At 43.4% G+C, this 72,089-nt stretch overlaps 2 protein-coding genes across 4 annotated transcripts; both read right to left on the bottom strand.

The window, feature by feature from the left end:
• Positions 1-49,425: 49,425 nt before the first annotated feature.
• LOC106603866 (POU domain, class 4, transcription factor 3) lies at positions 49,426-51,995 on the bottom strand. The gene is made up of 2 exons (XM_014198070.3): positions 51,746-51,995; positions 49,426-51,432 (listed from the first exon to the last, which is right to left on the bottom strand). The coding sequence occupies exons 1-2, from the start codon at positions 51,863-51,865 to the stop codon at positions 50,539-50,541; spliced, it is 1,014 nt and encodes a 337-aa protein (XP_014053545.1). The 5' UTR covers positions 51,866-51,995; the 3' UTR covers positions 49,426-50,538.
• A 2,928-nt stretch (positions 51,996-54,923) lies between these two features.
• LOC106603865 (RNA-binding protein 27) lies at positions 54,924-71,488 on the bottom strand. 3 transcript variants are annotated; one of them, XM_014198066.3, is made up of 21 exons: positions 71,253-71,488; positions 70,277-70,395; positions 69,995-70,122; positions 69,825-69,907; positions 69,364-69,554; positions 68,825-69,112; positions 67,810-68,040; positions 66,992-67,153; positions 66,156-66,302; positions 64,298-64,442; positions 63,970-64,150; positions 63,582-63,806; positions 63,290-63,421; positions 63,029-63,157; positions 62,841-62,915; positions 60,862-61,032; positions 59,125-59,229; positions 57,839-58,051; positions 57,550-57,633; positions 57,320-57,439; positions 54,924-57,197 (listed from the first exon to the last, which is right to left on the bottom strand). In XM_014198066.3, the coding sequence occupies exons 1-21, from the start codon at positions 71,312-71,314 to the stop codon at positions 57,108-57,110; spliced, it is 3,081 nt and encodes a 1,026-aa protein (XP_014053541.3). In that variant the 5' UTR covers positions 71,315-71,488; the 3' UTR covers positions 54,924-57,107. The 3 variants fall into 3 exon arrangements, with proteins under 3 accessions (XP_014053541.3, XP_014053542.3, XP_014053544.3); XM_014198067.3 differs by having other exon boundaries at positions 63,290-63,418; XM_014198069.3 differs by lacking the exon at positions 66,992-67,153.
• Between the last annotated feature and the right edge of the window lie 601 nt (positions 71,489-72,089).

The following is a 72,089-nucleotide window of genomic DNA, read 5'->3' as shown; positions in this document are numbered from 1 at the left end:
TGTCCTTGACTTCCTGATTGGCCGACCCCAAGTGGTGAAGGTAGGCAACAACACCTCTGCCATGCTGATCCTTAACAGGAGGGCCCTGCAGTGTGTGCTCAGCCCCTTCTTGTACTCCCTGTTCACCCATGACTGTGTGGCCTTGCATGTCTCCAACTCAATCATTAAGTTCTCTGATGACACAACAGTGGTAGGCCTGATTCCCAACAATGATGAGAAAGCCTACAGGGAGGAGGTGAGAGCTCTGACAGAAGTGGTACAAGGAAAATAACATCAACAAAACGAAGGAGATGATTTTGGACTACAGTAGAGAGCACATTGACGAGGCCGCAGTCGAGAGGGTCTAAAGCTAGAAACTCACTGACCTCTGACCTTGGTTAGTGGTAACTGACCCTGGTTAGTGGTAACGTGAGCCTGTGGAACTCTTTCCTTCTCTCAGACGGATAAAGAGGATCAGGTGAGGAAGATAAAGTCTAGGCACAACGAGGATCTGGTGTCCCTGCTGGGTCACTTCCTTAAGAAGAGGGAGCTGGAGGACTGGATCTACACCAAGTTCAAAGAGATCAACTCCACCAGGGAGAAACTGGCCAAGCTCAAGTGAGTGCTTCTGTCACACACGGCCAGATTAACATATGCACTCAGTCTGGTTGTGTTTTTTTAACATTTTTTTGTGTTGTTGTGATACGGAGCTGCTGAAGTGTGTATGTGACTGTAATGTGCTTGCGGTAAATAGCTGGTGTCGGAGAGCAGAATAAGAGCTGCTGCGCTGCAGAGATCAGGAGGAAGGAGCAGCAGCTGTCCACCTACGAGGAAAATATGTTCAATGTGTGTGGCAGTCAGAACTTCCAGCAGGATCTGGGCAAGCTGCAGGACGACCTGGAGAAGACCTCCAAGCAGATAGGTCCCACGAGTTGGAATATGAGGTTTCATTTATACCTGAGGTATTGTAGCTTTCTTTGATGAAATCGATCCCCTGGGCCAGTGGAATTCAAACTTTTTCAGCGGGTACCACATTGTTTCCATCAGAATGTCTGGGGACCCCATTTGTTTCTCAAGAATTTCTCTCAACCCCACCACAAATCTAATGGTGCAACCTCAAAATCAGTACATTTAGATCAAACAACCTTCAATTCATTACATTTTCATAAATAAATTTACTCAAAATAATGTTTTTCAAATTATCTTTCTCAAAAACATTTATTGTCCCATAAAATAATCTGCACTCTTATTTTTTTGTTCCTAAAAAAACGACCCCAACTTTGCATACCACTGCCTGGGCTGTGCATTACTGATAACCTGTGAGGTGTTTGTTGCTGACCATGGTGATATTTTTTGTAGAGTGTTTTTAGTCTTATCTGTTTTGAATAATGTCTGAGAAACTATTAACCTTATCTGTGTTTGCCCCTCTATGAGTGTGTGCTCAGCCATGGTGGAGGGTGACACGGCAGTGTGCACTCACAGAGGGTTTTCCCTGCTGCCCCGTGTGCAAGTGCATCTTCCCCTCGGAGGCCGAGCTCCAGGACGTCATCAACGACATGCAGTCTAAGCTGAGACTGGTCCCTGACGAACTGAAAAACAGCTAGTTGTAACTGAAGAGGAAGGAGAGGAGAAAGGATGACATGATGCCTCTCAAACCTGTCAGGTCAAAATGGATCAGGGAGTAATTCTGGTGCATTGTGTCATTGGAGATAATGGGCTGCAGTGGTGTAAAATACTTAAATAAAAATACTTTGAAGTATTACTTAAGTAGTTCTTTGGGGTATCTGTACTTTACTATTTATATTTTTGACGACTTTTACTTTTACTCCACTACATTCCTAAAGAAAAGAATGTACTTTTTACTCCTTACATTTTCCATGACACCCAAAAGTACTCGTTACATTTTGAATGCTTAGCAGGACACTCACACACTTATCAAGAGAACATCCCTGGTCATCCCTGCTGCCTCTGATCTGGTGGACTCACTAAACACAAATGCTTAGTTTGTAAATTATGTCTGAGTGTTGTATTAGGTTGCAATTATAGTTTCCTTCCACTAGATGGTAGTGGATGCTCAACTCACTAAGGGGAGACATCCTGCTCAGGAAGCAATTGCACATAACCTGTAAGAGAGGTCCTGCTCTGCTACTTAAAAACCATGTGATATGTCATTTTGTATGGCTTGCCGCTGTTTGAGTGGAGGAAAAAGAACTGCTGTTGTTGCTGTCTGCTTCAATTGTCCTGCTTCCCTGCTCATAGCCCTTTCTCTTAACCCTCTCTCCATATAAGGCATATTTTACTCTCTTCTCAGTTGATCTACATGAGTAGCAAACCCTGGCCTTGTTCTGTGGTAACCAGTTCATCCACATGAGTCGCTAACCCTGGCCCTGTTCTCTGGTAACCACCAGGCAGTCTATTGCTGAGCTGCAGGAGAAGGAGCTTCCTGAGCTGAGGAACCGGCTACAGAAGGTGAACCGGGACATTGAGAGGCTGAAAGGGGACGTGGAGGAGCAGGAAACCCTGCTGTCCACGCTGATGTCAGAGGAGGACACAGCCAAGACCTGCCTGCAGGACATCTCCCTCATGGACAGATACCAGGTCAGACCACACAATACAGTACACAACATAACACTCTGCCAGTGTGGTCTTCTTTCTTCATGTGGAGAAGAAGATAGCCCAGCAGGCTGCCAAGGTACAGGTAGTGGACCTGAGCCGCACCATCCAGCAGGTCAACCAGGAGAAAGAGGAGACCCAGCATCGACCTGCCCAGTACGGCCTGCCTGACGCTAATATTAATCTGATGTTACACTGGGGCATCCTCAGCTAGACCTGTTTACTAACTGTAAAATGCTCGACTGGAGGCTGGTCATTCATGTACATATCATGTACATGTACATATCTATGATGGCATACTTAAAACCTCTTAAGGAACCGCTCCTTTTTTTCAATTTTCACCTAAAATGACATACCCAAATCGAACTGCCAGTAGCTCAGGACCGGAAGCAAGGATATGCATATTCTTGATACCATTTGAAAGGAAACACTTTGAAGTTTGTGGAAATGCAAAATTAATGTAGGAGAATATAACACAATAGATCTGGTAAAAGATAATACAAAGAAAAAAAAAATGTTTTGTATTTTATTTGTACCATCATCTTTGAAATGCAAGAGAAAGGCCATAATGTATTATTCCAGCCCCGGTGCAATTCCGATTTTGGCCACTAGATGGCAGCAGTGTATGTGAATCGTTTTAGACTGATCCAATGAACCATTGCATTGCTGTTCCAAATTTTGTATCAAGACTGCCTGATGTCTGTCCCCATCAGGGTGAGAAGTACCTGGTTCTGAAGAAGAGGCACAGGTAGCAGAAGCAAGACAGACAGGCAGACAGGCCAGCGTCTGGGACAGGCTAAGTCTGGGACAGGCAGACAGGCCAGCCCTGCCATGGCCCTTGGCCTCAGCCCAGTGGGATGGGTTGGGGGTCTCGTCTCTCTCCAGTCCCCAGAGAAAGCCAGACGCCCAGCCTAACCTGGGCAAGAGGGCAGAGAAGATGAAGCGTTCCCCGGTGACGTGGAATGGAGGAAGCCCCAGCAGTACTGTCAGAGGCAACCAAGCAGGAACACATGCTGGAGGTGGGCTTCGACTATGATCAGTTTTGACATTTTTGAAATGCTTACTTCAGTGACTGCGAAAGTATTCACCCCCTTGGCATTTTTCCTATTTTGTTGCCTTACAACCTGGAATTAAAATAGATTTCTGGGTGGTTTGTATCATTTGATTTACACAACATGCCTACCAAGTTGAAGTTGTAAAATATGTTTTATTGTGAAACAAACAACAAATAAGACAAAAAAACTGAACTTGAGCGTGCATAACTATTCAACCCCTCAAAGTCAATACTTTGTAGAGACACCTTTTGCAGCAATTACAGCTGCAAGTCTCTTGGGGTATGTCTCTATAAGCTTGGCACATCTAGCCACTAGGATTTTTGTCCATTCTTCAACGCAAAACTGCTCCAGCTCCTTCAAGTTGGATGGGTTCCGCTGGTGTACAGCAATCTTTAAGTCATACCACAGATTCTCAATTGGATTGAGGTCTGGGCTTAGACTAGGCCATTCCAAGACATTTAAGCAATAAGGCCCGAGGAGGTGTCTAATACTGCCAATATACCACGGCTAAGGGCTGTTTTTATTTTCTATTTATTTTCTTTTATTTATTTCACCTTTATTTAACCAGGTAGGCTAGTTTTTGTTTTATTTATTTATTTTATTTCACCTTTATTTAACCAGGTAGGCTAGTTGAGAACAAGTTCTCATTTGCAACTGCGACCTGGCCAAGATAAACGCATAGCAATTCGACACATACACCAACACAGAGTTACACATGGAATAAACAAAACATACAGTCAATAATACAGTAGAACAAAAGAAAACAAAAAGTCTATATACAGTGAGTGCAAATGAGGTAAGTTAAGGCAATAAATAGGCCATGGTGGCGAAGTAATTACAATATAACAATTAAACACTGGAATGGTAGATGTGCAGAAGATGAATGTGCAAGTAGAGATACTGGGGTACAAAGGAGCAAGATAAATAAATAAATAAATAAAGTATGGGGATGAGGTAGGTAGATAGATGGGCTGTTTACAGATGGGCTATGTACAGGTGCAGTGATCTGTGAGCTGCTCTGACAGCTGGTGCTTAAAGCTAGTGAGGGAGATATGAGTCTCCAGCTTCAGAGAGTTTTGCAGTTCGTTCCAGTCATTGGCAGCAGAGAACTGGAAGGAAAGACAACCAAAGGAGGAATTGGCTTTGGGGGTGACCAGTGAGATATACCTGCTGGAGCACGTGCTATGAGTGGGTGCTGCTATGGTGACCAGTGAGCTGAGATAAGGCGGGGCATTACCTAGCAGAGACTTGTAGATAACCTGTAGCCAGTGGGTTTGGCGACGAGTATGAAGCGAGGGCAAACCAACGAGAGCGTACAGGTCGCAATGGTGGGTAGTGTATGGGGCTTTGGTGACAAAACGGATGGCACTGTGATAGACTGCATCCAGTTTGTTGAGTAGAGTGTTGGAGGCTATTTTATAGATGACATCACCGAAGTCGAGGATCGGTAGGATGGTCAGTTTTACGAGGGTATGTTTGGCAGCATGAGTGAAGGATGCTTTGTTGCGATATAGGAAGCCGATTCTAGCTTAATGTGCTTAATATGAGTCTGGAAGGAGAGTTTACAGTCTAACCAGACACCCAGGTATTTGTAGTTGTCCACGTATTCTAAGTCAGAACCGTCCAGAGTAGTGATGCTGGACGGGCGAGCAGCTGCGGGCAGTGATCGATTGAATAGCATGCATTTAGTTTTACTTGCGTTTAAGAGCAGTTGGAGGCCACGGAAGGAGAGTTGTATGGTATTGAAGCTCGTCTGGAGGTTAGTTAACACAGTGTCCAAAGAGGGGCCAGAAGTATACAGAATGGTGTCGTCTGCATAGAGGTGGATCAGAGAATCACCAGCAGGAAGAGCAACATCATGGATGTATACAGAGAAGAGTCGGCCCGAGAATTGAACCCTGTGGCACACCCATAGAGACTGCCAGAAGTCCAGACAACAGACCCTCCGATTTGACACACTGAACTCTATCAGAGAAGTAGTTGGTAAACCAGGCGAGGCAATCATTTGAGAAACCAAGGCTGTCGACTCTGCCAATAAGAATGTGGTGATTGACAGAGTCGAAAGCCTTGGCCAGGTCGATGAATACGGCTGCACAGTAATGAATACGGCTGCACAGACATCGTAAACCGATGGCAGTTACGATGTCGTTTAGGACCTTGAGCTTTTTGGTGGTTTTCCTAAACCAGGATTCAGATACGGCTAAGACATCCGGGTTGGCAGAGTGTGCTAAAGCAGTGAGTAAAACAAACTTAGGGAGTAGGCTTCTAATGTTAACATGCATGAAACCAAGGCTTTTACGGTTACAGAAGTCAACAAATGAGAGTGCCTGGGGAATGGGAGTGGAGCTAGGCGCTGCAGGTTCTGAATTAACCTCTACATCACCAGAGGAACAGAGGAGGAGTAAGATAAGAGTACGGCTAAAGGCTATAAGAACTGGCCGTCTAGTGAGTTCGGAACAGAGAATAAAAGGAGCAGGTTTCTGGGCGCAGAAGAATAGATTCAAGGCATAATGTACAGACAAGGGTATGGTAGGATGTGAATACAGTGGAGGTAAACCTATGCATTGAGTGACGATGAGAGAGGTTTTTGTCTCTAGAGACATAATTTAGACCAGGTGAGGTCACCGCATGTGTGGAAGGTGAAACAAAGGCATATTGAGCAGGGCTGGAGGATCTACAGTGAAATAAGACAATAATCACTAACCAAAACAGCAATGGAGAAGACATTGACATTAGGGAGAGGCATGCATAGCCGAGTGATCATAGGGACCAGTGGGAAGCTAGGCGAGCTGGAGACACGGCGATTCAGACAGCTAGTGGGCCGGGGCTAGCAGAAGGGCCTTAGGGGGACGTGGCGATGGAAGAGGTCTGTTGTAGCCCCCTGGGACGGTTACGTCGGCAGACCAGCCGTGTTGGATCAGCAGGGCTCTGTGTAGGCAGCAAAAGGGTCCAGGCCAGTTGGCAAAATAGGCATTGTATCCCAAGAAATTGGCTGATGGTCCTCTTCAGCTAACAGTCCGATATGCTCTAGACAGCTTGCGGGCCACGGATAGCAGGCCAGCAGATGGGCCTTCAGGGGACGTCGCGACGGAAGAGCCTGTTGAAACTCCTCTGGCGGATTACGTCGGTAGACCAGTCGTGGAGGAATCGGCCGGACTCCGTGTCGGCAGTAAAAGGGGTCCAGGCCAATTGGCAAAATATGTATTGTAGCCCAAGGAGTGGCTGATGGACCTCTTCAGCTAGCCGGGAGATGGGCCTAGCACGAGGCTAGTTCCAGGCTCACTGGTGCTTGCTTTGGGACATCGATGTTAGCCAGGGGGTAGCCACTCGGATAGCAGCTAGCTAGCTGTGATGATCACAGGTGAAAGGTTCAGAGCTTGCGGTAGGAAACCGGAGATGTGGAGAAAAAACAGTCCGGTATGCTCTGGGTTGAATTGTGCTATGCAGACTGGCAGGAGTTAACCGGGCTAGGGTGAGCTTATGACCGCTAGCAGTGGCTAACTGACTACTAGCTAGTTAGCTGGCTAGCTTTTGTTGGAGGTTCTGGTTCTAAAGTACAGAAAATAGCAGATCCATACCACATTGGGTGAGGCGGGTTGCAGGAGAGTATTGTTGAAACTGAGGTTAAAAATATAAAAAATATATACGAAATATTTTCGAAGGAAAAAAAAGATATACACGGGACACGACAAGACAAAGACAAAGACGTCTGAACTGCTACGCCATCTTGGAATGCACGACGCAATGCGTCTATAATAGTCTTATTTCTATGTTTATAATAGCCTTATTACTATTAGAAACTGGTTACCAACGTAATTAGAGCAGTGTTTTTTTATGTTTTGTCATACCTGTGGAATACGGTCTGATATACCACGGCTGTTAGCCAATCAGCATTCATGGCTTGAACCACCCAGTTTATAATTTACATTTACATTTTAGTCATTTAGCAGACGCTCTTATCCAGAGCGACTTACAGTAGTGAATGCATACATTTCATTTCTCAACATTTCTTTGGTATTTTTATTTTTCTGTGCTTTGGCAGCATACCGTATATACCATACACCGCGATATTTGGAAATAGCCACCGCATGGTTTTTCAATAGATTTTAATATTTGTAGCTATTTATTAAGTAAATACCTGCAGTCAACTTTTGCAATGTGTTAGAATATAAAGCAGATTGCGTTCTTCATTTCACCTGTCACATTATTTTACATTGTGAAGCTTACAGTATGTAGTTCCCCAGAACTGTTGAGCCAGTCAAGTGTTTGTTTGTAAATAGCACAACGGGAGAAAGCGGGGAGTCCAGCTGTATATTGACTGGGGTCACATCTTATATTAAAAGTGAACTGTGCCTTTTTGCTTCAATAGAGTGATCAGGGACATGCAACTATAATTTACCTTCACAGAAAATACATTATTGCAACAGATTCGGCAGAAAAAAATGCTTCATTTTCATCAAATGACGACAGAAGTGCAACGATATTTGGCTGGCAGCTACACATGTAAATGAGCTTACAATGAAAAATCTTTTTGGTAAAAACGATGCATGGCCATCATATTTCTAATGTTTAAGCCTATCATAGAAAAAATGTAGCCAGTTATATTTCCTAATGTTTTGCTTAAAGTTAATCTTGCATTTTACTGGAGAAAAAATAGACTGGTTACACTGAGAAAAGTACTGGCGAAAAGTAGCTACACATCAGTAAAGCACTGTCTGCTGATAGAATGCCCTTTCATGAATTCTCAACGGAGTTAAGAAGTGCAACTGAAGCAAAACATTTGTCTGATGCCAAGCATAAATTACAAGAAGAAGATCTCTTATGCTTTTTTTTCTGTGTTTAAAACGCAGAATTCTGCGTTAACATGACCCCTAAGTTTAACTTGCTAAGTAAATGGCTAAATGAATAAATTGAGGTCATCATATTGGCCTGTTGCCCTAGCAACTTCAGACTCCACACAGACACAGCACATACACATGCAGCTTCACAGTCAGTACAGTTCTTCCTTCAGACAAGCATGTGTCAAAACTTCGTTCATGTCTCTCGTTCACATCCACTTGTAAATGTCCAAACTCACCAAAAATGACATTCGGTAGCTCCTTCCTACAGTACCAGTCAAAAGTTTGGACACAACTACTCATTCAATTTTTTTTTTTTTTACTATTTTCTACGTTGTAGGATAATAGTGAAGACATCAAAACTATGAAATAACACATATGGAATCATGTAGTAACCAAAAAAGTGTTTGGTATTGTAACGGTCGTCGTATGGAGTAGACCAAGGCGCAGCGGGTTGAGTGCTCATATTTACTTTTATTGAGACACTTAATAACAAAACAACAAAAACAAACTAATGACAAACAGTCTTGCAGGCTAAACACAACAGTGAAAAAACTACTTCCCACAAAAGACAGGTGAAAAAAGGGCTACCTAAGTATGACTCCCAATCAGGGGACATGCAGCTGTTCCTGATTGAGAGCCATACCAGGCCAACAAAGAAATACACAACATAGAACAATACCCAAAACCCCCGGAACATATAAAACAAACACCCCTCTTACATAAGTACATATCCCAACAAACCCCAAACCACATAAAACAAACACCCCCTGCCACGTCCTGACCAAACTACAATATCAAATAACCCCTTTACTGGTCAGGACGTGACATATCAAAATATATTTTATATTTGAGATTCTTCAAAGTAGCCACCCTTTGCCTTGATGACAGATTTGCACACTCTTGGCATTCTCTCAAGCAGCTTCATGAGGTATATATGCATAACTTTATGAGTTGGATGCCTGTCTTTGCAATTCGTTTATTTTTGTTTGCGCTCGTTAGCATATTTAGCTAGCAGCCTCCATGGAAATTCGCTATTACTTATGCTAATTTTCTTAGCATTCTGATAATGTTCTTTGACACCCCCTTGTGTACTAAACCAGTATTACCGTAAATCCCGGGGTGAGAGGACGGTATGAAAATCTGGATACCACCCAACGCTAATTTTATTTATTTTTATTTTATTTAACCAGGCAAGTCAGTTAAGAACAAATTCTTATTTTCAATGACGGCTAAGGAACAGTGGGCTAACTACCTTGCTCAGGGGCAGAATGACAGATTTTTACATTGTCAGCTCAGGTATTTGATCTTGCAACCTTTCAGTTACTAGTCCAACGCTCTAACCACTAGGCTACCTGCCACCCCAATGACAAGCTAATGACAAGCATACCCATAACAAGATGCAGCCATCACCGTGCTTGAAAATAATAAAAGCAGTACTCAGTGATGTGTTGTGTTGGATTTGCCCCAAACATAACGGTTTGTATTCAGGACAAAAAGTTAATTTGTTAGCCATTTTTTTATGCAGTTTTACTGAAGTGCCTTGTTGCAAACAGGATGCATGTTTTGGAATATTTTTATTCTGTACAGGCTTCCTTATTTTCACTCTGTCATTTAGGTTAGTATTGTGGAGTAATTACAATGTTATTGATCCATCCTCAGTTCTCATATCACAACCATTAAACTCTGTAACTGTTTTAAAATTGCCATTGGCCTCATGGTGAAATCCCTGAGCAGTTTTCTTCCTCTACAGCAGTGGTCCCCAAACTTTTTATAGTCCCGTACCCCTTCAAACATTCAACCTCCATCTGAGTACCCCCTCTAGCACCAGGGTCAGCGCACTCTTAAATGTTGTTTTTTGCCATCATTATAAGCCTGGCACACACACACACTATACGATACATTTATTAAACATAAGAATGAGTGTGAGTTTGTCACAACCCAACTCATGGGAAGTAACAAAGAGCTCCTATAGGACCAGGGCACAAATAATCATATAATAATAATCAATAATTTTGCTCTTTACTTAACCATATTACATATTAAACCTTATTTGTTCATCGAAAATTGTGAGTAACTCACCACAGGTTAATGAGAAAGGGTGTGCTTGAAAGGATGCTCATAACATTGTATTGGAGAGAGTCTCAGTCTTAAATCATTTTCCATGCACAGTCTGTGCCTGTATTTAGTTTTCATGCTAGTGAGGGCCGAGAATTCACTCTGTCATGATTGTCGTATGGATTGGACCGAAACGCAGCGGGAATATGTATACTCATCTTCTTTTTATTTTGAAGAAGGAGAAACAACTAAATACGTATACAAAAAAGGAACAAAACGAAACAGTCCTGTCAGGTGCAACAAACACTAAACAAGGAACAACTACCCACAAATCCCATAGAAAAACACCCCTCTTAAATAGGACCTTCAATTAGAAGCAAAGAGGAGCAGCTGCTTCAAATTGAAGGTCCACCCAATAAACATCACATAGAAATAGACATACTAGAACAAACATAGAAATAGACTAACAAAGAACATAGCCCAACAAACCCCGAAAAACTCTAAACAAACACCCCTCTTAATCATAGCCTCAATGTTGTCCCGCATATTGAATACAGTTGCGGAGAGTTACTGTAATCCTAGACTCAGATCATTCAGGCGAGAAAAACATCACACAGATAGGCCAGTCATGTGACAAACTCGTCATCATGCAAGCGGTCAGACAAGTGAAAATTATGGTCAGTAAAGAAAACTTTAAGCTCGTCTCTCAATAATACAAAAAAATGGTCAATACTTTGCCCCTTGATAACCAGCGCACATCTGTATGTTGTAAAAGCGTTACATGGTCGCTGCCCATATCATTGTATAGTGCAGAAAATACATGAGAGTTCAGGGGCCTTGCTTTAACAAAGTTAACCATTTTCACTGTAGTGTCCAAAACGTCTTTCAAGCTGTCAGGCATTCCCTTGGCAGCAAGAGCCTCTAGGTGGATGCTGCAGTGTATCCAAGTGGCGTCGGGAGCAACTGCTTGCACGCGCGTTACCACTCCACTATGTCTCCCTGTTATGGCTTTTGCGTCATCAGTACAGATACCAACACATCTTGACCACCAAAGTCCATTTTATGTCACAAAGCTGTCCAGTACTTTAAAAATATCCTCTCCTGTTGTCCTGGTTTCCAGTGGTTTGCAGAACAGGATGTCTTCCTTAATTGACCACCCATAAACATAACGGACATATACCAGGAGCTGTGCCAGGCCCGCCACATCTGTTGACTCATCCAGCAGTAACGCATAGAATTCATTGGCTTGTATGCGAAGCAGTAATTGTTTCAAAACATCTCCTGCCATGTCAGTGATGCGTTGTGAAACAGTGTTGTTTGATGGAGACATTGTCTGTATAGTTTTTTGGGCCTTTTCCCCCAGCATTGTCCCAGCCATGTCCATGGCAGCAGGAAGAATTATGTCCTCCACAATAGTATGGGAATTGCCTGTCCTAGCACCTCGGTAGCTCACCATATAAGACGCTTCTAGCCCCTTCTTATTAATGGTATCTGTTCCTTTTATACATGTCTTACTACTTGAAAGTCATCTTAATTCTCGCTCAAAAAACTCTCATGGCTTATTTTTCAAATTGCCATGTTTTGTTTCTAAATGTATACTGTATACTGTTTTGATGCGCGCTCCAGTGTCAGGGATTTCTTCGTCTTCTGACGATATAACGAAATCATCGTCGGAAAAGGTAGACCAATACGCAGCAGGTGTGCAGTTGTTCATTTTGAACATTTAATTAAATCAAAACGAATACAAAAACAACAAACAAGAAAACGAACAATAAACTGACAGTCTGCAAAGCATAGGCTCAACACAGAACAATCACCCACCAACACCAAACACAAACACACCCTACTTTAAGGGACTCTCAATCAAAGGCAGATAGACAACACCTGCCTTCAACTGAGAGTCCCAACCCCAATTAATCAAACATAGACATACACTCACTAGACTCCACATAGAAATACCTAAACATAAACCAAAACCCGGAATTACTAAATCAAACACCCTCTTTACAAAACACACCACCCTGAACCACATAAAACAAATACCCTCTGCCACGTCCTGACCAAACTACAATACTAATTAACCTTTATACTGGCCAGGACGTGACAGTACCCCCCCCCCCCCTTAAAGGTGCTAACCCCGGAAGCACCTTAAAACGAAAAAGAAAAAAAAAACAACCCCAAACAACAAAACCAAAATTCCCCCCTACTAAAGGGAGGGAAGGGAGGGTGGCTGCCGTCAACGACGGCACTGTGCTACACCCCCCCTCCCCAACCCACCTATATCTGGAGGTGGCTCTGGTTCCGGCCGTTCCAGGCAGTCGGGCCAGTCTGGCATCGCCGGGGGGCAGTCGGGCCAGTCTGGCATCGCCGGGGGGCAGTCGGGCCAGTCTGGCATCGCCGGGGGGCAGTCGGGCCAGTCTGGCATCGCCGGGGGGCAGTCGGGCCAGTCTGGCATCGCCGGGGGGCAGTCTGGGCAGTCTGGCAACTCGGGACAGTCTGGGCAGTCTGGCAACTCGGGACAGTCTGGGCAGTCTGGCAACTCGGGACAGTCTGGGCAGTCTGGCAACTCGGGACAGTCTGGGCAGTCTGGCCACTCCGGCAGTTCAGCGCAGTCTGGCCACTCTGGCAGTTCAGCGCAGTCTGGCCACTCCGGCAGTTCAGCGCAGTCTGGCCACTACGGCAGTTCAGCGCAGTCTGGCCACTACGGCAGTTCAGCGCAGTCTGGCCACTCCGGCAGTTCAGCGCAGTCTGGCCACTCCGGCAGTTCAGCGCAGTCTGGCCTCTCCGGCAGTTCAGCGCAGTCTGGCCTCTCTGGCGACTGTTGACTGGCGGGCAGCTCTGACGACTGTTGACTGGCGGGCAGCTCTGACGACTGTTGACTGGCGGGCAGCTCTGACGACTGTTGACTGGCGGGCAGCTATGACGACTGTTGACTGGCGGGCAGCTCTGACGACGACTGTTGACTGGCGGGCAGCTCTGATGACGACTGTTGACTGGCGGGCAGCTCTGATGATGACTGTTGACTGGCGGGCAGCTCTGATGACGACTGTTGACTGGCGGGCAGCTCTGATGACGACTGTTGACTGGCGGGCAGCTCTGATGACGACTGTTGACTGGCGGGCAGCTCTGATGATGACTGTTGACTGGCGGGCAGCTCTGGTGACTGTTGACTGGCTGGGTTGACGCACTTGTAGCCTGGTGCGTGGTGCTGGTACTGGGCTTACCAGATTATGAACACGCACCTCCAGGCTAGTGCGGGGAGCGGGAACAGGACGAGTCGGACTGGGTTGACGCACTTCCGGGTCCGCACGAGAGACAGGAGCTGGAAACCCAGGGCTATGGAGGCGCACAGTCGGTCTAGATCTTACTTCCTGCACAACCCGCCTTGGCTGGATGGAACTAGTAGCAGACAGGGTTGTGCATGGGCCTGATGGTAGCCGTGCGTAGAGCGGGAGTTGGGTAGCCTGGTCCTCGGAGGCGTACCGGCGACCAGATGCGCTGCGCAGGCATCCTCCTACCAGGCTGGATGCCCGCTCTAGCACGGCACCTGCGAGGGGCTGGAATAACGCGCACCGGACTGTGCGTGCGTATGGGTGAGATAGTGCGCTCCTCAGCGAAACATAGCGCTCTCCACCCCATACGCTCCTCCATATAACCACGGGTAGCTGGCTTCCGGCTCTTCTTACGCCTAGCCAAACTACCCGTGTGCCCCCCCCCAAAAAATTATTGGGGGTGCCTCTCGTGCTTCTCCCTCAGCGCGTCCATGGCCTCGTACCTACGCCTCTCTGCCTTGGCTGCCTCAATTTCCCACTGCGGGCGGCGATACTCCCCAGCCTGGTGCCAAGGTCCGGCCCCGTCCAGAACTTCCTCCCAGGTCCACTTCTCCCGCCAGTCCAACTCGAATTCCCTCTGCTCCTTCCTCTGCTGCTTGGTCCTTGAGTGGTGGGTGATTCTGTCAGGGATTTCTTCGTCTTCTGACGATATAACGAAATCATCGTCGGAAAAGGTAGACCAATACGCAGCAGGTGTGCAGTTCTTCATTTTGAACATTTAATTAAATCAAAACGAATACAAAAACAACAAACAAGAAAACGAACGATAAACTGACAGTCTGCAAAGCATAGGCTCAACACAGAACAATCACCCACCAATACCAAACACAAACACACCCTACTATATGGGACTCTCAATCAAAGGCAGATAGACAACACCTGCCTTCAACTGAGAGTCCCAACCCCAATTAATCAAACATAGACATACACTCACTAGACTCCACATAGAAATACCTAAACATAAACCAAAACCCGGAATTACTAAATCAAACACCCTTTTTACAAAACACACCACCCTGAACCACATAAAACAAATACCCTCTGCCACGTCCTGACCAAACTACAATACTAATTAACCTTTATACTGGCCAGGACGTGACATCCAGGTCACACGCTTCATGTTGTTTTTATCCGGTATTGAACACAGTTTATCCCGTCTTAAATTTTATTGATTATTTACGTTTTAAAATACCTAAAGTTGGATTAGGAAAGTTGTTTGAAATGTTTGGACAACGTTTACAGGTAACCTATTAGATATTTTGTAGTCATGCTGGGCGAGTTGGAACCAGTGTTTTTCTGAATCAAATGCGCCATATAAATTGACATTTTGGAGATATAACGACGGAATTAATCGAACAAAAGGACAATTTGTGATGTGTATGGACATATTGGAGTGCCAACAGAAGAAGTTCTTCAAAGGTAAGGCATGAATTATATCGTTAGTTCTGAGTTTTGTGTCGCGCCTGGCAGGTTGAAATGTGATTGTCATGTGTTTGTTTGATGGGGTGCTGTCCTCAGATAATCACATGGTTTGCTTTCGCCGTAAAGCCTTTTTGAAATCTGACACGGTGGCTAGATTAACATGAAGTTAAGCTTTAATTTGGTGTATTGCACTTGTGAATGTATGAAAGTTAAATATTTCTAATCATTCTTTTTTAATTTCGCGCTCTGCAATTTCACCGGAAGTTGTCAAAACGTTCTGCTAGCGGAACCCCAAGCCATAACAGGTTTTCAGTATCTCCAATCCAAAGTTAAATCTAGAATTGGCTTCCTATTTCGCAACGACGCCTCCTTCACTCATGCTGCCAAATATACCCTCGTAAAACTGACTATCCTACCGACCCATGACTTTAGTGATGTCATTTACAAAATAGCCTCAAACACTCTACTCAGGAAATTGGATGCAGTCTATCACAGTGCCATCCGTTTTGTCACCAAAGCCCCATATACTATCCACCACTGTGACCTGTATGCTCTCGTTGGCTGGTCCTCACTACATATTCGTCGCCAAACCCACTGGCTCCAGGTCATCTATATGTCTTTGCTCGGTAAAGCCCTGTCTTATCTCAGCTCACTGGTCACCATAGCAACACCCACCCGTAGCACGCGCTCCTGCAGGTATATTTCACTTGTCATCCCCAAATCAACACCCCCTTTGGCCGCCTTTCCTTCTAGTTCTCTGCTGCCAATGACTGGAACGAATTGCAAAAATCAGTGAAGTTGGAGGTCATCTACAAGACCCTGCTAGGTAAAGTCCCCCCTTATCGCAGCTCACTGGTCACCATAGCAGCACCCACCTGTAGCACACGCTCCAGCAGGTATATCTCTCTGGTCACACCCCCAAAGCCAATTCCTCCTTTGGCCGTCTCTCCTTCCAGTTCTCTGCTGCCAATGACTGGAACGAACTACAAAAATCTCTGAAACTGGAAACACTTATCTCCCTCACTAGCTTTAAGCACCAGCTTTTTAGAGCAGCTCACAGATCACTGCACCTGTACACAGCTCATCTATAATTTATCCGAAATAACTACCTCTTCCCCTACTGTATTTATTTATTTTGCTCCTTTGCACCCCATTATTTCAATTTCTACTTTGCACTTTCTTCCACTACAAGCCTACCATTCCAGTGTTTTACTTGCTATATTGTATTTACTTTGCCACCATGGCCTTTTTTGCCTTTACCTCCCTTATCTCACCTCATTTGCTCACATTGTATACAGACTTATTTTTCTACTGTATTATTGACTGTATGTTTGTTTTACTCCATGTGTAACTGTGTTGTTGTATGTGTCGAACTGCTTTGCTTTATCTTGGCCAGGTCGCAATTGTAAATGAGAACTTGTTCTCAACTTGCCTACCTGGTTAAATAAAGGTTAAATAAATAAATAAATACAAATGTATGTTTATAAACGTATAGTTCTAGTTATCTTTATTGTGATATTTCAGTCAATTTATCTTGATATGGATTATAGTCCATATCGCCCAGCTCCAGCTGTTTCTCTTTAATTCCCTTCTCCACGTTTGGAATGTCCAAAAATAAAATATAATATTCTGCTAACTAAATCATGTACAGTACAGTTCCTTGCAAAATTATTCATCCCCTAGGCGTTTTTCCTATTTTGTTGCATTAAAACCTGTAATTTAAATCGATTTTTATTTGGATCTCATGTAATGGACATACACAAAATAGTCCAAATTGGTGAAGTGAAATGAAAAAATTACTTGTTTAAAAAAAAATGTAAAGAAAAAAAAGGAAAAGTGGTGTGTGCATATGTATTCATGCCCTTTACTATGAAGCCCCTAAAAAAGATCTGGTACAACCAATTACCTTCAGAAGTCACATAATTAGTTAAATAAAGTCCACCTGTGTGCAATCTAAGTGTCACATGATCTTTCATATGATCTCAGAATATATACACCTGTTCTGAAAGGCCACAGAGTCTGCAACACCACTAAGCAAGGGGCACCACCAAGCAAGCGGCACCATGAAGACCAAGGGGCTCCCGAAACAGGTCAAGGACAAAGTTGTGGAGAAGTACAGATCAGGGTTGTGTTGTTTTTCACCTTTATTTAACTAGGCAAGAACAAATTCTTATTTTAAATGACAGCCTACCAAAAGGCAAAAAGGCCTCCTGCGTGGACGGGGGCTGGGATTAAAAATATATGACAAAACACACATCACGACAAGAGAGACAACACAACGCTACATAAAGACGACATAGCATGGCAGCAACACATGACAACACAGCATGGTAGCAACACAACATAACAACAACAACATGGTAGTAACACAACATAACAACAACATGGTAGTAACACAACATGTCAGCAGCACAACATGGTTGCAGTACAAAACATGGTACAAACGTTATTGGGCACAGACAACAGCACAATGTGCCCCACAGTTACTCTTTATAATACCCTTAAAACGACTTACATTTATACTTTGAATGTTGTAGCCTAGCAGGAGGGAGCCAAGCAGTGAAGAGCGTTAGAGGTTGCTGGTTCGAATCCCCGAGCTGATTAGGTGAAAAATATGTTGATGTGCCCTTGAGCAAGGCACTTAACACGAATTTATTATAGTGGCCAATGATTTCTAGTGTGTATGCAGGCAGCAGCCTCTATAAGAGCAGATGCTCTTATCCAGAGGGACTTACATGAGCAAGTCCCTCTGGATAAGAGCATCTGCTCTTATTGAGGCTGCTGCCTGCATAAACACTAGAAATCATTGGCCACTATAATAAATGGAACACTAGTCACTTTAATAATGCCACTTTAACAATGTTTACATATCTTGCATTACTCATCTCATATGTACTGTATTCTTGTTTCGGCCCCCGAGTGGTGCAGCGGTCTAAGGCACTGCATCTCAGTGCAGTCCCTGGTTCAAATCCAAGCTGCATCACATCCAGCCGTGATTGGGAGTCTCATAGGGCGGTGCACAATTGGCCCAGCGTCGTCCGGGTTTGGCCGGGGTAGGCCATCATTGTAAATAATAATTTGTTCTTAACTGACTTACCTAGATAAATAAATAAATATCTCCCTCACTAACTTTTGGCTTCAGCTGTCAGAGCAGCTTACCGATCACTGCAGCTGTACATAGCCCATCTGTAAATAGCCCATCCAACCAGCTACCTACCTCATCCCCATATTTGTTTTGTTTTTCTGCTCTTTTGCACACCAGTATTTCTACTTGCACATCCTCATCTGCACATATCACTCCAGGGTAAATTGCTAAATTGTAATTAGTTTGCCACTATTGGACTATTTATTGCCTAACCTCCTTACTTCATTTGCACACACTGTATACAGATTTTTCTATTGTGTTATTGACTGTACGTTTGTTTATCCCATGTGTAACTCTGTTGTTTTTGTCGCACTGCTTTGCTTTATCTTGGCCTGGTCGCAGTTGTAAATGAGAACTTGTTCTCAACTGGCCTATCTGGTTAAATAAAGGTTAAATAATAATTATATCTATTGTACCTTAGCCTACGTCGCTCTGACATTGCTCATCCATATATTTATACATTCTAATTCCTTTACTTAGATGTGTGTGTATTAGGTTTTCGTTGTGGAATTGTTAGATATTGCAGCACTGTCGGAACTAGGAGCACAAGCATTTCTCTCTACTCGTAATAACGTCTGCTGACCATGTGTATGTGACCAATACAATTTGATTTGATAAATGACTAATGTAAATGTAATAACTTTCCCTTTAACAATCACCAATATTGGCAGACTTAGCTCATTTCATACTTCACATTTCTCTAGTATAGGCTATTTAGCAAAAATAACTATAAGTGAAATGTCCTCAATAAGTGGTCTGTCTATGATTTACAGTTTATCATCCCAGCTTTACGGTTTATCTTCCCAGGTCTACACCAACTCAGTAATTGTAACAATCGTCCAAAGGATTAGACCAAGGTGCAGCGTGGTGAGTATTCATCTTTATTTTAAATCGGAACACTTAAACAAAATAATAAACAAATACAAACGACCGTCATGTCTTGCAGGCTAAATACGAGCAGTACAAAATCAAGATCCCACAAACACAGGTGGAAAAAGGCTGCCTAAGTATGGCTTCCAATCAGAGACAACGATAGACACCTGCCTCTGATTGGAAACCATACCCGGCCAAAACATAGAAAATAAAACATAGAATGCCCACACCACACCCTGACCTAACCACATAGAGAAACAAACCCTCTCTCTCAGGTCAGGGCGTGACAGTAATTGGTCTTCATCCCTCTCTTAATCTTTATTTTAACTTACTGGTAGGCCTATGAACACTGAGTTTAAAAAACATTAGGAACATCTTCCTAATATTGAGTGACACCCCCTTTTGCCCTCAGAACAGCCTCAATTTGTTGGGCATGGACTCTACAAGATGTTGAAAGTATTCCACAGGGACGCTGACCCATGTTTACTCCAATTATTTGATGAGGGAGCCCTGCATTTACCATTTCATAAAATACATAAAAAATCCTATAAAAGATAAAACCAATAAAATACAGCACAACACATATTGCATAGACACACATAAATATACATAACACAAATCTTAACAGTGAAGTTAGGTAATTTGGAAGTTTGTGGAGCAGGGTTTTGTAAACAAAAAGAGTGTAATGATGTGATCTATGTAACTGCAAAGAGGTCCAGACAATGTTTTGGTAAAGAATACAGTGAGAGTAATAAAATTGTGTCCTGAGATAAAACGAAGGGCGTTATGAAAAACAGCATCCAGGGGTTTAAGAGTAGAGGCGGCTGCACTTTGATATATGGTATAATCTAGAACAGGTAGAAAGGTTGACGATCTGCTTCCTGCTGACTAGAGAGAGACGACCTGCTGACTAGAGAGAGACGATCTGTTTCTGTGATTTCCTAACAAGCTCATTCGTATGTTTTTTAAACGATAAATCATTGTCAATCCAAATACCAAGGTATTTGTATGCAAGGACTTGTTCGATTATGCAGTGAACAAAAATATAAACAAAACATGTAAAATGTTGGTCCCATGTTTCATGAGCTGAAATAAAATATCCCTGAAATGTTCCATACGCACAAAAATATTATTTCTCTCAAATGTTGTTAACAAATTTGTTTACATCCCTGTTCATGAGCATTTCTCTTTTGCCAAGATAATCCATCCACCTGACAGGTGTGGCATTTCAAGAAGCTGATTAAACAGCATGATCATTACACAGGTGCACCTTGTGATGGGGACAATAAAATGTCTCTCTAAAATGTGCAGTTTTGTCACACAACACAATGCCACAGATGTCTCAGGTTTTGAGGAAGCGTGCAATTGTCAAGCTGACTGCAAGAATGTCCACCAGAGATGTTGTCAGAGAATTGAATGTTCATTTCTCTATCATTTCTCAATGTCGTCCACATCCGTCTTCTTCACCAATGGGATTGGCTGAGACCAGCCACCCGGGCAAACTGTGGGTTTGCACAACCAAATAATTTATTCACATCAACTGTCAGAAACTGTCTCAGGGAAGCTCATCTGCATGCTCGTCATCCTCACCAGGGTCTTGACCTGACTGCAGTACGGCGTCGTAACCAACTTCAGTGGGCAAATGCTCACCTTCGATGGCCACTGGCACGCTGGAAAAGTGTGCTCTTCACGGAATGCACAGAGATACCATTACAAGATCCTGAGGCCCATTGTCGGGCCATTCATCCACCGTCATCACATCATATTTCAGCATGATAATGCACGTTAATGCATGTTGCAAGGATATGTACACAATTCTTGGAAGCCCATTTAAGTATGTTTGGAATGCTCTGATTCAAAGTTTACGACAGCGTGTTCCAGTTCCCGCCAATATCCAACAACTTTGCACAGGCATTGAAGAGTGGGACAACATTCCACAGGCAACAATCAACAGCCTGATCAACTCTAAGTGAAGGATATGTGTTGCGCTGCGTATCTGTGACCAATACAGATATGCATCTGTTGGTCACAGATACCTTTATAAACAAAGTATGGGCGTGGATCATAAAACCAGTCAGCATCTGGTGTGATCACCATGTGAAATCCATAGATTAGGGCCTAATGAATTTATTTCAATTGACTGATTTCCTTACATGAACTGTAACTCATTAAAATCTTTGAAATTGTTGCATGTTGCATTCATATTTTTGTTCATTGTATAACCATCCGATGTGTGAAGATGTAATCCATCTCAGACATTCTTACGAAAACTTGAAAACATGTATTGCCCGTATTAAGCACGAGTTTTAAATCAGTAATGGCTTCCTGCACAACTGTAAAAGCAGACAGCACAATTCATTTTAGCGTCTAAAGCATTGACAATATCATTAACAAGTAAATGTGGTTGCTGTGATAGTGCTGTGCCTTGGCCTAAACCCAGATTAATATATATTCAAAATACAATGGTAAGATATAAAAAAAAGTTAGTTAGTACCAAAGATTTGAGAATCTTGGTGAGACATGGAAGCCTGGTGTCACATCCTGACCAGTATAGGGGTTATTTGTTATTGTAGTTTGGTCAGGACGTGGCAGGGTGTGTTTTGTGTATGTGTTTAGGTAGAGGGGTATTTGATTTATTAGTCCGGAGTTTGTTAGAACAATGACTATCTAGTTTTTTGTATTTCTATCTTTAGTTAATTGGGGTTGGACCTTCAATTGGAGGCAGCTGGTTATTGTTGCCTCTGATTGAGGGTCCTATAATTAGGAGTTTGTTTTTCATGGGGTTTTGTGGGAGATTGTTCTTGTTTAGCTGTTTGCCTGACAAGACTGTCAAGTTTGTTTTGTATACATTTTATGTTTTCCTTCTTCACCAAATTAAAAAGATGAGTGTACATTTTCCCGCAGCGTCTTGGTCTCTACCCTACAACACCCGTGACACCTGGAGATGGTACGATAATTATCAAGATCACTACTATCCCCACCCTTATGGAGTGCCAGCACAGAAGCTATTTTCCATACTTTTGAAATATTTCCTGATAACAATGTTAGATTTAAGATATGGGTTACTGAGACAGCAATGAGGGGGGCAGAACACTTGGGCAGACCCTGTAGATTTCTTGGTATCTATAGCAAGTAAGGCATACATTTTTCTGTGAACTGCTGAAATGCAAAAACTTGACAACCATTTTCCATGTCAATCTGAAACATTTCTTTATCAGCAGTTAGCCCACTCCTAGAGATAGGAGGGTTAGAAAATCTTTAAAAAATAAAATGACGATTAAATGCATCAATGATGGCATTTTTGTCCATCATGCGGCCAGAGTCTGACTTAAGTTGTTGGGGCAGAGGAGGAATTGAAACGTTTTCCAGAATTTAGCCATGTTCCCCTTAAAATCACAGTGGTTACATAATAATCCGATTTAGTCTTTTTGATCAATTGCCTAAAATATTGCCTATCCGGACCGAAGCCTGGGTACCTGGCCTTGACCCAGGCAACATTTCTCTTATGAATGAGTGAAAAATACAGGAATGAACCAGGCATTTGATCTACCTTTAACTCTCACAGTTTTGAAGGGGGTATGATTATCTACAATTTACAAAAAAGCTAAATCAGGTTCAGGTGTAGCTGAGATAGTGTAAAAAAGCTTGTTCACTGAAGTTATTCTTAGTTCCTCTTAGAGATGACACAAGGCTGAGATTTATGCATTTTCACGTTTCTGACACAGACAACTGGGCAACGGTCACTAAAATCCAGCAGGAAAACCCCACTAGCAACATATTTATCTGGAACATTTGTCAAAATAAGATCAATCATGGATCTTTAGGATTCGGACTCAGTTATCAGTTGAGACAGGTTTAGTTCAAAGCAAATATCTTTCAGCGTATCTGACACTGACACCTCCAATCAATTTTAAAATCACTCATAATTAATAGTTTAGATGTACCATACTTAGCAATTCAGATAAATTGTTAAGAGCACATTGGGGAGCCAAGGGAGGGTGATACACTCCTACTAGTGTCAGCTGGGTATTATAACCAAGGCCCACATTAAGAAAGAGACAAACAAGCTGCCTAAGGACAGAGATAGCACAGCTGGTTATTATGACCAAGGCCCACATTAAGAATGAGACAATCAAACTGCTTAGGGACTGAGGTAGCAAGAGATACAAAAAAAAACATATAAATTGTTCTTTGTAACTGTGGAAACACCCCCACCGCTACCAATTCTGTCCGATCTGTAAACATTAAAACTGGACAGAGACACATCAGAGTCCAGCACAGAATTATTCCGAATTATTTAGAATTATTATATTTACAAGATTGTCTAGAACTGAACCATTGGGCCAATACTTCGAGTGAGGATGTGGTTTAAAACAATAGTCTGTAAGGGATACCTATTGCAGGCCTGAAGTATGATGACAATGCTGATCATTTATGGTTGGGATTTCCTGAGCGGGACTTGATTATAAATTATAAAGTGATTATAGTGATTATAAATCAATGTCTCAGTGCAGCCTTGAAATGAGAGGACAAGGTCCAGGCACTAAGATGATTTGGATGGACCCCATCCTCTCTGTAGAGCATTGTCTGTGTCCAAAAGGTGTTCGAATTATCCACAAAAGTAACTCCATCAAAGTTACAGTAGACTTGTAGCCAGTTGTGTAGTGCCAACAACCTACTGAATCGCTCAGTGATGGCATTGGGCCTGAAATAATTGGACGCTTGTTGGCGTCTTTCAGAGTTCCAATCAGTTCTTTAAAATCCTGTTTCAGACATTCCAAGCTAGCCGTCCTAATGTCATTAGATCCCACATGGATTACAACAGTGAGAGCCCCAGTGTTCTGGCGTAAAACTGTAGGAAGCAGCCTAGTAATGTCCTGTACCCGAGCCCCAGGATAGCACAAGGATTTTGCCTCGAGAAACAAGATTTCTCACCATAAAGCTGCCAATTATAACGGCTGGTGAGATGGCAGAATAGGTCTGACAGTTTTTGCGCCTCGAGGCCGCATAACCCATTGTGACTGACGGAGGAGCGAGTGCGTCAGACACCCTCAGGGTCCGGTATTCCGAGTCCAAAACAGAATCCCCCTGGGAAGGAGTCCGGATAGGGGACGATTGTGTTGGAACCTCAGAAGCCATGAGTGTGAAGCTGTTCGACAACTGGATTTGGGTCAGTCTTCCCACTTGCCACAAGCCGCTTCCCTCCATTTGGCCAACGGCGGATGACATGCTTCTATAGTTGGGCAGCAGGAATGGTGACAGTATTATCAATCAAATGTATTTATAAAGCCCTTTTTTCACATCAGCCGATGTTACAAAGTGCCATACAGAAACCCAGCCTAAAACCCCAAACAGCAAGCAATGTAGATGTAGAAGCACGGTGGATAGGAAAAACTACCTAGACAGGCCGGAACCTAGGAAGAAACTTAGAGAGGAACCAGGCTATGAGGGGTGGCCAGTCCTCTTCTGGCTGTGCCGGGTTGAGATTATAACAGAATATGGCCAAGATGTTCAAATGTTCATAGATGACCAGCAGGGTCAAATAATAATAATCACAGTGGTTGCAGAGGGTGCAACAGGTCAGCACCTCAGGAGTAAATGTCAGTTGGCTTTTCATAGCCGATCATTAAGAGTGTCTCTACCGCTCCTGCTGTCTCTAGAGAGTTGAAAACATCAGGTCTGGGACAAGGTAGCACGTCCGGGTTCCATAGCCGCAGGCAGAACAATTGAAACTGGAGCAGCAGCACGACCAGGTGGACTGGGGACAGCAAGGAGTCATCAGGCCAGGGCATGGTCCTAGGGCGGAGAGAGAGAGAGAGAGAGAGAGGAGAGAGAGAGAGAGAGAGAGAGAGAGAGAGAGAGAGGAGAGAGAGAGAGAGAGAGAGAGAGAGAGAGAGAGAGAGAGAGGAGAGAGAGAGAGAGAGAGAGAGAGAGAGAGAGAGAGAGAGAGAGAGAGAGAGAGAGAGAGAGAGAGAGAGAGAGAGAGAGAGAGAGAGAGAGAGAGAGAGAGAGAGAGAGAGAGAGAGAGAGAGAGAGAGAGAGAGAGAGAGAGAGAGAGAGAGAGAGAGAGACTTTTGACTTTTTGTCTTTCTTTACTGAAACATTCTCATTTCATTTAAAACTCACCACCCAACCTCCCCCTTAAAAATAAAACCAAAAATACATCCTGTAATGCATACATGTACCATACTCGCCTTTCCAGCAACCACATGATACAAGCCAACATCACAATACTCAAGACAATACCCACTCCTACAACCGTATATCCAAAACATCTTCCCCAGCTATACAGACAGCCCCCCCAACACACCATAGTCTCCTGAAACATCTCCACACTTTTTATCATTTTATAGAACTCAAACTCAACCCTAAGGCGCGCAGAGACCATCCCATTAAACAATAATAAAGGGTCTGTTATCCCCCCACCTTTGACCCTGTTCCTCCTTGTTAGCCAAATAGCTAACTTTGCCTGAGCAAACAGAAAATTCAACAAAACACATTTTTCCTTCTCCTTACTTGAATACCTGTATCCCATTATGAACACCCCAACAGTAAAGACCACCCCCAACCTCTCACACAGACATTCCAACAGAGACATTAATGGCATTAATCTGGTGCACACAGAAAACACATGAATCACAGTTTCTTTCATTTTACAGAAATGACACTCCTGCCCGACTCCCGGTTCAACCCGTGCCAACCAGCTGTTAGTGGCCAGGGCTCCATGTAGAACCCTCCACTGGAGGTCCCCTGACCTCTTTGGTACTGGGGGTTTGTAGAGCCCCCTCCATCTAAAACCCACCATACTCTCCACCCCACATACCCCCTGCCACTGATGTGCCTTCACTCCTGTTAGGCTCCTAATGTTCCTCACCTTAACACAGAGGTTGTAGAGGGCTTTACCTCCCACCCCTTCAAACTCCCCCAGGCTCGGAGTGTTAAAATCTAACAAGTCCTCCAGACCCCCTTGCCAGTCTCCAGTCTCTGCCGTCACCTGCAGTGGCGGAAACATTGGTGGCCCCTCTCCCTTTGGCTGCTCAAACATCCCCCTTACCGGCTCAGACAGTGCCTCCTGGACCTCCTCCAGGAATCTCTCCAGCAGCCTAAGAGACGTTATTCCTGTTTGCTGTGCCAAGACTTCCGGGCTTTTCCACCCCTCCTCTCCCAGGAGTCTCAAGTCACCCAGCCTTTTTACACCCCCTGCCATCAGTTGCCTCTGCAGGGTGGCCGACTGGACCGATCTCAAAGGGATGGCTGGGTTGTGGAAGATAGGCTCCTCCCACACCCACAGCCCAGGCTCCACACCCCCTTCTCGTGTGTGCCTTAGCAGCTGCCAGGCCCTCAGCACCGCAGAGTAAAAATCGGAGAGACCTGCTGTACTCAGCCTCTCCAGCTTCATGAGGAACAGCTGCCGGTCCAACCCTAAATCTCCAGCTCTCCTCAGCAGCGCGCATGCTGGTTCCCTCCAGCCAACATCAGTATGGTACAGCAGTCTCTGTGCCGCCTTTAGCCGGAAAGCAGCCATCCTGCTCTCCAGTTCCACCAGGCCCTGTCCTCCTTCGTGGACGGTCGTATACAACACCGCCGCCCTCAGCCAGTGATGGCCCGACCAGAAGAAGTCCACCAGCTTGCGTTGCAGGTCTGCGAGCAGACCGGCGGGGGGGTTGAGGACAGCCAGTTTATGCCACAGGGAGGATGCCACCAGGTTGTTAATTATCAGCACCCTCCCTCTATATGACACTTGGGACAGGAGCCACCTCCACCTGGCCAGTCTTGACACCACTGCCTGTGACAGCCCCTCCCAGTTCTTCCTGACCCACCTCTCCGAGCCCAGGTACACCCCCAACACTTTAAGCCCTTCACAACCCCACTGCAAACCCCCTGGAAGCAGAGGAGGAGCCCTATCCCCCCATGCCCCACATAACAGAGCTTTGCTCTTGCCCCAGTTTACCTTAGCTGATGAAGCTCCCTCGTACACCTTCAGACTGGTCTCCAGTGCCTGCATATCTTGACCATCCCTGACCATCACAGAGACATCATCTGCATATGCTGACACTGCTATGCCTGTCACCACACCCATACCTGTCCAGCACACTCCCTGCAGTCTCCTGCGTAGCAGGCCTAAAAAGGCTCAATGGCTAATGTGTATAACTGCCCAGATAGAGGGCATCCTTGTCTAATGCCCCGTCTCACCCAGACTGGCCTACTGAGCCCCCTCCCACCTTAACCATACATGATGCCCCAGCATACAACAGCTTCACACAGGTCAAAAAACTCCTCCCAAACCCCAAACACAGACATCACATTAAACAGATATTCATGGTCCACTCTGTCAAAAGCCTTCTCTTGATCTAAAGAGACCAGGTCCAAAGTTCACATTAGAACCTCTCGACAAGTCCAACATGTCCCTAATTAAGAACAGGTTGTCCGTGATTGAGCGTCCCGGTACACAATATGTTTGGTCCTTATGTACTATCGAGTCCAAATGGGACTTCAGTCTGTTAGAGAGGACCTTGGCAAATATCTTGTAGTCCGCACAGAGCAATGCCACAGGCCTCCAGTTCTTAAGTTCACACAAGTCCCCTTTTTTGGGCAGGAGAGTCAGAGCCGCCCGACGGCAGCTCATCGGCAACTCTCCTACCCCGATGCATTCACGCAACACGCAAAAGAAGTCCTGTCCAATTATTCCCCAGAATTTTTTATAAAACTCCACTGGGAGTCCATCGACCCCCGGTGCACGACCGGGGGACATCTGGGTTACGGCCTCTGCCAGTTCATGGGACAACAGAGGAACGTCCAAATCGTCCCTCTGTGCCAGAGAGAGTTTAGGGAGTTCTGTGAACAAGACCTGAGCACACAAAGGATCACACTCTTCTGCCCTATACAATTCAGTATAAAACTCCACAGTCCGCTCCCGCATCTCACCCACCACAGAGGTCACCCGCCCATCAGACAGCCGTAGACAATGCATACCCTTGGCTTCACTGCTCTGTCTTTCCAAACCAAAGAAGAAGGAGCTGGGAGCATCCATCTCCTTGAGCATGGAGAATCTAGCTCTTACAAGTGCTCCCTTTGCTTTAACCTGGAAAAAACTGCCCAGGTCCCTGCGTAATTCAGCTAAATTAGCCTGGAGGACTACATTGCCTTGCCCCACCATCTCTACCTCCATCTCACTAATACACCGCTCTAGTTCCCCCAATACTCTCCTAGCCTCTGAGGATGAGAGAGCTGTGTATTGTTGACAGAAAAGCCGAATTTGGATTTTCCCCACATCCCACCATTGGCTCAGAGACTCATACTCCTCTATTTGCTGCCTCCACCTTTCCCAGAAGGTCTGGAAACCTGCGCAAAAAGTGGCATCTTGTAAGAGCTTTACATTGAATTTCCAATAGGATGCCTGCCGGGGCCCTGGTGAAATAGACAGCCGAGCCATGGTTATGTGATGATCGGAAAACCCCACCGGGAGAATGGTAGCGCCCAACAGCCTATTGCTCCGATTCCTAGACATATAAAACCGATCAAGTCGGGCTGCACTCACCCTAGCCCCAAAAACCTTCACCCATGTGTACTGTCTTGTGTTCGGATGTTTAGTTCTCCAAACATCCACTAAGTCGAACTGATTAATAATGTCCCTTAACACTCCCACTGACACTGAATGAGGCTCTTCCCCATTTCTGTCTTTTGTAAAATCCATTGTGCAGTTCCAGTCCCCTCCGACCACCAGTGTCTCCTCCGGCGCTACCTGTGAGAGTTCCTGTCTAAGACTCCCAAATAGAACCCCTCTTTCTCTCCCTGTGTTAGGCGCATACACATTTATAAAGACAAAACCCATGTTGTTAATTTCTGCTTTAACAACAAGGAGCCTACCCCTACACACCTCCTTTGAGGAGCACATTTTTACAGACAGACCCGGTGCAAAAAGGACTGCCACTCCTGCACTAAGATTTGTCCCATGGCTCAACACACTTGCCCCTTTCCACCAGAGCCCCCAATCGACTTCATTCAACACATCACTATGTGTCTCCTGCAGAAACAACACCTGTACTTTTTTTTGTTTTACATATTCACCCAACACACTCCTCTTTCCCGCATCTCTGGCGCCATTTATATTGAGCGAGCCTACCCGTAGAGTCTCCATAAGAAGTGGGAGAAAAACCAGCAGAGAAAAAAGACCAATAGCAAAGCTCAAAAGTCCCAGTGTCAGAAAGAAAGTATACATCTAAACAGTGTCTGAAGGTAGACCCTTACGCACTGTTGTGACCCACTTCCTCAACCTAAACCGTTTCCTGGGTGAGAGGACACCATGCCCCTCATTTTTCACAGCATGTTGTACTGATCGTACAAACTTTCTTGAATCAGGGAAAAAAGCCTCAAGATTAACTTTTTTTCCCTTGGTCTCATTCAGGAACCTTGTCAGTTCTCTCAATGTGTACTTAGACCCCTCTGCTTGACTGGCTGTCAGCTCCGGGCCTATTGAAGAGGAGTCTGAAAAAAATATCTCCTCATCCTCTTCCTCAGACTCACTTTCCTCCTCATCTCTATCTCCCACCCTGACCACCTGATCTTCCTCTCTGGTCATGGCATCTCCCACAGCAACAGGCAAAATTTCCATTGTGCCTTTAACCACACCCTTTTTCCTTTCCGCTTGGCACCCTCCTCCTCCCCCCCTAGTCTCTTACACTTCCCCACTATACTCTCCTCATCCACTAGCATAACCTGACTAGACCTAGCATCCTCTACACCACCCTCCATAGCATGACTAGGCCCAGCATCATTTACACCATCCTCCATATCATAGCTAAGCCCAGCCTCAGCTACCCCACCATCTCTAGCCTGACTAGGCTTAGCCTCCACTACCCCACCATCTCTAGCCTGACTAGACCCAGCCTCCGCTACACCACCATCTCTAGCCTGACTAGACCCAGCCTCCACTACACCACCATCTCTAGTCTGACTAGACCCCGCCTCCTCTACCCCACCATCTCTAGTCTGACTAGACCCAGCCTCCGCTACCCCACCATCTCTAGCCTGACTAGGCTTAGCCTCCACTACCCCACCATCTCTAGCCTGACTAGACCCAGTCTCCGCTACACCACCATCTCTAGCCTGACTAGACCCAGCCTCCACTACACCACCATCTCTAGTCTGACTAGACCCAGCCTCCTCTACCCCACCATCTCTTGCCTTACTAGACCCAGCCTCAGCTACCCCACCATCCCTGGTATGACTAGGCCCAGCCTCTGCTGTCTGCATCTCATTTCCCCCTGCACTTTGACCTCGATTTCCCCCACCGGCGCTTGTACCCTCACTTTGTCTACGGCCTTTATGTGGGCACGCAAAGCTCTTATGCCCCAAATCCCCACACTCAAAACACCGTAGACTGTCTGTGCTGGCAAACCCTGCATAGAGCCCCTCCCCATGCCTCACTTTAAAATGCACATTTAGCTGTTGCTCATTGTTGTTCAGGAACATAAACACTTGCCTCCGGAACGAAACAACGTGCTTAACAGCAGCTGCCTGAAAACCTGCCGACAGTACACGAAACCCGCTAGCAAACTTACCAAAACGACTCAGCTCTTTCCTGATTTGATCGTCCGTAATAAACGGAGGTAAATTTGCAACAACTACTCTTGTCGAAGGGGTAGAAAGAGGTAAAACTGGCACCAACACATCCCTTACAAATATTCCGCTAGCAATTAGCCTACCAACCAAATTTTCTCTTTTCATGAACACCACCACCGCTTTGTTCATTCTAGAAGCAGAATGTATAAATTCAGCTCCTACCTGTTCGCTGACCGCGAGCAGAACCTCCTCCACCTTAACTCCATTCTCAGGAACACACCTGAATCCATGCCGTATCGACAGCGTCTCCTCCGCGCTAGGCTGAGAAGCCATCGCGCATACCACACCTTGCAAACCCCAGAAACCTTACTCTGTCTTCTTCCACCCTAACTCTGAAAAAAAACGGTGGATACCGCTAAAACAAATATTGCATTAACCCTCCACCATAGAAAAAAAATGTAAGAAAAAGATCAAGAAAAGAGTCTAGAAAGTTAGTTAGGACAGAGTCCTCCGCACCAAACACTCAAACTCCAAAAAACTCCCAGCATGCAGAGAGAGAGAGAGAGAGAGAGAGAGAGAGAGAGAGAGAGAGAGAGAGAGAGAGAGAGAGAGAGAGAGAGAGAGAGAGAGAGAGAGAGAGAGAGAGAGAGAGAGAGAGAGAGAGAGAGAGAGAGAGAGAGAGAGAGAGAGAGAGAGAGAGAGAGAGAGAGAGAGAGAGAGAGAGAGAGAGAGAGAGAGAGAGAGATATTTCACACAGGACACCACATAAGACAGGTGAAATACTCCAGCTATAACAGACTGACCCTGGCCCCCGACACATAAACTATTGCAGCATACTGGGATCTGAGACAGGGGGGGGGGCGGGAGACACTGTGGCCCCGTCCGACGATACCCCAGGACAGGGCTAAACAGGCAGGATATAACCCCACCCACTTTGCCAAAGCACAGCCCCCACACCACTAGAGGGATATCTTCAACCACCGACTTACTATCCTGAGACAAGTCTGAGTATAGCCCACGAAGATCTCCCCCACGGCACGAACCCAAGGGGGGGCCCCAACCCGGACAGGAAGATCACGTCAGTGACTCAACCCACTCAAGTGGCGCATTACATAATATCCCAGTCAATGTGTATTTGTGAGGGGTATTCGTTAGAAGAATGTCCAATAGCGTTGATTTGTTAGATTCTCTGGTCTTGTAGGTGCATTAATTAATTGCGCGGGATTCAGAGAGTCACACAGTTCTTTAAAAGAGTCCGATACAGATGTAAGCATGTCCCAGTTCAAATATCCTAAAATAATGAATTCAGAGTCATTTAGCTTGTGCAGGACATCAGAAAGAGAGTTAAGTGCGTCTCCTGAAGCCGAGGGCGGTCTGTAGTAGCCTACTACAGGGATGTGGGAGTCCTTATAGACATTCAATTTAACCGCAAGCAATCCAAAATGTTTGGCTTTGGTAATTGAAAGAATTTCAGAGGTGTTAAACTTGGATTTCACATAAATTGCAACCCCTCCTCCTTTACTCATTCGATCCGGTCTAAAAACCGTGTACCAATCGATAAAAATCGAGTTTTTTGACACAGATTTCTTTAGCCACGTTTCTGATAAAAACCATGATGTCTGTATTTGTCGTATTGGCCCAAATTCTAATCATGTCTATTTTTGGAAATAGACTTCTGACATTAACATGCAAGAGGCCAAAGCCTGTTCTGTTTTTCAAATCCTAGGGAGTCTGTAGAGATTACATGGTATCTACCGGCCCAGGGTTTGGTCCCACATTACCAGAGATCAACAATAAAAGCATAACAATATGTCTCAGTTGCCCAATGTGTGAGGACTTGGCAGAGCCAGCACCATTGTCAATAAAAACGAGCTGAGTCTTTTTCAGAAAAACTGCACCATTGTGGAGAAAAGCCAAGGCAACCAGGTGAAGCTCAGGAGACTACTCAACAACCTAAACGAATGTGGCCAGAAAATCTGGTAACACCTGTTAACAATGTGAAAATTGTGATAAACAATATTTTTACAAAAATAATGTCATTTGCTTTCAACTTTCAAATCTAGCAGAAATGTTTTCAATGACATACATTAATTGTCAATGGACAGGTTAGACTGGTCCTTCCCACTGAGATCGCAAAAAAATTATTATCCTGGCCTTCATCCACAGTAGCTGAAATCTAAATCTAAATAGAAGACTACGGATTGCAAAACTTACTGATATCTCACTCACATACGCTTGAAATCACTATTACTTTGTGTTTGCTAGCCATGGGTCTGGGTCTACCTGTAGTGGGCCTTACTGTAAATGCTGGGGCTGAAGAGCTTTTGGTGTGAACTTGCTTTGCCACTCTCCTACTTCCCCGGACAATGTTTAAGTTCAAGTTTTGATTTGTCACATGACAATGATACACATGGTATATCCACCGTTTAACAAAATGCTTACTTGCAGGTTCCTTCTCGACAATGCAACAACAATAAGAAATATTAATAGGTAAGAATACAAACATAACGTCAATGGACAATGTAAAGATCTCTCAGTGACTTGATGCAAGGTGAGCTCTGAGTAGAGGCCATACAGTTGGAGCTTTACTATTGGCTAGCAGCCGTCCATCGCTGTATGTGCTACCTTATTACTAAATAAAACCAGAATCTCCCTCCCTTTGCCGTCAGCACCATTTTTATAGAGCAACACTGTACCCTGCTGGTGGTGCTTCTCATTGGCCTATTGACTCATTAAGGCAGAGAGAATATGATTATTCATGGCGACGCTGAATTATTCAGCTTTATGCTTAATATTTAATTATTTATTCACGGTAAACATGGGTGAGCTAGATTTAGTTTGATATATTCTGGGGTGTTGCATGTCCTTGCATGCCATTATTTGTATATCTCAAGGAAACCTCTTAGCTGGAGATTTTGGTGTCTTCAATATCACATAAATAACAGGAGAAACTGCAGAAATATTATTTTTAGGGCTAAGGGTTGCATTGAATACTGTTGCAGATGGCAAGAATAGGAGGTAATGAAGGTTTCCGGTAGTCCATCTCTCTATAGTACAGTTAGGATCCCAATCCCCAAGAGAAAACCTTATTAAACAGTAATGAGCTGATGCCTGGAGGCTATGGAATTTGTCCTCCCATTCAACTTGATCACACAGGCTTCCCCGATCACATCTGATCTGTGCAGGTAGAACCACAACCACATATAAAATCCCCTTGTAATTGAGCTCAGGAATACTATTTGTAAGCCTTAGCCAAATCCATTGGCAGGGGTTTTTATCTTGTGATTTTGGGAGTTTAGCCCCAGGGCAGTCTTCAGGCCTGGGGAGCAGGAGGCCACAGGCTGCACCTGCTGTGGGATATCCAGGGGCCCCTCTATGGACTCGCCCTGTTTTCATGTCTCTTCAAAAGCCAGTCCATGGCGAGTGACAGCATTCAATTCCTGACAATAATGTGATTGCCCTGCAGCCCACTCTAGTGCTTTGGTCTGGATGCTTTCTTATGGGCGCCTGTTGTCACAAGACCTTACTGTCAAACTCCACAGGTCACAAAGTGAACCCACCTGATGTGATCGACTTGGAAAAGTAGAGACGAAACAAGATGGCTGTGCTATTTTGAAGGCTTCCTACCTTTTTCTCCCTCTCTCGGTTAACTTTTAGGATAAGGTTTCTAGAGAGTGAGGAGATGTGTTCGTATCGTTTCTGGTTTCACAAGCTCTTTTAAGTGCTTTTCTGTGGAAATCACGCCAGTGTGAGTTATTTCTGAGTGGGTTAATCTCATTTCTCATGGCACTTTTATAATGGAGCGTTGTTTAATTATGCATGTGGTGTATAATACTATTCTTGGGGGTGCTGAATTAAGCAGGTGGCATCCCAGGCTGTATGTCCTAACAGTAGCCCTCCCTACCCTGACTCACTGTTTGAATTAGCTAGCACAGTGAGAAGACATTTTATCAGTGTTTTATGCGCTTGACTGTAAAAAAAAAAAAAGATGTTAAGAAAATATATCAATGCTCTTGGATTTGCGCATATTTATCCTTAGTTTCATGTGAGCTATAAAAACAGATTCATGATTTAAATATGCAACTTAAATAGGCTTAGTCTGTTTTCCCTATTAACACAAATTGTATCTAAACAGCGACGTTAACTACAGATTGCAAACAATTGCAGCAGCGTACATTTGCATAAGGTCAAATTGTACAATTTGGGTGTCAGGACCGAGGGTAATCAGATACTATTGTGAGTCTCTCTGTTATGCTTGTGCTGAAATGAAGAGCAGAGTGTCAGTATGGGAGGTCAAGGGACAAGCAGCCTGATATAACCACTGACCCATGCATAATGCAGGGATACTCAATTATGGTCCTAGAGTGCTGAAACACTTCTGGTTTTCATCTTCTCCTTCTAATCAGGGAATGATTCAGACCTGGGACACCAGGTATAAACAAAAACTAGAAGTGGTTTGGCCCTCCAGGACCGGAATTGAAAATACTCTGATTGTAGAGGCTATTGAATAGCCAGCTTTCCACACATCCCTTATTCTCTCAACGTAAGACCTGCTGGACAGGCTGAGCATGGGGGGACTGTGGGAGCCTATATGGAGAGACAGGTATTCTGGGCAACTAGGTTCAGCTGTATTGTTTAGTATGAAGAGCGAGGAAGAGGGGCAGTGTAGTCTTTGTTTAAAAAAAAACATTTTCCCAAGCTCAGTTGAATAATGTTTAAAATACTTCTGTAACAAGGTTCCTCCCTTGTAAAGAGAGAGAGCCTAAAAGTGACAAAAACAATCCCAACCTGGTGTCCATATGTATTCTACTATATGTAGAAATGTATACAGATGTGATGGTAGTCAAGGTGGGAAAGATTATCAAAAGCAATGTTAGTAACTTACACTGGGTGGACAAAATATTAGGGACACCTGCTCTTTCCATGGCATAGACTGACCAGGTGAATCCAGGTGAAAGCTATGATTAATATCACGTGTTAAATTCACTTCGATCAGCGTAGATAAAGGGGAGGAGACAATTGAGACATGGATTGTGTATGTGTGCCATTCAGAAGGTGAATGGGCAAGACAAAAGATTTAAGTGCCTTTGAACGGTGTATGGTAGTAGGTGCCTGGCCCACCGGTTTGTGTCAAGAACCGAAATGCAGCTGGGTTTTTCATGTTCAACAGTTTCCCTTGTGAATCAACAATGGTCCACCAAACAAAGGATATCTAGCCAACTTGACACAACTGTGAGAAGCATTGGAGTGCAACGCAATATTAGGAAGGTGTTCGTACTGTTTGGTACACTCAGTGTATACGGTAGCAGGGGCAAGAATCCATTGTCATACAGACACACCTCTGTCACTTTTGTTGAAACACATCTCGATTAAGATTCATCACCACAGAGTAAGGTTCATGAAACAGCAGAGAGAAAAGACAAGTAAAACAAAAGTGGGGGTGGAGAGAAAGAGAGGAAGGAAACAGGAGGAATAGAGGACGCTCGAAGTTCACGTTTGAAGGGTGGCTAGCCTCATGTTTCCCAGTAACAGAATCCCTCTGGATGGGATGACTCGGTGACATGCTGGGGAGGAGCTGAGGCCTGGAATGGCTTGGCATGTGACGATAATAAGAGAAGACTAATAAAACGCACAGAGGTAGCTGTCTGCCTGCACATTGGTCACATTCTCATTTGTTGCTGCTGGCACTTTATGAATAATTGAGATGGTGGTGTCTTGGTTCTGCCATCACCCCTACCTCCCCCCTCGCTCTCCTCACAGGGATTGCTGAACACTGAACAACCACCCAGGGTAGGCAAAGGGGAGGGGAGGGGAGGGGGAGGGGAGGGGAGGGGAGAACACTGTCCTGGATGCAGTCTGCAGCAATTAAACAGTGCTCTCATCCCCATTCTGTCAAGCACCGCCTCTCTCCGCTCCATGAAAACATCTCAAGCAAACGTAACTTTCTCCTTCTCCCTTTCCTGCTCCCTCTCCTTCTCCCACTCTCTCTACCCCTCTCTCTTCTCTTTCTCTCAAACACTCACACCCACAAATACAGACATATCAAGGCCACCACCCAAAAAGACTTGACAACCAAAATGCATCTTATTCTTCAATATTTTACTAAAGACAATGACTCCCCATTTAATAAAAAATGTAATGTTTTGTTACTATATTTGTATGTCCTTAATTTTGCAATACCTAAAATGTACCATTCTTGTGGCTGGCTTAACATTTTCTCACCAAAATATTGTTAATTGACTTAAAAAATACTCAATCTAATACTTAAATTTCAGAGCCTTATTTCAGCTATATTTTGCAGCAATTTTGCAAATGAACTAAAGTGAAAATGCTAAAAATAATGTTTAATAAATACAGGTTCCACAGAGCCAATGCAGCTCAATAATTGCAATGCGAAATTGCAATACCTTTCAACTGGGAATGAATAATAGAACAGGACTCACTCGCCACACGCTCCTTGTCTGCGCTAACCTTTAGCTCAACTTACCTCATAGCAAGAGGGTTATGAATCAGGATATCAATTGAGCTATTACAGCAATCAATAATTTACACACGGCTTCCTGGCCGAAAAAAGATTTAACCCTCCTCTCCAAGTCATTTATTTAACATTAATATGGTCAAATTGTTCAAACAACTTAAATCAGTGTTGAGGAGACAAAATACATTCAGAAAATGCTCAAGTCTAAAGTTTGTAAAACGTCAACAGAAACACATGCAAACAACGCTAACAAAAGAGTTTGATTGAATGATATGAGCATTTAACTTTTTGGTGAATCTTATTTAAAGGTCCAGTGCTGTCAAAAATGTGATTTTCCTGTGTTTTAGATACACTACCAGTCAAAAAGTTTGGACACACCTAGTCATTCAAGGATTTTTTTCTTATTTTAACTACACTGCTCAAAAAAATAAAGGGAACACTTAAACAACACAATGTAACTCCAAGTCAATCACACTTCTGTGAAATCAAACTGTCCACTTAGGAAGCAACACTGATTGACAATACATTTCACATGCTGTTGTGCAAATGGAATAGACAACAGGTGGAAATTATAGGCAATTAGCAAGACACCCCCAATAAAGGAGTGGTTCTGCAGGTGGGGACCACAGACCACTTCTCAGTTCCTATGCTTCCTGGCTGATGTTTTGGTCACTTTTGAATGCTGGCGGCGCTTTCACTCTAGTGGTAGCATGAGACGGAGTCTACAACCCACACAAGTGGCTCAGGTAGTGCAGCTCATCCAGGATGCCACATCAATGCGAGCTGTGGCAAGAAGGTTTGCTGTGTCTGTCAGCGTAGTGTCCAGAGCATGGAGGCGCTACCAGGAGACAGGCCAGTACATCAGGAGACGTGGAGGAGGCCGTAGGAGGGCAACAACCCAGCAGCAGGACCGCTACCTCCGCCTTTGTGCAAGGAGGAGCAGGAGGAGCACTGCCAGAGCCCTGCAAAATGACCTCCAGCAGGCCACAAATGTGCATGTGTCTGCTCAAACGGTCAGAAACGGACTCCATGAGGATGGTATGAGGGCCCGACATCCACAGGTGGGGGTTGTGCTTACAGCCCAACAACGTGCAGTACGTTTGGCATTTGCCAGAGAACACCAAGATTGGCAAATCTGTGCTTTCACAGATGAAAGCAGGTTCACACTGAGCACGTGACAGACGTGACAGAGTCTGGAGACGCCGTGGAGAATGTTCTGCTGCCTGCAACATCCTCCAGCATGACCGGTTTGGCGGTGGGTCAGTCAAGGTGTGGGGTGTCATTTCTTTGGGGGGCCGTACAGCCCTCCATGTGCTCGCCAGAAGTAGCCTGACTGCCATTAGGTACCGAGATGAGATCCTCAGACCCCTTGTGAGACCATATGCTGGTGCGGTTGGCCCTGGGTTCCTCCTAATGCAAGACAATGCTAGACCTCATGTGGCTGGAGTGTGTCAGCAGTTCCTGCAAGAGGAAGGCATTGATGCTATGGACTGGCCCGCCCATTCCCCAGACCTGAATCCAATTGAGCACATCTGGGACATCATGTCTCGCTCCATCCACCAACGCCACGTTGCACCACAGACTGTCCAGGAGTTGGCGGATGCTTTAGTCCAGGTCTGGGAGGAGATCCCTCAGGAGACCATCCGCCACCTCATCAGGAGCATGCCCAGGCATTGTAGGGAGGTCATACAGGCACGTGGAGCCCACACACCCTACTGAGCCTCATTTTGACTTGTTTTAAGGACATTACATCAAAGCTGGATCAGCCTGTAGTGTGGTTTTCCACTTTAATTTTGAGTGTGACTCCAAATCCAGACCTCCATGGGTTGATAAATTGGATTTCCATTGATTATTTTTGTGTGATTTTGTTGTCAGCATGTTCAACTATGTAAAGAAAAACTATTTAATAAGATTATTTCTTTCATTCAGATCTAGGATGTGTTGTTTAAGTGTTCCCTTTATTTTTTTGAGCAGTATATTTTCTACATTCTACATAACACAGATGAAATCATGTAGTAACCAAAAAAGTGTTAAATAAATCAAAATATATTTTATATTTGAGATTCTTCAAAGGAGCCATCCTTTGCCTTGACGACAGCTTTGCACACTCTTGGCATTCTCTCAACCAGCTTCATGAGGTAGTCACCTGGAATGCATTTCAATGAACAGGTGTGCCTTGTTAAAAGTTAATTTGTGGAATTTCTTTCCTTCTTAATGCATTTGAGCCAATCAGTTGTGTTGTGTCAAGGTGGGGGTGGTATACAGAAGATAGCCCTATTTGGTAAAAGACCAAGTCCATATTATGGCAAGAACAGCTCAAACAAGCAACGAGAAACGACAGTCCATCATTACTTTATGACATGAAGGTCAATTTCAAGGACTTTGAAAGTTTATTCAAGTGCAGTCACAAAAACCATCAAGCGCTATGATGAAACTGGCTCTCATGAGGACCACCACAGGAAATAAATACCCAGAGTTACCTCTGCTGCAGAGAATAAATAACCACTACTAAAAAACACTAATAAGAAGAAGAGACTTGCTTGTGCCAAGAAACACAAGCAATGGACATTAGACTGTAAATCTGTCCTTTTTTTCTGATGAGTCCAGACTTGAGATTTTTGGTTCCAACCGCCATGTCTTTGTGAGACGCAGAGCAGGTGAACGAATGATCTCTGCATGTGTGTTTCCCACCATAAAGCATGGAGGAGGAGGTGTGATGGTGTGGTGGTGCTTTGCTGGTGACACTGTCACTGATTTATTTAGAATTCAAGGCACACTTAACCAGCATGGCTACCACAGCATTCTGCAGCGATAAGCCATCCCATCTGGTTTGCGCTTAGTGGGACTATCATTTGTTTTTCAATAGGAGAATGACCCAACACACATCCAGGCAGTGTAAGGGCTGTTTGACCAAGAAGGAGAGTGATGGAGTGCTGCATCCGATGACCTGGCCTTCACAATCACCCGACCTCAACCCAATTGAGATGATTTGGGATGAGTTGGACCGCAGAGTGAAAGAAAAGCAGCCAAAAAGTGCTTAGCATGTGGGAACTCCTTCAAAACTGTTGGAAAAGCATTCCAGGTGAAGCTGGTTGAGAGAATGCCAAGAGCGTGCAAAGCTGTCATCAAGGCAAAGGGTGGCTACTTTGAAGAATCTATAATATAAAATATATTTTCATTTGATGAACACTTTTTGGGTTACTACATGATTCCATATGTGTTATTTCATAGTTCTGATGTCTTCACTATTATTCTACAATGTTGAAAATAGTAAAAATAAAGAAAAACCCTTGAATGAGTAGGTATGTCCAAACTTTGTCCAGACTGGTACTGCATATTTCCGCTCTATGACATTGGAATAATACTGTGAAATTGTGGAAATTATGATAATTCCCTTTTAGTGTCAGAGTTGTTTGAAACAACCGCCTGCAATTTCAGCCTGTTTGGGTGGGATGGAGTTTTGGCCTGCCTTTTCCACATTTTGTTACATTACAGCCTTATTCTAAAATGGATTAAATTAAAAAAAACATCTTCAATCTACACACAAACCCCATAATGACAAAGCAAAAACTGTTTTTTAAAAAACATTTTAAAAGTTTGCAAAACAATAATATATACGAAATACCTTATTTGCATAAGTATTCAGACCCTTTAGTATGAGACTCGAAATTGAGCTCAGGTGCATCCTGTTTCCATTGATCATCCTTGAGATGTATCTACAACTTGATTGGAGTCCACCTGTGGTAAATTCAATTGATTGGACATGAATTGGAAAGGCACAAAACTGTCTGCATAAGGTCCCACAGTTGACAGTGCATGTCAGAGCAAAAACCAAGCCACGATGTCGAAGTAATTGTCCGTAGAGCTCCGAGAAAGGATTGTGACAAGGCACAGATCTGGGGAAGGGTACCAAAAAATGTCTGCATTATTGAAGGTCCCCATCATTCATAAATGGAAGAAGTTTGGAAACACCAAGACTCTTCTTAGTGCTGGCCGCCGGGCCAAACTGAGCAATCAGAGACTTGTCCCAAAGCCACTCCTACGTTGTCTTGGCTGTGTGCTTAGTGTCGTTGTCCTGTTGGAAGGTGAACCTTCGCCCCAGTATGAGGTTGGGGAGGTGACTAAGAACCCGATGGTCACTCTGACAGAGCTCCAGAGTTCCTCTGTGGAGATGGGAGAACCTTCCAGAAGGACAACCATCTCTGCAGCACTCCACCAATCAGGCCTTTATGGTAGTCGCAAGACAGAAGCCACTCCTCAGTAAAAGGCACATGACAGCCCGCTTGGAGTTTGCCAAAATGCACCTAAAGGACTCTTGTCTCTGGTCTCTGGTCTGATGAAACTAAGATTGAACTCTTTAACCTGAATGCAAAGCGTCACTTCTGGAGGAAACCTGGCAACAACCCTAAGGTGAAGCATGGTGGTGGCAGCATCAAGCTGTGGGGATGTTATTCAGCGGCAGGGACTGGGAGCCCAGCCAACTCGCTGTTGGCTGGGCTCCCTGCCTGTGCCATTAAACCCCTACAACTCATCCAGAACGCCGCAGCCCGTCTGGTGTTCAACCTTCCCAAGTTCTCTCACGTCACCCCGCTCCTCCGCTCTCTCCACTGGCTTCCAGTTGAAGCTCGCATCCGCTACAAGACCATGGTGCTTGCCTACGGAGCTGTGAGGGGAACGGCACCTCCGTACCTTCAGGCTCTGATCAGGCCCTACACCCAAACAAGGGCACTGCGTTCATCCACCTCTGGCCTGCTCGCCTCCCTACCTCTGAGGAAGCACAGTTCCCGCTCAGCCCAGTCAAAACTGTTCGCTGCTCTGGCACCCCAATGGTGGAACAAGCTCCCTCACGACGCCAGGACAGCGGAGTCAATCACCACCTTCCGGAGACACCTGAAACCCCACCTCTTTAAGGAATACCTGGGATAGGATAAAGTAATCCTTCTAACCCCCCCCCCCCCCCCCCCCCCCCTAAAAGATTTAGATGCACTATTGTAAAGTGGTTGTTCCACTGGATATTATAAGGTGAATGCACCAATTTGTAAGTCGCTCTGGATAAGAGCGTCTGCTAAATGTCTTAAATGTAAATGTAAATGTAGTCAGGATCGAGGGAAAGATGAACAGAGCAAATTACAGAGATCCTTCATGAAAACCTGCTCCAGTGCACTCAGGACCTAAGACTGGGGCGAAGGTTCACCTTCCAACAGGACAACGACCCTAAGCACACAGTCAAGACAACGTAGGAGTGGCTTCAAGACAAGTCTCTGAATAGCCTTGAGTGGCCCAGCCAGAGCCCAGACTTGAACCTGAACGAGCATCTCTGGAGAGACCTGAATATAGCTGTGCAGCAACCCTCCCCATCCAACCTGACAGAGCATGAGAGGATCTGCAGAGACGAATGGGAGAAACTCCCCAAATACAGGTGTGCCAAGCTTGTAGAATCATACCCAAGAAGACTCGAGGATGTAATCGCTGCCATAGGTGCTTCAATAAGGTACTGAGAAAAGGGTCTGAATACTTATGTAAATGTGATATTTACGGTTTTTATTATTAATTTCTTAAAACCTGTTTTGGGGGTATTGTGTGTAGATTGAAGAGGGGGAAAAAAAACAATTTAATACATTTTAGAATATGGCTGTAACAAAATATGGAAAATGTCAAGGGGTGTGAATACTTTCCGAAGGCACTGTAATGTGATTTTCCTCTTTTGCACACGACTGTGAATATATTTTTCAACAAAGTTCAGATTGTTCTTAAAGAGAGCACATTAATTTGCAATATGGCTTTTAAGGGGGTGTGTTACACCTGTAGAGTGAAAACATATTCATTCCATCCTATACAAATATGAACCCAAACAGGCCAAGACATAAACGTGAAGATGTTGGTGTAATTGAAGAAATTGTCCAAACAACTAACTGGACTTATGAGCATTCAAAAGGACATCTCACATGATAGAGACATGTCATTTTCTATAGGTTTATTTTTATAGTTCTGTGATAGCTGTGCAGTGACGTTTCCCCTTCCAACCTGACAAAGCTTGAGCGGATTTGCAGAGATGAATGGTAGAAACTCCCCAAATACAGGTGTGCTAAGCTTGTAGCGTCAAACCCAAGAAGTCTCGAGGATGTAATCGTTGCCAAAGGTGCTTCAACAAAGTTTTTATTTGTATTTATTTTTTATTTCACCTTTATTTAACCAGGTAGGCCAGTTGAGAACAAGTTCTCATTTACAACTGCGACCTGGCCAAGATAAAGCAGAGCAGTGTGACAAAAACAACAACACAGAGTTACACATAAACAAACGTACAGTCAATAACACAATAGAAAAATAAATGCACAGTGTTTGCAAATGTAGAAGAGTAGAGAGGTAAGGCAATAAATAGGCCATAGAGGCAAAATAATTACAATTTAGCATTAATACTGGAGTGATAGATGTGCAGATGATGATGTGCAAGTAGAGATACTGGGGTGTTAAAGAGCAAGAGGATAAGTAACAATTTGGGGATGAGGTAGTTGGGTGTACTATTTACAGATTGGCTGTGTACAGGTACAGTGATCGGAAAGCTGCTCTGACAGCTGATGCTTAAAGTTAGAGAGGGAGATATAAGTCATTGGCAGCAGAGAACTGGAAGGAAAGGAGGCCAAAGGACGTGTTGGCTTTGGGGGTGACCAGTGAGATATACCTGCTGGAGCGCGTGCTACGGGTGGGTGTTGCTATGGTGACCAGTGAGCTGAGATAAGGTGGGGCTTTACCTAGCAAAGACTTATAGATGACCTGGAGCCAGTGGGTTTGGCAACAAATATGTAGTGAAGGCCAGCCAACGAGAGCATACAGGTCGTAGTGGTGGGTAGTATATGGGGCTTTGGTGACAAAACGGATGGCACTGTGATGGCCCTACATCGGATGGCACTGTGATGGCCCTACATCGGATGGCACTACATCCAGTTTGCTGAGTAGTGTTGGAGACTATTTTGTAAATGACATCGTCGAAGTCGAGGATCGGTAGGATAGTCAGTTTTACGAGGGTATGTTTGGCAGCATGAGTGAAGGATGCTTTGTTGCGAAATAGGAAGCCGATTCTAGATTTAATTTTAGATTGGAGATGCTTAATGTGAGTCTGGAGGGAGAGTTTACAGTCTAACCAGACACCTAGGTATTTGTAGTTGTCCACATATTCTAAGTCAGAACCGTCCAGAGTAGTGATGCTAGTCGGGCGGGAGGGTGCGGGCAGCAATCGGTTGAAGAGCATTAATTTAGTTTTACTAGCATTTAAAAGCAGTTGGAGGCCACGGAAGGAGTGTTGTATGGCATTGAAGCTTGTTGGGTGGTTTGTTAGCACAATGTCCAAAGAGGGGCCAGATGTATACAGAATTGTGTCGTCTGCGTAGAGGTGGATCAGAGAATCACCAGCAGCAACAGCGACATCATGGATATATACAGAGAAAAGAGTCGGCCTGAGAATTGAACCCTGTGGCACCCTCATAGAGACTGTCAGAGGTCCGGACAACAGGTCTTCCGACTTGACACACTGAACTCTATCTGAGAAGTAGTTGGTGAACCAGGCGAGGCAGTCATTTGAGAAGCCAAGGCTATTGAGTCTGCCAATAAGATTGCGGTACTGAGTAAAGGGTCTGAATACTTTTATTTGTAATAAATTTCCCAAAAATTCTAAAAACCTATTTTTGCTTTGTCATTATGGGCTATTGTGTGTAGTTTAAAACAATTTAATCCATTTTATATTAAGGCTGTAATGTAACAACATTTGTAAAAAGTCAAGGGGTCTGTCTGTGTACTTTCAAAATGCACTTTAAGTTAATAGACCAATAACAAAGAAAGTTTCAAACCTCTCTGCCATAACAGCTCGTTTTTAAGTTACAGATCCCTCCCATTAGTCTCAACCAATTTGGCCCCTGATGCAGACCACTCACAGACACTCTTCGCTAAATTATTGCTTGAGAAATAGCTCTTTGCTAAGAAGCTATTTGTTTCTTTTTGACCATTTTAATAAAATAAAATAAATAACACTAAGGTACTTAATTCTTACCAAGAATTGATTTGATATTGAGATAAAAGCGTCTACAATACGTCTTTAACCTGATTTAAAACTGTCTCTATAGTAGCCACATATCACATGATCCCAAGACAGAAAAAATAGAGAATTGTGTCCATTAGGTTATCATAATGAGCAAGCAGACAATTATATATTTGCATTGCTTTTGCCACTCTTTCAAATTCCTCTTTATCAATGTAAATTATACATTGCCTAAGCAATTAATTATCAAGATCAAAGAGAATATATTTAATTTGCAAAATATTGATCCTCTGGCTAAAATATCCAGGAGAGAGCCTGGATCACACTTGGGAAAATAGCATAACTGCAGGTTATATTGACATATAACATAGGGTGAATTCAGAAACTGGGGCAGCTTAATCTTGAAGTGTTTATTTCTTGGTCTGAAAAGAGAAAATCTAAACTATTGTTCCTAAGCCCTTGTAGAGAAACCACATGATCAAAATCTCATCAGCTCATTTGTGTGACATCACAGAGGAGTGCAGAGAAAGCTTCAAACTGGAAGCTCACTCCGCAAAGCACATGGTAAGATCAGTGACATATATTATCTTCTGTTTTGATGTTTAGGTTATAAAACTGTCATAAATAATTCACTGTGCCAAATTGTGATGTAAATGTGTATACTATGTACTGGTGCATCAAAATACAGAAACAAGTTGCCAATATTGTTTACATTTTGTAATTCAGTCTTTTGTCCCGCTTTACCAACTATAGCTAGATAAAGTGGGACAACATGGAATAGTAAAGTGTGTTGTAACATGGGACAACATGGAATACTAAAGTGTGTTGTAAAGTGGGACAACATGGAGTAGCTAAAGTGTGTTGTAAAGTGGGACAACATGGAGTAGATAAAGTGTGTTGTAAAGTGGGACAGCATGGAGTAGCTAAAGTGTGTTGTAAAGTGGGACAGCATGGAGTAGCTAAAGTGTGTTGTAAAGTGGGACAACGTGGAGTGGCTAAAGTGGGACAACATGGAGTAGCTAAAGTGTGTTGTAAAGTGGGACAGCATAGAGTTGCTAAAGTGTGTTGTAAAGTGGGACAGCATGGAGTAGCTAAAGGGGGTTGTAAAGTGGGACAACAACATGGAGTAGCTAAAGTGGGACAACATGGAGTAGCTAAAGTGGGACAACATGGAGTAGCTAAAGTGTGTTGTAAAGTGGGACAACATGGAGTTGCTAAAGTGTGTTGTAAAGTGGGACAACATGGAGTAGATAAAGTGTGTTGTAAAGTGGGACAGCATGGAGTTGCTAAACGTGTGTTGTAAAGTGGGACAGCATGGAGTAGCTAAAGTGTGTTGTAAAGTGGGACAACATGGAGTAGCTAAAGTGGGACAACATGGAGTAGCTAAAGTGTGTTGTAAAGTGGGACAGCATGGAGTTGCTAAAATGTGTTGTAAAGTGGGACAGCATGGAGTAGCTAAAGTGTGTTGTAAAGTGGGACAACATGGAGTAGCTAAAGTGGGACAACATAAAGTGGGACAACATGGAGTAGCTAAAGTGGGACAACAGAGTAGCTAAAGTAGGACAACATGGAATAGCTAAAGTGGGACAACATGGAGTAGCTAAAGTAGGACAACATGGAGTAGCTAAAGTGTGTTGTAAAGTGGGACAACATGGAATACTAAAGTGGGACAACATGGAGTAGCTAAAGTGTGTTGTAAAGTGGGACAACATGGAATACTAAAGTGGGACAACATGGAGTAGCTAAAGTGTGTTGTAAAGTGGGACAGCATGGAGTAGCTAAAGTGTGTTGTAAAGTGGGACAACATGGAGTGGCTAAAGTGGGACAACATGGAGTAGCTAAAGTGTGTTGTAAAGTGGGACAGCATGGAGTTGCTAAAGTGTGTTGTAAAGTGGGACAGCATGGAGTAGCTAAAGGGGGTTGTAAAGTGGGACAACAACATGGAGTAGCTAAAGTGGGACAACAGAGTAGTTAAAGTAGGACAACATGGAGTAGGTAAAGTTGGACAACATGGAGTAGCTAAAGTAGGACAACATGGAGTAGCTAAAGTGTGTTCTAAAGTGGGACAACATGGAGTAGCTAAAGTGTGTTGTAAAGTGGGACAACAACATGGAGTAGCTAAAGTGGGACAACATAGAGTAGCTAAAGTGGGACAACATGGAATAGCTAAAGTGTGTTGTAAAGTGGGACAACATGGAGTAGCTAAAGAGGTTTGTAAAATGGGACAACATGGAGTAGCTAAAGTGTGTTGTAAAGTGGGACAACATGGAGTAGCTAAAGTGTGTTGTAAAGTGGGACAACATGGAGTAGCTAAAGTTTGACAACATGGAGTGGCTAAAGTGTGTTGTAAAGTGGGACAGCATGGAGTAGCTAAAGTGTGTTGCAAAGTGGGACAACATGGAGTAGCTAAAGTGTGTTGCAAAGTGGGACAGTCTTATAAGCATTTCCACTGGAGGAAATTGATGCCATTTGCATTAGGAACCCACTGTAATTAGGCTAGGCAGGGCTTTGGTTCTTGTAGCACTATATCCTGTTAATGTTTTCTTGTAGTACTGTTATTAGTACTGTTATTGGTACTGTTATTTAAGTGAATTCAGAAAAAGTGCGACATGTTTATAAATCACACAAAATTGAATTGAATTGAATTGTCATGGGGTACGATGACTATAATAATGGTGTCCCAGTTTAACCTGCTGTCCCAAGTTATAACCTGCTGTCTCAAGTTATAACCTGCTGTCCCAAGTTATAACCTGCTGTCTCAAGTTATAACCTGCTGTCCCAAGTTATAACCTGCTGTCCCAAGTTATAACCTGCTGTCCCAAGTTATAACCTGCTGTCCCAGTTTAACGTTCTGTCCCACCTACCAAATGAGAACTGAAAATATGGGTTTGACTCAGTGTACACACATGGGTGTGTCATGCCTCCTGTGAATATGCTTTTTGTGTGTGTGTGATTAGGAAACATCTTGAGGATTTCAGAAATGTATCATGTGTTGGGCTAATATGTTGGGTAGACGTCGAAAGAGGTTACAGAAGACGAAAATGCAAAGTGTCCCACTTATTCCTAATTCACCCTACAGTATATTGTTTTCTATTTTCATCAACAATATTTTGTTTTTGTTTTCACTTCCCCTTAATACATGCATCGAATTTACACAAATCGAACCAAATGTGTATTTATTTAAAGCCTATAGACCTCCTGTTCTACTTTTACAAAAGAATATCCAATACTAAATTACTCATACAACAGTACTTATTAATCACGAAGAGAATAAATACACTTACAATGAAGTGAGTTATTATTGTTATTAGTTTAAATAATACTAATAACAGTTTGACATACTATTTCAAAATCCAATTGTTGTATTTTTATTTGTATAATAACAGATTCAACTTGAGTCCAAAAACTCCTTCATATAAAGATTTAAAAACCTCCAACCGACTGGAGAAAATAAAACATAGCTATACCCTTAATAGTGAGTTAGATAATCACACATTTAAAATGACGGGGTAAAAAACCATCACAGTACACACAGATAAAAGGGCTGGGAAAAAATCTGTTATTTTCGTACGGGTTTAAAAGATAAATAGAAGTCTTCAAATCCTTACCTGAAATTGTGAGAGTCACAAGCCTCTATCCCTCGAGTCACGAGCTCCCACACTCTCAGCCCTCCGCACAGCAACAATCCTCATTTTATACCTATATATAATTAATATTGCATCTTCATTATTTAATCATTTCAAACACCACGATATACCCCAGTAACACACGGGCATTCGTTATTTAAACAGATGTAATTAGGACCAAGATCCTGGTAACAGTGCGTCAAAGAAAAGGAAAACATAAATGATGTGTCTCTTATTGTTATTGTTGCGTGGTGTTGCATGGTGTTTGACTTTGGTTTATAAATTCATCACTGAAAATATATCTTTTTTTTCTATATTTATGTGCTATATGATTCCTTTTTAATCGTAGCAGAGCATTAGGAATTCATAAATACAACACGTCAAGTTGTCTGTGAAACTCAAGGTTTTACAATGATTTTATTGCCCATCTGTATCTTGAGGCATGATTTATTCAAAGACCACGGAAGAACAAACCCTGAGTTAATATTCCCTTACTCCAACCCCAGAAACGAAAGAGATATTGTATTTAACATAGACTCACACAAATAGCAAAATCACTTTAAGCCTAGGTAAACTTTTTCTTCCTGTCTTTAAATTAAGTGGTAATGCTAGGTCTAATTATCTACAACTGACAAAAACACAAATTAAGCATGTACAATGTAATCAAAATAATCAATTGCTGATTCAATTGAATTTTAGAAAATATTCAATGATTTATTCATTCATTTTCAACTTCACACATTTTGTCAAGTGAAATTCAAGAGTGAAGAAAAATACTCAAAATATTTCAGTGATACTCCAAACTGTTTTACATGTTCACATCAAAATACGTAATGTCAAAATATAGCAGCTTTCCCATGCCCGTTTGACGTGCCTTAGTTAAAATAGTGACATCTTGAAAATGATTAAAGAAAATCAACTCGTGTTGTGTCATTAATATTGTGAAATGTGATTTTCCTCTTTTGCACACAACTGTGAATTAATTTTTCAACGAAGTTCAGCTCGTTCACAAAGAGAGCATATTAATTTGCAATGTTTTTTAAGGGGGTGTGTTACACCTATAGAGTGAAAACACATTAATTCCATCCTACACAAGTATGAATCCAAACAGTTCGAGACATACAGTAAACGTGAAAATGTTGGTGTAATTGATTAAATTATCCAAACAACTAACCAGACTTACGCGCATTCAACAGGACATCTCACATGATAGAGACAGGTCATTTTCTATAGGCCTATTAGTTATAGTTATGTGATTGAAGAGAGTTGTGACTTGTGATATGCAGTCAAGTAAAAAGCAACAACAACGAAAACTTAATCCAAGAGACCTTTAGCACAACACGTTTCATTCCAATCTACAACATAAAATGTGCCCGTTAGAGGACAAAAAAAGTGAACGAGACAACATAATGAACATTTAAATAAACCTATAGAGTCTGGGTTGTAAATTCCAGTCGGACATGATGAAATGTTGAAAGATCCCTGTTATCTCTTCAAAATGTCGTATTTTATGCATAATGTTAATGAACTAATGCACAGCAGAATATTTCATCCTTTTCTGTTTTTGCCTTTGGTTGCAAAACCACACACGAACCACGTTCTTTTTAAGGTCCAGCTTTTCAGCAATTGCAGCAATTTTTTCCGAAGATGGACGGGGCTGGATCGCAAAATATGCCTCCAACGAGCGCTTCTCAGGTGCGGCTATCGAAGTGCGTTTTCGTTTCCTTTCGTTACCATTAAAAAGGTCTGGCTTGCTGTTTTTCTCCCGGTAAGCAGCCTCGGCCTCCTCGAGCCAGGCTTGGAGGACAGGTTTTAGCGCAATCATATTATTGTGAGAGAGGGTGAGGGACTCAAACCTGCAGATAGTACTCTGGCTGAGAGAGCCCACCCCGGGTATCTTCAGGTTGGCGAGGGCTGAGCCAACGTCCGCCTGGGTCACCCCGAGCTTTATCCTCCTTTGTTTAAACCGCTCAGCAAAGGCTTCCAGCTCCCTAGGATCAGACTCCACGTCGTTGACACACGACATTCCGTTGTGCACAGATAGAGAGTGCGGATGACCCATGGCCATAGCCTGGTGGAGGTGACCCATGGTCTGGAGGTGGTGCTGGTGCGTGGTAATCATAGAGGAATCTGGAGCCCCCATCCCGCTCACAGAGAGACTGGACGAGATGTGATCCAGGAGATCCCCCTCTAAGCTCTGGTTCAGGTGGTGGTGGTGGTGTTGGTGAGAGGTCAGGGTGGAAGGATGGGAGATGGGCACCGTAGAGGAGTTGGAGGTGCAGGGGACACTACTCATGGTATGGTAAGTCACGTCTGGCTTGAAATGGTGACTCTTGCCGTGAGAGACTATGTCAGCAGCCGCCAGAGCTTCCGCGCGTGCCAGTAGACTCTCATCAAAGCCACCGAAGATATTGCCCTGGAGCTGGAAGCAAGAGTGCGCATACTGGAATCAGTGGGGAATTCTGTCAACTCAGGATTCAAATAAATGTTAAGCACAGGGAGAACCCTCCTCAAAGCACAGGTCATAAACATTAATATGAAAGCAGCAGCTTTGCTTGAATAGATGAGATGATGAGAGAGCGAAAGAGAGGGAGGGGGAGGGGTTGTGAGGGAGAACGAAAGAAAGAACGAGTACGAGAGTGGATAAAACAAAGTCCTTTCTGATCCACTTAAAACGTTTTAAATGGATATTTGTTCATACATTTGTGCCTCAAATAATTGACTGAGAAACATACCTGCGGGGCAGGCAGACAAACTCTGCGCATGCCTTCCGAACTCGCGTGCAGGCCAGAGTATTTGGGCTCCTGCAGCACAGGGTGCATAGAGAAATGCTGCTTGCCGTTCATGGTCATCATCTTCGATGCGCACCTTGCAGGTAAGTGGCCCTGACATAGAGGCAGGCTCGGTTCTCTGGCTCGTTGCTGTTAGTGAGCTATTTCCATTGGCAGCGCCTCCCGTTCTGCCTCTCTCTCACCCCACCTGCTCCTTTACTCAACTTACAAGTTACAAGTCATGGGAATGGGCTGGGTGCTGTGCGCAAGCGTGATGCACGGTTGAAAGTGAACGCAATTAAATTGCCCATCAAACTAAAAACAATAGGCCTATGAGGCTCATTATCAGCTATACATAAGATGTGATAATGTATTCTAAATATGATTAGGCATATACAATTGTTTGTTCATATTCTCAATAAACTACTCTAGGCCGAGATGTATGCAATCCAGTCAATGTATGCTTAGAATATGAAACCACTCTTGATTAATGTACAACATTTTTTTCAAGAGGCAAAAAAGAAACAAAGGTAGATCAAAAAGAAACATAAATAAATAAAAACTTGGTCACATTAAAAAAGAAAATTCCTTAAAAAATGATCACCATTATGTAACGTTATAGGCCTACATTGATTTAAAAATGTATAGATAAAGAACTAGCGTACTTCATACTTTTTCAAAAACGAAAGAGCAATCTATAATAAGATTTCTCTTGAAAATATGATTTGGGTAATGTTCAATCCCATGTCTATCTCTCGAGCATTTACTGATAAATAAAAAAAACATTACAATTATTAGTTAAGACCTCCCGAGTGGCGCAGCGGTCTAAGGCGTCACTACAGATCCGGGTTCGATACCGGGCTGTGTCTCAGCTGGCCGCGACCGGGAGAACATGAGGCGGCGCATAATTAGCCCAGCGTCGTCCGGGTTAGGGGAGGGTTTGGCAGGCGGGGATGTCCTTGTCCCATCGGGCTCTAGCGACTCCTGTGGCGGGACGGGCGCATGCACGCTGACACAGTCGCCAGGTGTACGGTGTTTCCTCCGACACATTGGTGTGGCTGGCTTCCGGGTTAAGCGAACAGTGTGTTAAGAAGCAGTGCGGCTTGGCGGGTCGTGTTTCGGAGGAAGCATGGCTCTCGACCTTCGCCTCTCCCGAGTCGGTACGGGAGTTGCAGCGATGGGACAAGACTGTAACTACAAATTGGGCAGAAAAAGGGGTAAAAGTACAAAAACATGTAAAAAATTGTTTTTATTAGTAATCAAAAAATATGATCGTCAAAATTATTCTAAAACTGCAGCCTTCCGATGGGCTCATATGCCCCATAGAGCACCAGGCTTAATATATGTTAGTTGAATCTGGACTGACTGAAATAGTGAGCACTTTAATGCTGCCCATCCAAAACGACATAGACTTGTTATTTACAGGTATTCCTGATCTTAATCCTTCCCATCATTGCATTGGGATAGGGTCAGTTAAAGATGATCGATGCTGGCCAAATCTGATTACAGGATCTTGTAGATAAGGCACCTACAGTACACACAACAGCAATATTGGCTGAATTTAATTGGAGCAGGTCAGGGCAGGGCCTTGCTCTGGTCTCCCTCCCCATGCAGGTGAACAGAGCACCTGTCCTCAGTGCATTAGATCTCATGTGGCAGGCTGAATGCCTCTCCCAGCAGTAGAAAGAGGAGCCAGGCAGGCCAGTGACACAGCGCTTCCATCTGATCCTGGCCACCTCTCCTCCAGTTCCTCAGACAGTGAATAATTCAGCAGCATGGTGGCAGGCATCCATTACCACGTTGGCATGTCCTTATTCATTATAGAGATTAAAACAGGCAAGGTCTTTTCTCACCACTGGACCTGTTGAGAGAGAGAGAGAGAGAGAGAGAGAGAGAGAGAGAGAGAGAGAGAGAGAGAGAGAGAGAGGAGAGAGAGAGAGAGAGAAAGAAAACCATCTTGGCAGGGTAGGCTTTGTATACTTTAAAGGAAGTCCGACTCTGCCCAGCTGGGCTGCAAAGATGTTCAGAGGAGAAATGTATTAATGTCCTTCTCTCTCTTGCTCACATGAACTCTTATTCTTAGACTTAATAACATTATGTATAATTCAGTGGTCATTGTGGTGGATTGTTGGCTTGTCATCTGTGTGCATTCCCATTCTGAAGATTGCATCTGACAAGTTTTATGCATTTGTTTGTATCGAGATGTGACAGCAGCACTCATCTCCCCAGCCTGTGTACAGTTCCAAAGGTTTCCTTCACCAAATGACCCTCCAATTGTTGTCTGTCTCTGCTCTCCCGGTCTGTCTCCACTTTGGGATCTGTGGCGCATGCACGTAGTGCTCATCACCCGGGCGACAGGGGATGTGAGGACGACGAGTGGCTGTGGTTGACATTTCGTCCCATGGGTAACCCAACAGCGCTTGCATTAAATCAAATAGACTCTTGAGTGTTTTTCACTTCACTTCCTAAAGTAAGGAATGTTCATGCATTATTGATCAACATTTGAATATGTCAAAGTCACTGAAGCCAATTTAAGTTCCATGTTGGAATTCTGTTTTGGTGGGTGGGATGGGTGCCATGGCAGAAGCCCACCTGAGAATGACCCTGTTTCCCATCATCATACAAATAAAACTATGTGCTGGTACAGCCCCTCTCCATATGTATTTGGACAGTGAAGCAAGTAAAACATATTTTGTGGCCCTACACTCCAGCATTTTGGATTTGAGATCAAATGTTTCATATGAGGTAACAGTACAAAATGTTTTTATTTGAGGGTATTTTCATACATCTGATTTACCGTTAATAAATGAAAGCACTTTATAGATCTAGTACCCCAATTTGAAGATGTCACAAGTATTTGGACAACTTTCACTTAGTGTATTCAAGTTGGAGAAAGTTCAGTATTTGGTCCCATATTTCTTGCACACTACAAACTTGTTCGATGCATTTACAGCTTGTTTTGGTTGTGTTTCAGATTATGTTTTCTCCAATAGAAAGTGAATGGTGAATAATGTATCATGTCATTTAGGAGTGACTTTTGTCAACACTTTTACACGAATGCGGATGCTACCATAATTATGGATAATCATGAATGATGGGTGAAAAAGTTAGTGAGACAATACTAAAGGAATGACAACACAGGTTTGAAGGTAATATTCTTTTGGAATGTTCTCCCACCCAGGTAGAAATTTGAATGTATTTCTTTGATCTTTTTTTGCTGTTGTTGCTTGTGTCTAATTCAAATTGTTTATATTTTGTATTTTGTTCCTCTTCCAAGCACCCCATTCCTCCATCTTTATTGGTAAAAGCAAACATGCTAGTGAGTTAGAAATCCATTTTACAAACAGAATAAATCAAAAATACAGCCACATCCCGCAAATATAAACAGTAACAAATCCCACAATGATTCTTCCAATAAATGGGTGCCATTTTACACTATGATGTCAGAATAGCATCCACATGGCAGTATAAACAAGTGAAGTTTCTCAAAGCAATTTCTGAAATCCCACTTTGACATGTAAGTCCTTTGACATCTGTCCTTTACTGACATTTTCAAGAAAAGGACTGTTCATAAAAGCACATAGCAAACAAGTGAGGGTACTGTGCAATGAAAAAGATCTTCTCTAGCCTTTTCCTTCTGGTCTTATGGTCATCCCTTTCTCACATTTGAATGGGCATTTTATTTATTTCCAAAAGTAAATATGTTGCCACGTGATATAAGTATCATGCTGATGTGTTAGATGGTAATGCCAAGCCTCACTGATGGAGATGAGGCAAAGCCTAGGAGTCCAAGAGTAAGCCTCCTACTTTCCACATTTCTCTAATCGAACTCTTTCAATGGGACTGTAAAATGAACAGGGATCAAAATCTGGTAGGTGCTACAGCAACATACATTTTTTGTTGTTGTTGAATTAAATGGTCTAGTCTCGAGTTAGAGAGAGACCCTGGCCAAATATGAAAGAACATGCTCTAGAGTTCAATATCTATAGTTCAGCAGCAGCTATACAGAATTCATTTTTTCCTCTCCTGACAAAATGTAAATACAGTATGTAAGGACAAATAATACACACGTTTTTTCATCAAGTATACACATTCAAAAGAGGATGTTACTTTGCTCATTTGAGCCACCAACACAATGCTTCTTGACTTGCAGGGAGTCCTCACCCATTTACACTAAGTGCCTCACATCGAATGGATTAAACTGCTGCCGAATATTGCTACTGTAAAATAAGATCAGAAACTGTGCATGGAGAAACCTGTTACAAATGGCTGGTTTACTTGTCAGCTCTCAAAACCATGCGGCTAAATCCTGGCAGACATGAGCTGGTAAGAATGTGTTATGTGAAGTGACACCACAAGGGTTGGTTTAACACAAACCTACCTCAAGTAGGGACATTAAGTACTCTTGCTTGAAAATAAAATGGGACCTCTTTTCCCGACACAATTTCAACATTCATTCAAATGACAAACTGAAAAAATATCAACAAAGTAATTCCTATTGCAGAAAAATAACATCTCGTAAAAATGCAGCCTTCTGATTATGTAAGGCAAAATTATATATAAAACCAAATGCTCAGTATACATTCAAACACCATTGTCTACAGATCTCCAACAAGTTTGACAATAGATGACTAGATCCTCATCCAAAGATGTCTTTGGTCTCAGATGACAGAAGAGATGACTCAGAAAAAGAAAAAAAATAGAGTTGTTAAACACCATCTCAAAAGTGCGTAACATTAGTCTTGGTGTTCATATGTGCATAAAGTGGCACCACACATTTAGTCGACAACAAAATACTCAGTGGAATATCAAGTGTCTCTCTTTGAATCCAAGATGGTGGCTGTATCTAATTTACATTTCAACAGGGGACGCTGATGCCTTCTGTAAACGTAGCTGTGACAGCGTAGCCATCCCTGGACCTTGAGCCTCGTAATCATAGACAATATCAGCCAAATAAGAGAGGATGAAATCATTGCTTAAATATTTATAAAAATACCTATTCACAGTAGTCATAAATGTTGTACTGATATTATCTGGTAACCACATCGAAACATTTATTTATAACGGTTTAGATTTATCTCAGCAAAAGTGAGATTTTAATAATTATTCAGATGTTTCAAGAGAAAACAGTCTGCCCTTTCAAGCTTCACACGCATCATTAAAGTATAGACTTTGTCTCAAATTAGTCCTTATTTCTTCAGTCTCAAAATACTGGAAGCTGGTCTAAAAAAAACCTAAAGAAGTGATTTCCATCAAATCAGCTTGAATTAGTTTAAAAAATATATCAAAGTCTTTCCCACGTAAAAGTGTGACGTTCGTATTGCCTTCATCGCCTCCATGAACGACTCTCATACTCGTCATCCTCATCGTCGTCTTCCTCCTCTTCCTCCATAAGCAGGTAGGGGCTGACTTCCTCCTGGAGGAATCAAATGAAATAATAATCTTTAGATCAAGCGGTTCATTGAGTGATGATTTTACGTGGTTTTCCAAAATGCTATAATAAAAACAGGAAATAGGGAGAGAAGTACAGAAACTTACCGCATTGACCTCTTCCTTTGAGTCCTCCTCCTCAGGTTCTGTGGATACAGATGGTGTCTTCGGCTTGAACCATGAAATCTGTAGAACGCGACCTTTGAACTTTGCTCCTTGGTTTGCAGCCTATAACGTGAAAATGATCATGAATGGTAAAATTCTATTAAAACTTGAGAACTTGCTCGGTTATAAAGGCATCAAAATGTTACTGTGTGCATGCCATCTGCAGGACATACATTCTCTGCGTCGCTCCGGGTCTTGAACGTCATGACAACACTGGTAGCGTCCTGATCACGGAGCTCCTCTATCTCACCAAATTTCTGTGACAAAGACAAGAATACAGAAACAGTCATAAGTACCGGTCGAAACTCCTTTACACATCTCTCTGGTGGAAGCACTGTTTTTACTACTATAATGATTCATGCTATGTACCACGAGTTCTAGCACAGACTTTTCAATATTCAAATAAGACATTTTGGGGAAATTATACAACTAGCTGGATTTGATAAGGGCGTATTTCCTTACCACAAAGTGAGGCATCAGCTCCTCCTTCTCTTCCTGTGTGACTCCCAGGATAGCGATGGCTCGGGGCCTGTGGTCCACCACCATGTGATTGCCCCCTCCTCTGCCCCCTCCTCTGTGTCCCCGTCCCCTGCCCCTTCCTCGGCCCCTGCCCCTGACACCAACTGCGTCGCCCACCTTCCCACGCCCGGTTGGTATCAGGCCCAACCGGGTGGCCTGGGGGAACACGGTCAACAAGGTCATCAGATCCACAGCTAACTTCCATTTCTCAACAACACACAGCATGAGGTGCCAGCTGACACTATAAGGTGATGCCACAGATCCAAATGTGGAACCAAGACAGCTGGCCGTGTCACCAGACCCCAAACCAAGGTGGTGGAGATGGTGCTACCTGGCACGTCCTCACCAAACAGTGCCAGGCAGCAGCGTCAGTATCCAGGAAGAAAATGTAGTCCTACTGAGAACCAGTGTCCCCACAGGCTTGGTATCCATCTTTAATGTGTCCAAGGGAACATGTACCAGCAGACTGACTGTGGTGGCCCTGATGGCTTAGAGCAGTGCACCAACACTCCTCCTCCTAATTGTCATCCCTCCACTTTCTTACAAGGAACACAATCTCAAACTTTAATGACATCAGATGCATCAATGTAGGATCTGTGTTTGGTTAGGATTCGTTAGCCTTCCCTGTAGCTCAGTTGGTAGAGCATGGTGTTTGCAACACCAGGGTTGTGGGTTCGATTCCCACGGGGGGCCAGCACAGAAAAAAAATGTATGAGTTGTATGAAATGTATGCATTCACTACTGTAAGTCGCTCTGGATAAGAGCGTCTGCTAAAATGACTAAAATGTAAAAAAAAAATGTAAAATGTTAGTGGGTGTCCTCTGGGCTTGGTAAGTGCCTGCAGTTTAATGTGCAGAAGAGGGGTAAAGCCATGCATATTTCAAGGGGGCTAATTTAAGCACACCATGCTGGAAAAGCCATGCAGTGGGCTGTTAGCAAAAATACATTTATTGTTTCCAGCCTGATCCTCTGACATCAAGGATGACATAATGTGACTAGCGACAGAGAGAACAGCTGTGGGACAAGGCATATGTTCACATCCAAGGTGATGCCTTTCTGCTCGCTTCAGACCATTCTTGTAAAGGTTGCATTTTAACCAACAGTACACGTGTTTTGGAGATGCCCAGGCTGCCACTCCTCCTTCAGTATGCCAGAAGACTGCCACATTCCAGACATGTTCATTAATGCTAGACAGGACTTCCCAAATGATGGATGCCATGTGTACCCACCTCAACCTGCAGCTGACCCAGTCTCCTCTTCAGGTCGGTTGTGTCCTCTCCAGAACTCATCTTCTTGTGGAAATCAAGCTCTGCATCCAGAAGCTCCTTTTGTGCCTGAGGGAGAGCACCATTGATATTATTTTTGGATTTCCACAATGCATGCGCCATAGAAATAGAATGAATACTCCCAGTTGGTATTAGACAGAATGTTCTGGCCCACTGCCGTGGGGGAAAACAACCTGAGGTTACCCCACTGGCTCACAGCAAAAACTTAACCCTTTTCAAAACACAATGTTCTTGTTGTCTGCTTGTTTTAGTCAATTGCAAAAGTACATTTAGGAAAAGTACATGTCTAAAGATTACTTTCAACATTGCCTGCTCCAGAGTGCTCTCACTACTTAGAAAACATAATATTTTAGGGCTTCCCTCATGCCCCCTTTAAATGAAGCTAGTAGCCACATGAGGGCTCTTCTGGCAGGCTTCCCTACATGCAGGGTGGATTATTGACCAGGTTACATGTATATTGAATACCACATCTTTGTCATGTTTTGTTATTTCTGTAGAACTAAACATTATTTTATATCGACAACAAAGTTGACTCTTTGACAATGGGAAAGAATAGTTTTCCCCAATTTGTGGGCGTGGTCAAGGGGAATTCCTTCTTATGATGTAAATAGACTCAGAGTACAGAAGGGGCTTGGAGCCTCTAAAGCCCAGTCTCCATTGGAACTTTGAAGTCAACCCAGATTGGGCTGGCCTTGGTGGGCTAGCTCAAATTACGTTTCCAGTGCCTCCAGGAATTACAAGTGTCATGTTGCTAGGTAGCCAATTTGTGCCTGTGCAGGTGGCTTCGCTAATGTTGCTAGCTATCTAGCACCCCATACTCCTGCCAGTGCCAGCCAGAATCAGAGCCATGTATTTAATTTGCTAACGCTAGCAAAACGGTTAGTGTCGTCGCTAGCATAACAGGCTAGCTAGCGAGCTAGCTTAATTCCTACCTTGCTTGCCATGACAATGGTTATTAGCTAGCTAGCTAACCAAGCAAACCAGACGACAGGATTGATATGATGTTGCTAGATTTTAATATGACCTGGCCGGATACAATTCCTGTTATCTCAAGTTGGCTTTCTAGCTTGTTTCAACTGATTTGCTAGCTAACGTTTGGGAGCTAGCATTAGAAGGCTGACTGTTCTTATAAAAGTTTGTGTAGCGCCAAAATGAATGAAGGATCCAGCTATGGTGGTAATTTGTGTAATGTCTGACTGCCACAATACTGCTTGTCCATGCTAGCTAACAGCAACAAGCCCAGAAAATGAATCGAAAAATATTATATAAAAATGCTAGCTAAATGTGTCAGCATCCAGCAGTGATTAAGCTGGTGGTTGCATAGTAACGTCGTCACCAGCTCGAACTCTAATAGAGCTGGCACCAGTTGTGAAACTGGACTGCGCTGGCCCGGGTTTCCCTCGACCCAGCTCGAATTTGAGAATTCCATTCGAGCCAGCTCAAATTTGCCCTAATTTTAAGAGCCAGTGGACACAGAGCTTAACCCTGACAATTTGACTGGTAAACTCATGGGTTTACAATGGCTGCCTGGTATTGTGATGTAACAATTTCCATGTTAATGTAAAAATGTTCATTCAAATTATGTTAACTGATCAAGCGCATGCAATGGAATGTATTTTTTGTAATGTCAGTTGAGTTGATTCAACAAATCACAGAATATGATATGGTAGGTAGACTTACATCTGTCTTCGTCTTGGACTGAGCCGTGTTGGCTGTGGAATGGGAGGCTGGGTTCATCTCGTTCTGAAGCTGGGAGATCTTGTCGGTCAGATCCTTCAGAGTCTTCATAATGTTGGCCCTCTCCTCTGGCTTTAATGTGGCCCTGTTCTTTTCAAGTCTGTTGATCAGAGCCTATAGGAGGGAAGACATGAGATCAACTGACTAATCAATGTAAGACAAGCAGGGTATCCAGGACAACACTCTTGGTCTAGCGGTGTCCTTGTTTTGATAGTGAAAGGACAACACGATGATCACAGCATATGGTTTATTTGCAACTAAAATTAAAGGTGGTGATGGTGGCATCCTTTAAATTAATAACTATACAGTTGAAGTTGGAAGTTTACATACACCTTAGCCAAATACATTCAAGCTCAGTTTCACAATTCCTCACATTTAATCCAAGTAAAAATGCCCTGTTTTAGGTCAGTTAGGATTACAACTTTATTTTGAGAATGTGAAATGTCAGAATTATAGGAGAGAGAATTATTTATTTCAGCTTTTATTTCTTTCATCACATTCACAGTGGGTCAGAAGTTTACATACAGTCAATTAGTATTTGGTAGCATTGCCTTTAAATTGTTTAACTTGGGTCAAACGTTTCGGGTAGCCTTCCACAAGCTTCCCACAATAAGTTGGGTGAATTTTGACACATTCCTCCTGACAGAGCTGGTGTAACTGAGTCAGGTTTGTAGGCCTCCTTGCTCGCACACGCTTTCTCAGTTCTACCCACAAATGTTCTATAGGATTGAGGTCAGGGCTTTGTTGGCCACTCCAATACCTTGACATTGTTGTCCTTAAGCCATTTTGCCACAACTCTGGAAGTATGCTTGGGGTCATTGTCCATTTGGAAGTCCCATTTGCGATCAAGCTTTAACTTCCTGACTGATGTCTTGAGATGTTGCTTCAATATATCCACATCATTTTCCATCCTTATGATGCCATCTATTTTGTGAAGTGCACCAGTCCCTCCTGCAGCAAAGCACCCCCACAACATGATGCTGTCACCCCTGTGTTTCACGGTTGGGATGGTGTTCTTTGGCTTGCAAGCTTCCCCTCAAACAGTTCCATTTTTGTTTCATCAGACCAGAGGACATTTCTCCAAAAAGTACGATCTTCGTCCCCATGTGCAGTTGCAAACCGTAGTCTGGCTTTTTTGTGGCGGTTTTGGAGCAGTGGCTTCTTCCTTGCTGAGCGGCCTTTCAAGTTATGTCGATATAGGACTCGTTTTACTGTGGATGTAGATACTTTTGAACCCATTTCCTCCAGCATCTTCACAAGGTCCCTTGGTGTCGTTCTGGGATTGATTTGCACTTTTAGCACCAAAGTACGTTCATCTCTAGGGGACAGAACACGCCTCTTTCCTGAGCGGTATGATGGCTGCGTGGTCCCATGGTGTTTATACTTGCGTACTATTGTTTGTAAAGATGAACGTGGTACCTTCAGGTTTTTGGACATTTCTCCCAAGAATGAACCAGACTTGTGGAGGTCTACAATTTTTTTTCGAAGGTCTTGACTGATTTCTTTTGATTTTCCCATGATGTCAAGCAAAGAGGCACTGAGTTTGGCCTTGAAATACATCCACAGGTACGCCTCCAATTGACTCAAATGATGTCAATTAGCCTATCAGAAGCTTCTAAAGCCATGACACCATTTTCTGGAATTTTCCAAGATGTTTAAAGGCACAGTCAACTTAGTGTATGTAAACGTCTGACCCACTGGAATTATGATACAGTGAATTATAAGTGAAATAATCTGCCTGTAAACAATTGTTGAAAAAATTACTTGTGTCATGCACAAAGTAGATGCCCTAACCGACTTGCCAAAACCATAGTTCGTTAACAAGAAATTTGTGGAGTGGTTGAAAAGCAAGTTAATGACTCCAACCTAAGTGTATGTAAACTTCCGACTTCAACTGTATGTAGTATAAGCAACCATCTTACCTTTTGACATTCAATCTGCTTCTCCAGCATCTCCTGCTTCTTTTTCCTCATGTCCTGCTGCAACTTCAATGTCTCCTGAAACAAGAATAAAGCAAACAATTATTTATAGTGTAATTTTGATTTGTGTATAAAAAGGTAATGAGTGACTATTAAAGTCATTCAAAATGCAGACGGGAAAAATTACATGCCTGCTTCTTTTTCAAGATCTCCTGTGCTTCAAGTGCTTTGGCAGTTTTACCAAGTGACTTGGACGCTCCCTTGTGGACTGTGGAGCTGTAGGGCCCCTTCTGAAGGGCCACAGAAGTAGAGAAGAGTGCCTAGGACAGGAAGAGACAGACCCTTTGATTACTACCTTACCCCCGTGTCAATCTACTCTCTTTGCCATCATACAACACCATGCTGTAGCTCTGCATAGGGGCACTGTCAGACCATAGGAGCTGACGGCTTACCGCTGCAGGGTCTGCGCTGGGGTGCAGGACGTCCAGTTTGCCTCCAGCCACAGCCCCAACACCAAGGCCATGTTTGGACACCGTCTTATTATTCAGCACATAGGCCCCGGGATTGTGTTGCTTGATCACCTGCTGGTTTATACAGAGATACATAAGAGTCATGAAAGAAATGTTGATCATGTCTAATCTGGAACTTAGAACTTCTCCATTCAAAATCAAAACTACTGTTCGAATGAATAAATGCTTGGCCAGCTAAAAAGGTTTTAGCAGTAGTCAGAAGTGCTCTGTCCACCTTATGAACGTTGGGGTGCTGCTGCCCCATGGCAGAGCTCTGTCCGTGTCCGTCCCCCTGGCCCTGACCCATGCCCTGTCCCTGCTGGGTGTTGGCCTCACGGTGCCAGTACACACGGATGAAGCGGTTGTTGAGCACCGCCTCAGTGCTGGAGATGGCCTGCCGTGCCTCCTCGTTGGCTGTGTACTGGATCAGCGCTGCCTCGGGGTCGCCACCAAATACCACCTATTGGAGGAGACAGGTCAGAAAGTAGTAAACGGGAAGGCCAGAAGTTATGTCCCTGATCACCCTTCCAAAGTAAAACGCATGTACACCCCCTAACATTTATTGATCTAAGACTCATTGTTTAGTGGTACACATGGTTTCAAGGAATTGTCAGATTTCTTACCTGAATGTTTACGATGGTACCAAACTTGCTAAAGTGCTCATTCAATTTGGTGATGTTGTTGAGATCTCGGGGGATTTTGCGAACTTCAAGCTTAGTGTTGACGTAGTGATTCTTCTTGGGGAAGCCCCCGTGTTGGGGCTTGTTGGGGAAGTTGAGCTGGTTGTTGGCCTGGTAGTTGGGCCTGGAAGAGAATGAGTTATTCTTCTTACTTTTTTTTAAGGCATTTTCTTAAAATTGCATTGTTGGTTAAGGGCTTGTAAGTAAGCATTTCACTGTAAGGTTGTTGTATTCGGCACATGTGACAAATACAATTTTACAATGTTCTTACTTGTCCATCCAGGGTTTTTTGGGTGGTGGACCCTCTGTGGGCCCCAGGGGCCTCTTCCTACTCTCATGCTCTGTGCTGCTGTAGCGACACACACTGCTGGGGACACTGGCCACCGCCGGCTCTGTCTGGATCACGATGTTAGCCGCTGGGACAGGAGAAACACATTGTCAGTCATAATGACAGCTCGAATCTGGATGACACTGAGGATACGTAAAGGCAGGATTCAGACACATTTTGACAGATGGTATTGTGACTTTTCACCAAATTCCCATGACCAACAATTGGCGTAGTCTGCGTACGTATATAAAAAAAGCATGAATGTGGATTGGACGCTGAGTGGCTGCTCTCTGATCCTATGTACCATCTCCTGTCGTTGCGCAAGGCACTTAAACACCCCCCCCCCCCCCGCAAAGTAGAATACCTGTTAGGCAACTGTATAAAAAAATATTAAAAAATGTGGTCAACCCTCAGTCTGGAGAGCTACTTCCTGAGCAGGCTTTGATGCAGCCCTGCTCAAACACAGAGTCAGTTTATCAAGGTTTGGTTGAGCAGCTCATTTCTAAAATGTGGGTAGTTAAAGGGGGACTGGAATAAAAGCCTGGAGGATGGTTAACCACCCTTTATGTAAAACATTGCAACATTACATTAGCTCATTCAAAAATATCAAAGATCAAATGGCTATGGTAGTGGGGTTGGGCGAAATGGAAAAATACCATATTTTTCATATTTTAGAATAATAAAGGTTGTAAATGTGCTTTGAGTATCTTGGTCTGCAGTTATGAGGCAGGTTGGACTTACTGCCAAATTCTCTAAAATTACGTTTGTAGATAAATTAACATTTTAATTATCTGGCAACAGCTCTGGTGGACATTCCTACAGTCAGAATGCCAATTGCACGCTCCCTCAACTTGAGACATGTGTCGTGACAAAACGGGACATTTTAAAGTAGCCCTTTATTGTCCCCAGCACAAGCTACACCTGTGTAATGATCATGCTGTTTAACCAGCTTCTTGATATACCACACCTGTCAGGTGGATGGATTATCTTGGCAAAGGAGAAATGCTCACTAACAGGGACATAAAGAAATTTGGGCACAAAATATGAGAGAAATAAGCTTTTTGTGCATATGGAGAATTTCGGGGATTTTTATTTCAGCTCATGAAACATGGGACCAGCACTTTACATGTTGCATTTATATTCTTGTTCAGTTTAAATGCATTGAACATTAATTCATTTGCCCAAGTTTATCATAAGACATGAATAGAACGCATCAGTGATTCGCATTTCCTGCAACTTTCTGAAGAGGCAACAAGAATGCCACTGTGTGGTGCACAACTCCACCACTTTGTGTAGCTATTAGCGATGATGCTAGCTAATGAAAACAATCTTCTGGTTGATGGAAAGGCTTTCCCAAAAAACCTTCTCAATTAAATGCTAACTACAAACTTCAGGATATAATTGCATAATTTCACAAGGGCCTATACTTACCTGGCAGAATTATATCAGGATTATGTTAATCAGTCCAGTGGGTATTTGTTTTGAAAACTCTACCATCACATGGGCGCTGCAAAAAACACTGCAAAACAGCCTCTTGGATAGGTGCACAATTCAATTAGTAACTAAACCCCAAAATCTAATATTTTACCCTGACCTCAAAAGTGGTCTACGGATGTGATTTAAACGTTGCTGTGGACTTGAAACATCCAATTTAGTTTTGGGAAAATCTAAATTGAATCAGGTCAAAAAATAAAAGCAGATTTCATAGCACCCTAAATACAGAAGTCCTCATGTTTACTATAGGTTAGGATCAAAAAGAAAACCCAAACTAAACCACCAAAGTAAGACCCACATGTGATACCTCTGGATCCCTGGCCATCCCCGGAGGTGAGGCCGATCAGGTTGGGCCTCTGGGTCTGGATGCAGGGGATGAACTGCCTGTACTGGGGCCGGCCGGCTGCTGTCATGCCTGGAGACTCTGGGTTGTAACCCTCTGGGTCATAATTATCTGGCAACACAAGGGAGAACAGGCAGACATCATTAGAAGAAGTCAGTGTTTTACACAGTGAGAATACCCAAATAGGCCTATCCATCACAACACCTACTTTAACTATATGGCTACACTACAGGGAGAAAAAGAAACACAGTTGTAGTATTGAACTCAATATTATACAGTCTGCTTTTGCTCTATAATGTTCAATGGCTTGGGACTCAATAATGCATGACCTAAACTAGAGCAACTAAAAATAACATTTCAATTGAGAGTAGTGAAACGTACTGCATTTTAATTTCCTCTCTTATGTGGGCAGGACTACTAAAATAGAGTTTTTGCACCGTCTAATGTGCAGCTTACAGGAACAGTGGACTTTAGTTCATCAACAGTGCAACCCTCTGGTCAAAAGACGTTACTGCACCCTAAACAAACAACTAGATCATGCAGGCCAGGCAGTAGCACAAAAACAAAACTAACTCCCCCACTCAAAAAGGAAATCATTTGCAACACGTGAATGAACCATGTGAACATAAATAATTTAAGACAACAGCATTTCTATGTCCTTTCTCACTACAGTCAAACAATACCATTTAGTTCATATGGATATGAAAGTAAACAAACCGACAAAAATGTGAACAATATGGGAGCTATGCTCATAAAAGTACCACTTTGCCAAGCTTATTGAGAAAAGCATAGCTGCTTACATTCTGACTGAGAATATTGGGGGTGTAGAGAGACAGAAGAGGGAGGTGGTGGTGGTGGAGGAAGAGGAGGAGGTCCCACTCCAGGCGGTCCTAGAGAGGACGCAGAACTCGTCCCTGAGTGGTTGGGAGTTTCTATCCCACTTGTTGGTATCAATGGGGGCCCTATGGGAGATACAATTCCAAGCTGAACCCAGTAAATAATAGACACTGGTCATTTACTTAATAAACTCCTAAACAGAATAGGCTAGGTAAAGTACTACAGACATACACATTAAGTATAGGGTGAGTACTAGTGAGGGTAAGACAACAAAGACAGCCGTTTCCCTGAGGTGTGTTTCTCTGTAGCACAACAGAGTCCTTATAACATGCTATTTCTCCATGGAACAGGCAAGCCTTGAACAACAGGGAAACAGCCTTCTTCTCATTGATACAAACACACATCTATGCATCCTAAAATGACTCATCCATAGAACTCGTCTTTATATCTGTGCCATTGTAGCATCTGTGACAGCATGGGCAGTGCCATTGAGGCTACAACCCATAGAAAATCCCCACCTAGTTTACTACTTAAAAAATGGCAGAGGCCCTCAATGGCAATGTCCATGCTAAAACTGGTTATATACATGATGAGTCCTCCATCTCTAGGCTCTCACCACATCAGGAACTAAAGCTAGGGCCCTGGGTTTTTCTTAATCACGTGGCCTGACCAGGAAAAACTCTTGGCCCTACTTATAGCCTTAGCCTATGTCAAACAATGACTGGTGAGCATTCCAGGTTCAGGGTTGAGTTCCTAATTGGAGAGACATAACATTACTCACCAGGAGGGGGCATAGGGAAGATGCCCGGTGGGGGCGGCTGGCCATGGGGGGGCATTGGCATCCTGATGGCCGGGGGTGGCTGGCCGTGGGGGGGCATGGCCATGCGAGCCGGTGGAGGCATGCCAGGTGGAGGAAACGGAATCATGGCGGGCAGCGTGACGTCGTCCACGATCAGAGGATCATTGCCGTGGTCAAAGGGACAGAGGTCACCACGAACACAGAAACCTTTTTCTGTGGAAGACAGAGACTGATCAAAACTCCATAAAAAAAAAAAAAATTGCTTTCTTACTGTAAATGCGCTCAACAAGACGCTTGCCAATAATACATTTAAAAAAAATGTTGATAGAAATTATATCATCCCAAATGAGATTATCGGTTTGGCAACCTTGACACTTTTTGTTTACAGTTCCCGACAAGATCCAGGCTCTTCTCTGAACCCTCAAGGTGAGGTGGAGTGAAAAATCTCATTGTATTCATCCAACAGTCTCAACAGCAATCAGTGTCCCTCAGGGAAAGGATGTTCAACTTCGGTCATTAGTGCTGCTTTAAACCAGGCAAACACCCTACAAAGGGTTGGAATACCATACAACCGATTGCATTTAAACCATAAATAAAACACAATCGACTGGTATTTTACTAAATATTTGTACAATTTGATTAGAGTAGACATAAGCTTAACGGTCAACAGTTATGAACCCTGAAGCACACAATGATTAGAAGGCCATGTGAGGCCACCTGCTTCCAAATTCAACATCCTTTTACAAGTACATACATTACATTAGAACTTATTTTGGTTATGGATAAGTTAGTCTTGTGCCTTTCATTCACAAAAAAGATAGAGCTGTTTAGCTACAAAAATATTTAAAAAACTGTTTGTTCTTGTAAAAGAGAACGTGTCCTCAATGACTTACCAGACAAAAATAAAACCCAGATATTGTTGCTAGATTTACAGCAAATCTGTAACATCTCATAATATAGACCAGAGTGAAATTAGACCATTTTAGTTAGCCCTTACCGTCATAGTCACGGCAGCGGTGCTTGACTGAAGTGCCCTTGTTGAACGGCTTGCCCTCCCTGTGATTAGAGTAGTAATTAGACCAGCTCTCTGTAGTGCTGTCGGGCAGGTGAGCGGGTGCTACCACGGTAACAGAGTTTGGGACTGCTTGGCCCCCGGAGGAGGGAAATGGGTGCTGCTGGGGGGTAGGTAGGAGGGGCGGAGGGTGCTGTTGGGTTACCAGGGACCCAGAGGTGGAGTTGAAACTCTCTGGCTCCTTTCTCTCCACTTCAAACTTTGACCTGTAATCTGTTTAACATACACAGACACACAGAAAAGCTTGAACCTAAAAGGACACAAAATGCAACATAACCCAGGAAAAAAAATACCCCCTTTATGAAACATGCTCACCACAGAGGGCATTGAAGGATCCCCCAGTAAAAGTCCATTCAATACACTAATGTATTTTGCTTGTTCTTAGCAAAGATTTGTTTTCAACCTTTCAGGTTAAACATTTGAAGTAAAGCAAATGTCCATGTCCGCACCCCTGTGAGTCTCACCTCTCCCTCGGCTGTGCTCCTTGTCCCTGCTCTTGCCTCGGCTCCCACTTCGGCTCCTGCTGCGACTGTAGCTGCGCCCACGAGAGTTGCCTCCGTGCCGGTCATGCCTCTCCCGGTGGGAATCGGTGCTTTTACCGTGGCGGTCCATGTCACGCCGCTTGCGGTCGTCTCGTCTGCGGTCACCACGTCCCCTGTGTGGTCAGGCATGTAGGTTGGTCATTTAGCAGTACTTTTTATACAGCACCGGAACTCAAGGAGTTTCCTGTTTTTGTGGTAATCTGTACTATTGATATGACTAGCATTTCAACAACAATAACTAAATTGTGTGTCAAAGGCACAGTCCATTAGACTCAAGGGCCTAATCAAACTAACATCTTCACCCCAGAGAGCTTCATCACTGACAAGAGGAACTCAACTTGAAAACACCAGGAAAACAACAAACATATAGATTTCAGCCTCACCTTGATTCATTTAAGTCAGAGCGGTTTCTCAGTGGACTCCTCCGCCTCCTGTTATCCCCCCTATCCTCTTCTAGATTTTCAGCCTTAAGAAAACAATAGTTAGCTAGGTATATCCCCACTATCAAAGACAGCGACATAATACGACAGAGGACGCTCAAAAAAGCCCTTACCTCCACAGGCTCCTGTTTTAGCACAGGGAGTTTGGGCTCCTCTTTGGGAACTTCCTTAGGAGGTGGATTCCCCAAGTAGTTTTTGGTGGTCAAACATTCAAAGAGCTTATCAACAAAACCAGTAGTTTCTGCAATAGGGAAAGCATCGAGGCATAAGACTTTTATAAAAATGTATCTCAAATGATTTCACAGTCAGTCAACTACATGTTTACACAACGAAAATACTAACGTTAGTTGGTGAGATGCAAACCAACACTGACATTAAGGAGTAACGTAGCCTACCTTTTTGTAAAAAGACATCCAGTTGATCTGCACAAAGTGCTTTCAACTCTTTCTCAGGTTTGTCCTTCTTTACCAAAGCCACAACATAGTTGGCTAAAGCAGAGGGGTCGGCCTCACATCTGCAAAAGCAAACATTATCCATATTACTCAAAAGGGTTTGCATAGTTCCCAACCAGAGGTACTAGGATACCTGTGGGTACTTTAGAAGACTAATGAGACCATAGGATACTTGTAAAATGCACATGTGGGGTACTCCAGGCAGAGCAAAATTCAGTTGGTTTTGCAGTAACCGAAAAAGGTTGGGACACACTACTTTAGACAATATCTAACTAGAATCATTAATTTGTAACCAAGAGAGTTGTAAGGAAAAAGTTTAGGTTTTTAAGGCAGAAGGTTAGACCCTAATCTCGTGCTACATAACACATACTACAAATGACAACACACGTAGTTACATCAACTTGGATGACATGCTTCTTAGCTGGTTAGCTAGCTGGTTGGCTAAATGCTAGACGTCACTGCTAGCAATGTCTAAGGCCGGGTAGCTGCAGCTAACTTCGCCACTACATTTATGATATGATGTTAAACTAGGAGTAGACTAAGTAGTTACCCATTCATCACAAGCCAAACGTGCTGTGCAGCCATTAATATAAGTAATTCACCTTGATTGGAACGATGTTGATTGAGTTGAGCAAGCTAGCTTTTAGTTAGCTGGCCAAGTTTACTACTGTAATGTTAGCTACTTAATAGTTAGCTAAATTGCGGCAGCAAAACACATATCTAAAATGTTAGAATCAGATTAGTGTCTGCAATTTACCCAACAAATCCGATATGCAGAACGTGTAACGTCGCATAATTGACAGAACAAACGTTAAATGTGTATTTTTACTGCCATATAACAAGCTAACGTTAGCAGTGGCGTATCTAGTGCTAACTCGTGCAATCTAGCTAAATGTCATTTCAATTAATCAACACTCACATTGGCTCCAGGAGTTTTGCCAGCCAAGATTTCAAAGCTTCCACATTTTCTATGATCATCATGAAAACGACTTAACAATACTGTCTATAAGTTCAATGTGCGTTGTGATATTCCTCCTTTCATCGTCTACAAATGTATATTAGGCTTAGCTAGGCCTTCAATAGTCACTCCACTTGCAGGTCGGACGAATTGCTTTACGTTCAAACACAGGCATGGCAACTTAACTGGCAATGTCGTAAACCGATCAGCTGGCCACACTAAGATTGGGGTTTAGTGCTATCTGGGATCCTTACGACGTCCCTACCCCCATTGAAGTTTATATTTTAAAATGGTTAAAGTAATTTTTATTTTTATATATTTTTTAAACATTTATTTAACTGGGCAAGGTTAATGTTAGGGTTTAGGGTATGGACGTCCCAAGGAATCCCGATACCATTTTACATTTAAGTCATTTAGCAGACGCTCTTATCCAGAGCGACTTACAAATTGGTGCATTCACCTTATAATATCCAGTGGAACAACCACTTTACAATAGTGCATCTAAATATTTTAAGGGGTGGTTAGAAGGATTACTTTATCCTATCCCAGGTATTCCTTAAAGAGGTGGGGTTTCAGGTGTCTCCGGAAGGTGGAGACACCTACCACTGACCCTAAGTAAACAGTAGCCAATCAGCCTGAAACTGAATCCTGAAACTCTTTGGTTTTGCAGCTCTATTTAAAAATGTAATTAATGTAAAAGTTTCAATATTCTTTGAACAAACTTCAGGCAAGGGTTGACTCTTAACTAAAATCTTATATCAACATTTTTTCTTCACTCCTTTAAAAAAATATAAACAA

Source organism: Salmo salar, chromosome 04 (genome assembly GCF_965601325.2).
Source record: "Salmo salar chromosome 04, fSalSal1, whole genome shotgun sequence".
In the NCBI taxonomy this organism is placed as follows: domain Eukaryota; kingdom Metazoa; phylum Chordata; class Actinopteri; order Salmoniformes; family Salmonidae; genus Salmo; species Salmo salar.
This window is presented reverse-complemented; position numbering and strand designations above follow the sequence as displayed.

Bases quoted from the DNA above. Each gene is read 5' to 3' on its own strand.
- LOC106603866 (XM_014198070.3), bottom strand. From the start codon at position 51,865: ATGATGACCATGAACGGCAAGCAGCATTTCTCTATGCACCCTGTGCTG. The intron at 51,433-51,745 runs GTATGTTTCTCA...TCTTGCTTCCAG, and splicing joins TTTGTCTGCCTGCCCCGCAG to CTCCAGGGCAATATCTTCGG.
- LOC106603865 (XM_014198066.3), bottom strand. From the start codon at position 71,314: ATGATGATCATAGAAAATGTGGAAGCTTTGAAATCTTGGCTGGCAAAA. The intron at 63,158-63,289 runs GTAAGCCGTCAG...TTCCTGTCCTAG, and splicing joins CCAGCGCAGACCCTGCAGCG to GCACTCTTCTCTACTTCTGT. The intron at 57,634-57,838 runs GTAAGGAAATAC...TCTTTGTCACAG, and splicing joins AGCTGATGCCTCACTTTGTG to AAATTTGGTGAGATAGAGGA.